We start from the raw sequence: 72,089 nt of genomic DNA on the forward strand, positions 1-72,089 counted from the left end.
GTTTTTCCTCTCTCTCTCTCTCTCTCTCTCTCTCTATATATATATATATATATATATATATATATATATGAAACTACGACCATTATACACACAGAGAGGACTGCCATGGACATACGCACTCTGAATAACTCCTTGTTAGTCTTAATTTTTGCTGCAATTCTAGCACTATGTGCAGTCAAGAAAATCTTAGGATCATCAAAGAAGGAGAAGAAGAAATATTATCCAATTGCTGGAACAGTGTTGCATCTGCTGCTTAATTTCCGCAGGTTGTACGATTACATGACTGAATTGACGCAAAAAAATATCACTTTCAGATTGCTTTACCTTGGCAATAGCGAAGTCTACACTGCAGATCCTGCAATTGTCGAATATGTTCTCAAAACAAATTTTGCAAACTATGGCAAGGTATTAGCATCACCTTTTCCACTCTATCTATTACGACTGTTAAAAGTGTAATATTGTACTTCTCTTAAATATGAGAATGACGATTTAATTCTCAGAATTCAAACTCTTTATGCTTATTTTCATCTTGATTATGCTCACTAAGATGATAGAAATAACTTACTTTAATAGATAAGTCTTTGATCTTATCTGTTCTTTCAATCTTCAAGCTTGAGAGGATCAATAAATGAGTTGGCTACCACAGCTTGTACTCCAGCTTAAGCTGGTGTGAATTAATTGTCGATAAGTCTGGCAGAATTGAATTTAAACCATCTAGGCTAAACAGTATATGGTGTTTTATTATGACATAAAGTTTAGGTATATTGAATCTTCGGATAAATACGTTGTTCGTGTGAGTCAGCAAGAAATACAAATCCAGACCCATGCTTAGGTTGCCCAAACAAAATAAGGATTGAATTTGATATACTTAACTTGGCTTTTGCTTGTTCATGCAAACGGTCAAAATGGAAATTTCGGGATTAGGGCTTAATAGATTATGAGGATCGGGTCATATAAGCAGAATCCTAAGGTTGAATGTTAAGCTTTCTTGACTTCTAAGTTACACGAAATCAACTTTTGCAGGGCTGGTACCACCATAACATCTTGAAAGATCTCCTGGGTGATGGGATCTTCACAGTTGATGGAGAAAGGTGGAGACACCAGAGGAAGATGTCGAGTTACGAATTCTCAACTCGAAACCTGAAGGATTTTAGCAGTGGTGTCTTCAAAACCAATGCAGCAAAACTTGCTGGGATAGTTTCTGAAGCTATAGCCTCAAATCAGATCATAGAAATTCAAGTAAAGCCTCGTATACCATGATAAAACCATATCAGAATTCTTTCGTCAGATAATGTATTAATGAGTTCTCTAATTCACAGGATTTATTCATGAAATCCAGTTTGGATTCAGTGTTCAAGGTTGTACTTGGTGTTGATCTAGACAGTATGCGTGGAACAAACGAGGAAGGGACTCAATTTTCCAAGGCTTTTGATGAAGCAAATGAAGTGACCTGTTATCGCTATGTTGATGTATCCTGGCCAATCAAACAGTATTTTAACATTGGATCAGAGGCTAAATTGAAAAAATGTATTAAGATAGTTGATGGATTCGTTTACAAAGTCATTCAAAACAAGATCGAACAAGTGCACAAGCCAAACGATGACCTTCCAGTGAGTTTAACTAAATAATCATCAAATTTTTCTTGAAGTACTATAAAAATAACAGATTTTCTTGGACTGTGTGAAGCCTAATCATTACGTACCTTGTGCCTTCAACTGCTAATCAAGCTGATATAACAATCATATATAAGAGATTTTACGGGGAGGCTACAAGGGAGACATGACATCTTTTTTACACATCTTGTTAACATAGATGTAGCTCACGCATTGAGGGTGGACCACAAAATATGCGTGTGCTTTTCATGTTTCTGATGGCTTTTTGCTTATGATTAGTCTCATAATTCAAATTGGGGCTTAATCCCTGATGGATTTTTGGACGTGTCTAAAAACAGGCGAGTAAAGGAGATATTTTGTCAAGATTTCTGGAAATGAATGAAACAGATTCGAAGTACTTGAAAGACATAATACTAAGTTTTATAATTGCTGGGAAGGATACGACAGCAAGCACTCTTTCCTGGTTCTTTTACATGATGTGCAAACATCCTCTTATACAAGAAAAGATTGCAAAAGAAGTGAGGGAAGCGACAATACTTCAAGAGAATCCAAGCATCGATGAAATGGCTAACAGTATTCCTGAAGAAGCACTGGACAAAATGCAGTTTCTCCATGCTTCCATAACAGAAACTGTCAGACTTTATCCAGCAGTCCCGGTGGTAAGAAACATTTTATATTCAGTTTGATACGTATAAACGCCAAGTTTGCTCCCATTTTCAAGTTTAGCGCTTGTGCACTACATTGGCTTTCATTCTTATGCTTGTTTTATTCAATTATATTTTGACGTACCAGGATGGGAAGGTGTGTTTTTCAGATGATACTTTCCCAGATGGATTCAGCGTGAAGAAAGGAAACTTGATTTTGTACCAACCATGGGCAATGGGAAGGATGAAATCTTTATGGGGCGAGGATGCAGAGGAGTTCCGGCCCCAGAGATGGTTAGACGAAAATGGTGTCTTTCAGCAAGAAAGCTCTTTTAAATTCACAGCCTTTCAAGTAAGTCTCTTGGATACTCCTTCTTTGGGGAACACATTCAGTTATTAAATTTTTCTTTAACACGCTTTCACATGTTGGCCGGAATCTTTTTTCTTATCAAATACTCACACGTGCATAATCTTAATAAATAGGTGATAACGAGACTTAAATTTAGGACTGCTGTCCACTCATCATATTGTAACCCATATAAAACTTAAAGTGCTGGAGATAAAACGTATTTATTTATTTAATCGATTCTTTAACATACACCTCCTACATCCTCTGCTGACTCACATCCGTCAGTATGAGTACACAATGAACTAGTCACAAATTATGCTAACATGAATCCGGGAAAAAAAAAAAAAAGTTGTATCTACGATAGTAGCATATCCAGTGTTAAATTTCATTTCTTTTTCCATTTTCACCAAATTTATCCTTTTCAAGAAAGCATAAGTACAATTGCATTCTAAACCATTAAACTTAAAGATTGTGAACATATAACTAATGTATGTATGCAGGCAGGCCCAAGAATTTGTCTTGGAAAAGAGTTTGCTTACAGGCAGATGAAAGTATTTGCTGCATTGCTGCTCGGTGTCTTCTCGTTTAAGTTGGATGACGAAAAAAAGGCTGTGAGTTACAGAACTATGTTGACACAGCAGATCGATGGAGGCCTCCATCTTCGTGCTGCATGCAGATTCGAACACTGAAATTCGGTTTAGACTTTTGCATCTCCTTTTTGTGTATTACTGATTAAAATGAAAAATAAAACATGGTGTTTTTATGTGTATCAAATATATTTATTGACAGGAATGGAGAGAATGTATCTCCCTTTTCTCATGGAGATATCAGTCACTATATAATAAATAATAAATATGCAAATGTTAAATGAAATCAAGATTATCCTAATGATCAAGGAAATAATTTGCACCCAGAATTACTGATCGATGAAATGACTCAAGAAGTCGACTCACACGCACGTGGTTCATTTTACATTCTGCATTTTTTTTTTGGTACTTTCATTTTGTCACTAGATACTTATGTCCTGTAATATTTGGTAAAGAAGAGGAAATTAGTTGAAATGTCCAATTTCACGTGTCCATTTGCAAAAATATTTACTTTCATAAATTAAATGAGTAATTATATTACCACTACAAAACTTACTTACTACACCACATTATAATCACACCACAATTTAAATATATTTTTAATAAATACACCACACTAAATTTACATATATACTCATGATCTAATAAAAACTAAAATTAAAAAATAAATAAAGTATTGCGGTGTGCTTATCATCGCAACACTACTACTCATTTTTTTCATCCTTTCAACACATTCTGAAAATTTCAGTATGATGAAAGATAAACTCTATTGAGAAACAGTGCTTGCAATGGGTGTCGTTATAGTGTTTGGAGTTGTCGGTGAAACTTTGCTGCTGGATGGTGGAGAAGTAGCAGTTCTTGACGGTGTCGTCATGGTTGCTCCGCCTCTAGTTGCGGCTGCAACGTTGACTTGAAATTTCATTTCACCACTACAATGGCCAGGCCCAAGTACACCACAAGTGAAGTAGTGCTTTCCCGGCTGTCTTAAGTTTGATTGAGGATGCGCCACTACTATATGTAGTGATAGAGTTTCCAGTAGTGTGTGAGGTGTAGTCTGACTCCTTTTGATCACTTCCTTCATCCACTATCTGCCCACTTGGATAGTTGAATACTGGATATTCAATAACCGGAAATCATTATAATATATTGAGTACAGTAATGGTTCATTAATCCAAAACTCTAATTATGTAATTTTGCTTGAGGCTATTTAAGTAAATAAAAAAAATGTGGTGCACTTAATAAAATTTATAGTGGTAATATAATTATCCTTCATAAATTCTTAAAAAAAATGTCCATTTTGAAATATTTTGCACTAAAATACTCCTGTAAACAATTTATGATTTCACACAAAGACAATAAATGGACATTTTTGCAAAAAATTTATTAGCCAATAAATTTTTGACACATAACCTACCATATTTATTTCAAAAGTGCACATGTCAAATCACAATTAATGCTATTTTTCTCATTAATATAGAAACATCGAGAATTATATTTCAAATGTACAGAAATGTCATGCTCGGAATGATATTTGAAATGTCGAGAACATTTAATATTGTGATTTGACATGTGTACTTTTAAAATATAAATGAGATTCAAATATCGAGAATGACATTTGAAATGTCGATAACATCATTTTAATGTAACTTCTCATGGAAGCTACTTCTCGAAATCCGCAACAAATTGAAAAAATAAATAGACTGCTTCTTTTTTTTCATTAAGAGAATAATAGATAGTTTAATGCTAAATTTAAAAAGTAAACATTTTTCAATTGACACCCATTAATTTAGACTTTTTAAAAATACCCCGGTAAAGAAATAAATTTCTCGAAGATCGTGCATAGTTCCACGGAATTTATGTAGATTTTATTTGCTACTCAATCTTTTAAAACAATACACATGGATTTGTAACTTTAAGAACCTGAAAAAATTGTATTGCCAAAGTCTTTTCCATCCACCACTCGTTAATAATTCATTTTCGTCAATTTTTTATGAGTCTGTCCGTTTGTGTGGACAAATCTGTGTTACAAGGGCTTCATCGACTAAAAACAACCCAGATAGAAGGTTTTGTGGATTCAACTTCAGGCCAGAGCTTCTTCCCATTTATTGACATCCCAATTACATTTTATTGGGCTGTGATGCCAAATACTTGTGTGTCTAGCTCATTTGGGCAATGATGATATAATTGGTCCAACAGATACTACCCAGCCCATTGCCTAATAATTTAATGTTGAAAGCAGCTGAAACCCGGCCCAAACCTAATAACCTATGTGTGTTGCTCTGGACCCTTTGATCTACTTAACCTAACATCTACGGTGATGACCCATTATGATATAAACGAGGTCTGAGTCTGTTTGGTCCTAATTCGAGTCACTCTTTCTCTGCCTTTTCGTGATTTTTTCTCTGGAACCTTCTGGGGTCTCTCTCTTCGTGACTTTGTGTTTTCTGCCTCTTTTCCTTCTTCGTGAATCTGGTGATTGAGCCATTAAACCTCTGTTTTTCTGGCCACCGTGTGTGCTTAGAGTCTTAGTGATTCTTCGGTTGGGTTTTGTGGAGAGTTTCCGGTTCGTGTTTGAGTAACTTGGGTCCATTGAAGCGACTGCCTCTGTGTTTGTGGTTTGGGACTGTGGTTTATGAGTTTTCACATTGTATAGACGGGTACAAACAAATCGATGATAAACTTGATGCTTTTGGTCTGAGAGTTTTCGATCATTTGTTGAGTCGATTCTTGGGTCTTTAAGATCCCAACTAGTGCATTAGCTAGTAGGACACCTGAGGAAGTGTGGACAGGTAGGTTGGCTGACTATACACACTTAAAAACCTTTGGTTGTGCAGCATATTCACACCAAAGTGTAGAAAAACTTGAGCCTAGATTTTCAACTAGAGATTTATTTTCAAGTTTAGGTAATAAGCTCCAGGTCTTATTTTTCACTAAGGACCTCATTTCTTCCTCCATAGCAAGCTGCCATTCCTTGGAAGTCTGACAACTAATAGCCTCTTATAGGATTTAGGCTCTTTAAAAGTTAAATCCTGATATGACAACATAGCAAGTGACAAATAGTCTTGCATCCTAATATGCTCTCTTATTTCTCTTCTAACCCTATTTCTAGCTAACTGATAATCACCTAAAGGGTTCACTAACTCACCAGTAGGCCCTTGAACTGTTTCATCACCTGATTCTTCCACAGTTTCATTTTCCTCTTGATTTTCAACTACAAGATCAGGTGAAGGTTCAAGTTCTATCTGCAGCCTAGTATTTTCCTCTTCCTGGACCTTAGGCTCCTCACTAGAGGCCTTCCTATCTAAACAAGGCATCTCATTTTCATTGAAGGTCACATTCCTACTGGTTATCATCTTAAAATCCCCAATTTCTCTCACCCAAAGCATGTACCCCTTCACTCCTTCAGGATATCCCATATTATGTTTATGAATTAGAGCAAATGGATGTTAAAACTGTGTTTTTACATGGAGACCTTGATGAAACCATATATATGAAACAGCCTCAAGGTTTCATTGATAATAGAAAATCTGATCATGTATGCCTGTTAAAAAAATCACTTTATGGCCTAAAACAATTCCCTAGACAATGGTATAAACATTTCGATAACTTGTGTCTTCAGTTAGCTTTGTGAGAAGTTCATTTGACCATTGCTTGCATTTTAAAAGGGATAACAGCAACTGTGTGACTGTTTATTTGCTGTTATATGTGGATGATATGTTGTTAATTGGCCAGAAAATAAGTGATATAAATGAGATTAAAAATGTGCTAAGTGCTGAATTTGAAATGAATGACCTTGGGCATGCTAAAAGGATTTTAGAGATGGATATTAAAAGGGATAGATCCCAACAGTTATTAATTTTGTCATAAACGTAAAAAGGGTCCTATCCAAGTTTGCTATGCATGATTCTAAATCTGTGACATTACCCCTTGCATGTCATTTTAAGTTGAGTAAAAATCAATCCCCGCATGATGAATCTGACATTAAATATATGGAAAAAGTGTCATATTCAAATGCTGTTGGATCTATAATGTATACCATGGTTTGCACACGACCCGATGTTGCACATGCTATAAGTACCTTAAGTAGATTTATGTCCAACCCTGGCCCTGAACATTGGAATGCAATAAAATGGTTATTAAAGTACTTGAAAGGCTCAGCAGACTTAGACTTATGTTTTAGATCTGGAAAATAGGGAGTTAGTTTAAAGGGATACGTAGATTCTGACTATGCTGGTGATAGAGATAATAGGAAATCAACTACTGTTTATGTGTTTACTTTGTGTGATACTTGTATAAGTTGGAAGTCTAAGTTGCAATCAATTGTAGCTATACATTTGTGTAAAAATCCAGTTTTTCATGAAAAAACTAAACACATAGATGTAAGAATACATTTTATTAGAGATATTGTTGAAAAAGAATCTATTTTGCTTGAGAAAATCCCTACTCAGTTTAACCCCGCTGATATGGGTACTAAGGTACTTCCTATAAATAAGTTAAGTCATGTTTGCAACTCTTAAGAATTGATACTGGGTAAACTTTGTGTTTGTGCAGGTGTATTTGGCTTGGTGCTGAATATCTGGAAAGAATTATCAATTGCTTGAAAAGTCTATTGTTATATTTTTTCTTTATCTTTGTGAGTTTTGATCATTAGCATCAAGGGGGAGATTTATGGGGCTGTGATGCCAAATGCTTGTGTGTCCAGCCCATTTGGGCAATGATGATATAATTGGTCCAACAAATACTACCCAGCCTATTGCCTAATAATTCAATGTTGAAAGCAGTTGAAATCCGGCCCAATCCTAATAACTTACGTGTGTTGCTCTGGACCCTATGATCTACTTAACTTAACATCTACGGTGATGACCCATTATGATATAAACGAGGTCTGAGTCTGTTTGGTCCTAATTCGAGTCACTCTTTCTCTGCCTCTTCGTGATTTTTTCTCTGCAACCTTCTGGGGTCTCTCTCTTCGTGACTTTGTGTTTTCTGCCTCTTCTCCTTCTTCGTGAATCTGGTGATTGAGCCATTAAACCTCTGGTTTTCTGGCCACCGTGTGTGCTTAGAGTCTTAGTGATTCTTCGATTGGGTTTTGTGGAGAGTTTCCTGTTTGTGTTTGAGTAACTTGGGTCCATTGAAGCGACTGCCTCTGTGTTTGTGGTTTGGGACTGTGGTTTATGAGTTTTCACATTGTACAGACAGGTACAATGCGTGATCTGAGCCCAAATCGATGATAAACTTGATGCCTTTGGTCTAAGAGTTTTCGGTCATTTGTTGAGTCGATTCTTGGGTCTTATCTTGTAACACATTTCAATTCAAATTTGGCTTCAACAAGAAGCACGAATGCACATACTTTCATGGTTCATCTCTACGGTCCAATATGACAGTAAATTCATGCACACGGGCTGTCAGCCAAGTCCCATCTTCTACAAGCACATGTGCGATCTGGAAGATCGACAACAAACTCTACATCCTTGCTTTTCACATAGGACTGTGGCCCGTCCTAGCCAATCAACTTCACAACCTTCAGTAATTTCAATACATTTTACCCATTTTTATGAATCTTAGGATACTAAGGTCATGTTGCCATCCTCATCTTGTCTCGTCTTACTTGTATCCCCTTCATAAAGCTCATATGGATGTCAATCAACATGATGAGGATGGATCTCTTTTTGTACTCTAAGATGACCTTATTAAAGTAGTAATAGAGGAATTGGTGCTGCACTACTGCCTTGCACGAGCTTCAGGTTAGCAAGGACAGGTAAGGATTAGAAACTCTAATTTCATGCCACTGAGAACAATAAAATCATAGAAAGAAAATAAACACATAAGAACTTGCAAAATTTTTTATAAAATGTTTGCCTCAAAATGAGATTGTCTTATTTTCGCGCTGCAATAATTCGTTATGATAAAAAGAATTTTACAGGACAAAATTGCACACCATGTTTTCTATAACCTCACTCTTTTCTTCTTCTTCTTCTTCCTTTTTTTTTTTTTTTTTTGTTTTTTTTTTTTGTGAAAAAAAAAAAAAAAAAAAAAAAAAAAAAAAAATTTTCCTATTTATAAGAAGGTCGATCCACGTATAGATTTCACCAAACGACAATAATTAGGCTCCATAACTTCATGGCTGGTTTTAGGTCGAGGCAAGTGAGGCCCTTGCCTCAGGCCCAAACATTTAGGGGCTTTTTTTTTGTTTTTAAATACAAGAATTGTCTTCCTGTGATTTGAACCGATTGCGAGATGCAAGAAACCAATAAACAAAGGAAAGAGTCCAAACAGTTCTTGAATGGAAATCAAAAATAAAAAATGTATGGGTACACGCATTAAATTTTCATCATCTACTTTGTTTCCTTTCTTTTTATTCTGTGCTTCTTGCTTCAATATATTTATCCGGGTTCAATTTTTTTTTCTTTTTTCTTTTGGTCTACTTTTCTATTTTCTTGCAGTTCTTCAGATTACAACTTCTTCTTAAATTTTCAGTTTTACATGCTTGTTTAATCTTTTTTTTTTAGATTTCATTTATTTTAATCTTCTGCTGCATTATTTTTTCACTAGTCCTTTTAATTTTCAGTTTATTTCATTTATAGCAATAAATTATGCCTGATTGGGTTCTTTTCATTTAATATTTAAGGATTACTGTTATATATCTTGTTCCTTTTGTTGGGACTCTTTCAATTTATGTGAATTTGATTTTCTTAAATTCTGATATATATATATATATATATATATAAACTTAATAGGTGTTCAATGGAATTAGTAGGTAGCACAAAATTAGTTTTTTACCCTTTCATTATCAGTCAATCCCATCGGATTTCTTGTTTTAGCTGTAAATTGGAAGTTTCTTTACCTATTTGTTTGATGATTCTTTCATTTTTCTTTTAGTTTTTGTCTCAATACAATGTGAATAGTGCAATATTCAGCTATCCTGCATTTATGTATTGGATTTTAATGGACAATTTTATGTCCATAAGAACTTAAAAAGTGTAAATTGTAATAACAATGAAAGATATCCATTTGCTCATTTTTGAAGTTTAGTGATTAACTTGCAAGACGAGAAATAAAATGGAGACTAATAGAATGATTTTTCATGGGGGCAGGATCCAAAATCTGAATAATTCATAGTATTTACTTGATCGTTTGGAACATTTTTTGCATTGTTATTTGATTATAAAAATAATTTTTAGAATGAGCTTGTTTGAGCCCTAATTTTGGTGTACAATGCATTTTGGAATAGTAGATTTCATGGAGAATGTATAATTAAAAAATAAGAAAAAAATTTTGTTTTACAATTAATTATTAAGTTAACAAATTCACAGTTAATACCATAATACACAAATTTTGAATGCATAATACAAATTATTTTTTTTGGGAGGCCTACTTTATGAAGTTCGCCCCATGCCCCGCAAATCATAAGATAGGCACTACATAACTTAACAAACTCTGATAATTCTTCTCTTTGAAAAGTGTTACCAAATGTCAAATAGTGGTGCTAAAGTGCAAGTATGAAAACAAGAGCCATATTACTTTTTCCCATACACTCCCGTTTCCCGTTTAGTGTTATTTGTGTCCACTGCCTTTATGGATTCACTCAAGTATTTTGAGCCGAAAGAAGGTGCGACTTCCTAAATATGTTAGGTTGACAATTTGAAGATCTGTTGCCCACCTAGTATACATTATGGGAGATTTTTGTTTTAGCACTTTGTGGACTTTGGCATGATGCATTTTAGAATAATGCCAAGTGCATATTTGTGATATTGACATCATTGTGTACGTCCCATTGGAGTTTAAAAAGTTGTGGACGGGAAAGTGTATTTTTTAAAAACTGTCTAATAATGTGTTGCTACGTAATACAATGTAAACTAAGATATCAAAGATAATGTACATGTAGTATGATCGTATATTTTATTGGTGTACTTAAAGGTTTGGAGTGAGAGAGATACCTTGAAATCGTAATCATTGTGCTTGTTCTAGAGAAATTATAATAAGGTTATAAACGAAGAGGAGCAATGAGTCTCCCAAAATATGTGGATAATGTATGAATAGTAATAGTGAATTTGTTATTGAAATTAATGCTTGACTTTGATTTTGACTTTGAATTATGATTTTTTCCCCAAACATGCGTAGTAAATATATCATTGTTTTTTACAGTTCGTGATTCTTCTCCTTTTTGAAGTTTTCGACGTAAATTATTTTGATCGTTTTAGCCATGTATGTGAATTTGCATTTTAAACATTTTTTTTTTTCGCCACACAACTGAAAATTTGATTCTAGATGCATATAAAGTAGCAAATAATACTAAAGTAAGAGCTGCATAGGAACCTCAATTCTCTGGATTATCTTGATACCTTTTGGTACCACTGCTTTATGACTTTTGAAGTGCAAGAAATTAATATCGTGTCTAGATAATGCTATCTAGTGGACCATTTTTGGGTGCCAAAAAGGATCAAAATGCAAGCCTACCGAAGAAATTAGAGGAGTTCCTCTTGATCCCACTATTTTTATTTTCACACTATATGCTTCCACGTCTCCTTTCTCCAGCCTATGAAGCTTCTTGTACCCTATTGTGGTTCCTTCCGCAATGCGATTGCCATCCACATAAATTTTGTGTTCTTTTATCCGTTGCCCCAATCCAATCGCTTCTTGAATTCGAATCACATTGAATTTGATTTTTCCAGTTTTTGCCTTAAATTCAATCCAATGGTCCTTTTCGTCTTCGTCGGTAGGAGCCCAGTACGTCCATAAATGGTCGTTGTCTAGTACGTTGTCTGGTCCAAAACCGCTGCTTTCACCTCCGCGCTGGCTACTTGCTCTGATAGAACATTTTTCTGCCAAGTTTGTGGAAAATATCGTATCAATTGCGCCTCTAAATTCTTTCAATCTTTGGACATCAATTTCGGATATTAACCCCGCGGTATTTGGTGGCACATTAAGTAGTAACACGCAGTTTCGTCCCACGGAATTGTAGTAAATCTCCAACAACTCACTTAACCTTTTTGGTGCTTGAGACTTATGCCAAAACCATCCTTTTCTAATTGAAACATCACACTCTGCTGGCAGCCAATCTGTTCCTTTCGGATCGCCAGTGTTGAGATAACTGCAGCATTATTGAAGTCGATATCGTAATTTCACAAGAAGTGTACCAAACAAGCCTACACTGACTTTACACCTAATGTACCAGACATGGTGCACGAAATTGCAGTTGCGTGTCCAACATAGTGTGCATAGGTTTTTGGTACATTCTCTCATGTAACTTAATTGACTATTAAATATGTTTGGTAACCTACATTGAAGAGAACTGAACATGACAACCATAAATTCGGTGACAGAAATAGTCGACAAATCATGTTCAACATACCAAATAAGTCTATTCATCGATGTTTTATGATAATTTCTTCATTTCTTCATATAAACAAAGAAATATAAAATTTTAAGCTTGAGGACACGAAGTAAGGTATGATATTACTTACTCAACAATGCTACCATTGCCGATGGATAGAGATGTTCGATTAATGGTGGACCAACATGTGCTCCCGGCAAATCCCTTCTCGTTTCCGACCCACCTAATGCCAGGACCGGCATCGGAAAATATGTTGATTGTGCTCTGCAATTCCGTCACCATTGAGAACCAGTCACTAAAGTAGTAAGTCATGTTTGGTGTGTTTTCACCCTTCGCTCCATCAAACCATATCTCTCTAACACTTCCATATCTACAACCAAAAAAATTTCATCCTTATGGTTTCAAATATTTAAAAACTTAAAATATTAAAGATAAGACAAACTGATTAACATAAATTGCATCTTTAACCTTCTCACACGTGAGCTGTTGCTTACTCTGACACCATGACGTACCTCATCTAAGGGCTGTATTTAACATAGCCACAAAGAAGAAAAAAATAGGGAAGTTAGTGCACTTACCTATTGAGAAGTTCTTGTAATTGAGCCATATAGTATTCGTTGTACTCCTTATTATGTCCATATCTTGGATCATGGCGATCCCATGGTGAAAGGTAAAGCCCGACATCTATACCCCGGGCTTTTGCAGCATTGACAAACTCTTGAACTACATCACCATGCCCATTTTTCCAAGGACTTCCTACAACTGAATGATCAGTGTATTTAGAAGGCCACAGGCAAAAACCATCATGATGTTTAGCTGTGAGTATCATAAGAGAGACCCCAGCTTGGGCCACCGTGTCCGCCCATTGGTTTGTATCAAGGCCCGTTGGGTTGAAAATAGACGGGCTCTCTTGTCCGGTGCCCCATTCGGAGTCGGTGAAGGTGTTGACACCAAAGTGATGGAACATGATGACTTCTCTTTGCTGCCATTGCAACTGAGAGAAAGTTGGTAAGGGAAGAATTGGCAATGGAGGAGTTGTCACTTGTTCTTGCCAAGAATTCCTCGATGAGGTAACAGAGGCGTGCAAAGGTTTCCTCAAATTAGATGGAGATTGCCCCTCGAATGAAAAAACAAATGGGAGAGAAATGAATGTGATAATGTAAAAGAAAGTGTGAGGTCTAGCCATAGTGCCTTATTTTTTTCTATTCCAATTATAATGATATGTATATATATATATTTCTATAGTGGGATGATGAAAAGAGAATGGGTGCAAAAAAAAAAAAAAAAGGCAATAATGGGGTGGAGATTCCTCAGTTGAAGACAAGCCAAAAAGAAGAAAATTTACAGATGTCTTGTGATTATAGTTTTTGTTTGATTCTTGGCATTGATTACAAAGGCAAAAGGCTGTGTTCTTGTGTTGAAATCATTCACGAGCTGCCCTTTTTATCGTGTCTAGTGGACAAAAGGGTTATGGAAAGAAAGTAACCTTTTCTGTATTTTCCCGAAGACAAGCATAGACTGCCAATTCACATGAAAATTAACTAAAAAAAGTTAGTAGAAAAATTAAAGTTAGACATGAAATATACAAATTTGAACTCAATTATTGTTCTCCACTATGGTCTATGGGGCAAGGCTGGTAGTACTTTCTGAAATTGTGTTTTAAACCAGATTAGGATTTGAGAAGAAGGATCCCCACTTGTTAATTTTTTTGTTGGTTTTTTCAAACACAATTTCAGAGAGGTGTCCTCAACTGACATTGTGATAAATTTTAAAAATCCTTCTAAATTTTAGTCCCCAATTGAAATTTTAATGAAATTCATTAAAATTAAGTGTTCTCAATTGAGCGAAGGGAGGTTGGAATGCAGCATGAGAGATAGATAGGTTACTCAATCGAAGTAACCTTTTTTAGGCTATTTTTAGAAGGAAATTGTTTGTTGTATACCATCATTAACATAATATTTTATAGACGGATGAGGTGTCAAAAAAAAATTAGTGAATTTTTTTTAATGTAATTTTAATCCAATCAAATCTTGTGGCATCATTTATTGGTAAACTAATTTGTAAATTATGATATATATATATTACAACCGTTTTTGGAAATTGGTCATATGTTGCGGGGATTCAATCAGTGAAGCAAAACATATTGTCTTTTGCCACCCTTATAATATCACAATTTTAAAATAAGTTTGTTGGTTAGAAAATCAAAACAAGAAGATTTCAAAACTGGTGGCAAATCAATTAAGTTATGAGATTCACAAGAATGAGGATCACACCTTTCAAAGAAAAAAGGACAAGGATTTCACAGCTCATCGAAATAATAATTAAGAGAGAGAGAGAGAGTGTGTTTGTGAGAGAGAATTATTGGCTATTAAAAGAATGAAGATTAGATAACTCGTGGCCCCGGGAGAGTGAGGGGGAGGGGGAGTTGAAAATATAAATGTGAAAACAAACAAATGTTGAGTACCTTTAAAATCCGTTTGATTGTAAAGATAAAATTTGGATGGAAAGAAAATGAATTTTAGGGGATTGAATTGTCTAAAAATTGTTGTCTTGGGAATTGTAAATTATTGTGTTTAATTAGTATAATTTTCCACATGAAAAATGTTGAAATAAAAGTATTTTTTAGTATTTGTTTGACTTTGTTTTATATGAAAATTATTGATTAAAGGGATAGAATTTATTGTTATTGGGGGATGAAATTTGTTTTCATTGTCAATAAAAAAAATTCAAGAAAATCATCTATGTTTTAGTGTTTGTTTTGCTTTATTTTACATAAAAATTGTCAATTAAAGCTAGAAAATGAATTGCATGGAAAAATAGAGCCATCAAACAAGCAAAAATAGGGAATTGGAATTGATTTTCCATTTTCCATGGAAATTTTGGGTGTATAATTAAGGGGGTTTTTAATACCCATTTTTAGGGAAAAATGAATTTTAGAATAGTAAATTGATGGAGAATGTGTAGATAAAAAATAAGGAAATTTTTTTATTTACGTGTAATATTATTCTAATGAAAAATATTTGGTTGAAAAAGAAGAGAGAGAAAAATGCATTTTGAGAAAAATGAGAATTGAGGCTTAAAATGTAGTATATTTTTAAAAATGTGTGCTGTGAGTATAATCACTTAAAAAATATTCAATTTTATTTGCATGTATATAAAGTATAAACACTCCTTGCTTAAGGGTTATGTTACATGTACATTATGGTGTCCATAATTTTATTTCGTTCGTAGCTTTAGTTTTTATTTATTTATTTATTTAATTCTTTATGGTAAAAAATGATTCTCAATATTGTTAGAAAATGTATGAGAAGAGATTACAAAACGTTATCGCCCATTTTTAGTGTAATTTACTTCGTATTTTCCTAACACTCGCCTACGAGTTGATTGACGTTCGATCTTGCACGTTAAATTTAGATGAATAATATTGAAGGTTCTTGATTTACGCATGGATAAGCACTGGAAATCCAATTCAATTTGTAGTGCGGCACTAACTTTAGCACTTGGAACTTTTGTGGTGGATTTGGTGCAATTTAAGTTTCAACCATTACGTATTAGCGATATACATTGGTTAGAAAGACAATTCTACCTAGTTTTTAACAAATTAAATAAATAAGAAAAACGTTTTCTTCTGGCCAACCCCAACCCCAACCACAAACTGCTACCATAGATGTGCGATGATGAAAGTTGGACAAATCAAAGGCGGGTGGAAGGTATACAATGAGGAAATGATCTTTATTTATTTATTTATTTTGCTTCATTTAATTATATGAATTTTACCTGTGTATTGGTTGATGACACAAATAATATTTTATAAAGTTTGAAGCTCTGTTACATTTTTCTTTCTTTTTTGACAATTCTTTAGTACATCTATATGGGTTATAGACGGGAAACTTCATCCAAGAAAGTGGTTGGCCATGCTTAAATTAAGTCATATTATTTTTAAGTTATTTATCTTATTGTACATCATGATTTTCATTGATTGTATCCACGAATAATTTACTTTGCTAAAAAGTAAATATTAATTCTCTTTTGTTATTGAGATTTCAATTATTTTGCTAAAGGCAGAAACTTTAAGCCCATGTTTGATAGGGCCAAATTCCATGAAAAGTGGAATTCCATTTTTCATCAATTTTGTGATTTTGATAGCAAAATTTTCACAAAAGCTGTTGGTCCAGGCTTGTGGACCAACTCAAAATAGGGGGTTGAGGTGGTCCCCAAGCTTGGACCAACAATAGAACTCCAAAATTTTACATAGAATTTGGTTTTCTTGCTTTTTTTGAAAAATTGGAATTTTCTTAGTTTTCATTGAAAACAAATTCTCACCACAACTATGCTGGTTGTACAAAAAGGACTTTACACCCTTCTTCACAGAGTAGACACAACAAGGGATGGGGGCCTCTTTTTTGCATTTTTTTATTCATATGGGTTCGGCTCAGGTTCCACACGAATGTGAGTATCTGTCATCCAACATTAAAACATTTTTCGGTAGAGGAGCTTTATTCTTCCTACCAATATGGTGGGAATTGGTTTTCCGTTTCCTGGGGTACTATTTACTTTTATTTTTTATTTTTTTTATAATGGAAACAAATTCTATCCCTAATTGTAAAAAAATATTTTCCTTTAATTGATAATTTCCATGTAAAATAAAAGATAAATGAGTTTCTTTGTTCTTTTTTTTTTTTTGCAATGTATACAAATTTTATCTCCAATACCAGTAATTCTATCCCTTCAATTGACAAATTTGATGAAAACAAAGCCAAGTTAACACCAAAAATTACTTTTATTTCAACATTTTTCAAATGAAAAATTATACCAATCAAACACAATAATTGACAATTTTTAGTAAAACAATTTCTAGGCAATTCAATTCCTTGAAATACATTTTCTTTTCGTACAAATTTCATCTTTGTAATTAAATGGACCCTAATATCCATAATTATTGGGAGTATATCGTGGCTCTATTTCCCAAGATTGGACTCTTTGAGCATCGTTGTTGAGCATTATAATATCGTCTGATTTTTTATTATGAAAACTTAAAAACACGTTTGGAAAAGAAAAGTACCCAAATCTACGAATGCCCACTATTGATTATTGCTTCAAAATGGATTGGGCAGAAAATTATACCTTAGTTTGCGGATTTTTACTATTAATCAATGATTTAAAATGAGTAATGTGTGACAATACGTTTTGATCGAGTATCAAGCAATAAAAATATATGCGTATTTATGTGAAGCATATATGTAATTATGCGTTTCTCAATTTTGAATATTATTTTAAATATTCTAAACTAAGAAATAAGGGCTTATTTGATAGTAATTTTGAGAATTGATTTTTTAACCGTTGAGAAAAAAGTTGGTCCTACCTGTGAGAGAAGAAGTAAAAAATGGCAATTGAAATAGTGAAATAACAGTCAAAAAATTGATTTTTTGGGTTGAAAAGTCATTACCAAACATGCACTAAATAAAATAATGTATTTATTCCTCTTCTTCCTCACATGTAGACAAAAACATAGCTACATCTTCCCTCAACTTTGCATTATTCAATACTTTCTATAATTTTTATACTTATGCCTTGTTTAATAGAAAATAAAATCCATATTTTAATCTAAATCATAGCCAACAACAAATTTCAATCACACATTTTATAAGATTCACAACTTTTTACCTACACGTCTAATCATTTTTTTTTTTATCAAAATCTATTAAAAATTTGATTTCATCCCCTCCAAATAGAGACATAATCGCTTCAAGTGCTACATGAGACTCGATATTTTGCTGTTGACTTGATTTAAAACAAAATTTCACACATGCCCACGCACTTTACGCCTATTAATCCCGGCATTTGTAACTTTATCACACATTGTACATATAACATCATTAGTTGCTAACATCTTTAGCAACTGCGGTTCCCATCCAACGTCCCTAGAACTTTTTATCAGCCCATCGCCTTCAAAATAGAATTTGTTGCCATGGAAGAATAATTTTGCTCCATTGGCTCCTAGTAAATTGAAGCAATTAATTAAAAAAAAAAAAACTCTTGTAGTTTTTCTCTTCAAAATTATTATAACCCAAAGATGGACGAGTTTGATAAAATATTTTTTTTCCTAAAATTAAAATCAGAGGAAAAAAATTATCTTCAAAGTTCTAATTGGGTGAGCAATACAAAAATGAAAAATGCAAATTCAAATTTATGCAACTCAATAAAGATCTCAGCAATGAAACTAGAGGAAAACAAAGAAGAAAGAGGCTCGGGCTCAACATAGATAATTTGTGTTGTCAATTTTATTTTCTTAAGTGTACGGATCGTAACAAGTAATAAAGTGGATCTAAGAGTTCGGATATCATTCCCACGAGGACTACTATTTAATAATTCGTTCAATTATTCTTAACTTTAATTTGATAGAAAACAAATAAGGAATTAGATGCTGAGATTTTTGATAGAATTATTTGAAAATATGTGTGGATGCACACAAAGAGTGGTTTAGAGACTAAATAATGAACGGACGTTAGAGCAAAATAATTTTTCCTGTTGGTCACCTTTACACATCTTAAATTAAGATTCACATCTCATGTAGTGTTCGGTCGAATTATTCTATTGTATTCAATTTATCCCTTTCGGGTTCTCATTGAGTTTATTTAACTAATTCAATTACATATCTCTATACGAATTTAACTTAGTTGAACGAGTTCTTTGTTCTAGGAATTTAATTATGACCTCAATAATTGGTATAGGTATCTTTACTTGTTATACCAATTTACTTGATTTTACTATATGGTCTAAATCTTAAACTCATATCTTTATTCGTAAAAGATTCACAAAATCATCAAATTAGTGATCAAATAATTTAATGTATTGAATTCATAATAAAATCAACACATGAAAGAATAAAGAACAAGAATCTTAAATAAATTATGTAAAAGGTCCCAAGTAGGTTACATTATTTGCCCTAACAATAGATTTAGCTATTCATAAAAGAGAAAGAAAAAAACAAATAAAAATACTGGAGTCCATCACCGAGATTTGAATTTAGATGTAGAAGAGTGGATGAATCTTGCACTAAGTTTTTCTTTTCGTTCCAAATCTTGATTTCAAACCTTTGAATTGTTGTTTTTCTCCTTTTGAATTTGCTCTTTAATCTCAAGATGTATTTCTTGCCTCTCAATGTGTGGAATCCCCTCCAAAAGTGTGAAAAATTTGTATTATAGGTGGCCCATTTTGTGCGTAGAAAGTAGAGTTTTTATGGATTTCAAAACAGGCCAAAAATGCACCCTAGACGCACCTAGGCGTCACCACGGCACCCCTCTCCTTCGGGTGGAAATTTCAGGATGCACTTCTTTCATTATTTTTATCATAACTTTTAGCGTTTAAGTTATCATATTCCATATACATGGCGTTTTGAAAACGCCCCAAGCATAAGCGAAGCATATTCGCACTTTTTAAAACTTTGCTAATAATTGGCTACTACATCAAAATGCATTGGCTGACCACACTTATCCAGACAGTTAATTTTGTACTTATATCGGTTGTTTAGCCCGGAGTTGTGTTAACTTTGGGAAATTTTTTGATAACGTGGGATAGATTACAGTTGCGGACGAGAATGCATATATATTTTGGTGAATGGAATGGAAGTAGATCTAACTTGGAAAGCTTGAAGAAACATGATGAGGTTGAGCTGCCAGGAATAATAACAACAAACTGCATGGCAGCTCATCTGCACCGCCAATGCAAATTATGCAATGGAGGCAATGCTTTTGTGCTGGCAGATTTCTCAGTCAAATTGGAACACAAATTTTGATTTTTAAGTGAACTGTTGGGACTCCTAATGCATGGATAAAAAAGGATTTTTGGGCTTCTGAATAAAGAAGACATAAAGAGAGAAAAACACATCTCAAACACATCAAACTAAGGTTCCAAAGGAATTCAAAGCTTAGGCCCTGTTCTCTTTACCGTTTTCGGGTCGTTTTCTGTTTTCGATTTTTCAAAACGGTGAAAACGTGTTCTCTTTCCCGTTTTCGAAAACGAATTTTCGAAAACGTTTTCGAAAACGAAAAAAATTTGTGAAGAAAACACAAAACGACTTTTTTGTCGTTTTGGGCGTTTTCAGTGTAAAACTTGAAAAAATTGAAAACGCGGGAAACCCTTTTTTTTTTTTTTTTTTTTTTGAGGAGGTGGTGTGGTGATTCTCAAAGTTTCAAAAAAAAATTAAAAATTAAAAAAAAAATTTTTTGAGGAGATAGTGTGGTGATTCTCAAAATTTCAAAAAAAAAAAAAAATTATTTTTTTTTTTTTTTTTTTTTTTTGGGGGGGGGTTGGGGGGTTTTCCAAAATTTTAAAAAAAAAATTTTTTTTTTTTTTTTTTTTTTGTTTTGAGGTGGTGTTGTGGTGATTCTCAAAATTTTAAAAAAAAAATTATTTTTTTTTTTTTTTTTTTTTTTTGGGGGGGGGTTGGGGGGTTTTCCAAAATTTTAAAAAAAAAATTTTTTTTTTTTTTTTTTTTTTGTTTTGAGGTGGTGTTGTGGTGATTCTCAAAATTTTAAAAAAAAAAATTATTTTTTTTTGTTTTGAGAAACTAACAAAAAGAACGCATTTTCAAGAATTTCAAAACAAAAACTCAAAATACAAAACTCAAAATGAATTCAAAACTCAAAACACAAAACTGAAACACAAAGAGAACACCCCCTTAGATTTTGCAATCAAAGATTGAAGAAGATTATTTCGATGCGAAGATTGGAGTTTAGGCTAAAATATTCAAAGATGGGTATTCAACACCTTTATTTTCTCTATAATATTCCTGATGTTGTACTTATTTTCATATAATTTCTTTTGTTTGTATAACTTGATGATGAGTGGCTAATTCTTTTTTAGTTAAGACGAATTATGTAATCTAGTTTTCTTGATTCTTTTATTGAATTTTTATCGTTTATTAATGCCTTCTCATGAATCTGGCTAATTTATGCACAATTTAGTACACACGTTAAAATCATGAATTTACTTGTAGACAAAGACGTGCTTCCATAATTTATGCAATTTGTATTAAGCCTCGTCAGTCATCCATTTATTCAAAACTTTGTGTTGACACATAAAAATTCAGCCCAAATCGAACGGCCCAAGGAATGAAGCCCAATTGGAGAATCCCCAAATCAGATAGCCCAAAGAACGAAGCCCAATCAAACAATTCAAAATGAAGGCCCAAATAGGGAGGCCCAAGAACGTGGTAACGCCATCGCCCAAGATTGCAAGTCGCTCAGAATCTGAGCGAATGGAGCGCCATGCAGTCGTCTAGAGCTATTACTCTATTCTCGCCAAAACCTTCAAGTCGCCCAAAATCTTAACAAACATAAAGCGTTGTGATTATCAAGAAGTGCAGTTATCAAAGCAGTTAGTAAAGCAGTCCCATCACGTTCCACGATTTAAGGAATTCAATCGAAAACGGTTGAACGATGAAGAATAATGGCAGCAGCTAAATAAGGCAGTTTTCATGACAAGCTGGTCATTATGAGGAAAGTGGGCAGTTGCAGAACGATCAAGCAGTTTTTAGACGGTTGATCACAAAGAGATCGTCCATGAAGTATAAAAGGGAGAAAAGACATAGAGTAAAAGACCGAATCAAAAACTCTCGAACAGAGAACATGTAATTTTAATTTCCTTAGCTTAGACTTAAACACTTTTTTTAGTAACTCGTGTGCTTGCGCCCCTTGGAGGCACTTTGTTTTTAATTTCCAATTGTAAAGTCATCGCCAATAAAAGAACACCCCTTTTTGGGACTTTGTCTCAAGAGGTTTGTCCCTTACACAATCGTCTGATCCCTTTTAATTGTTAGCGACTAACCCGCGCGAAACAATTTGGCACGCCCGGTGGGACAGTGGTGTTTGGTGTTGAAAGTACAAAAGGCGAAACAATATGCCTCAGAGATCCGATAAGAAAGCAGCAAGTCAGAGAGGAGTCCAGTCTGTGATCGAGCGATATGAGGAGCAGCATGCCTCTCCATGAACAGATGGACAGAATCAGAGTAGTAACAGTCGTTACGAACCAATGACGGAGTTGAGTCCTCGAACCATGCGTGCATTACTTGGAGAACTCACACAAGACGTTGTTGAACAGTTAAATCTTCGAAGTATTCATAATATGGAAAGATTTACCCAAAATGGGAATGCACACTATGACAATATGGCCAAACAACTAAATACTTTGAATGAAACAATGAATAAGTTAGTAGGCCAAATATGTCAACCGGTTATACCTCTTGCAAATCATTTTCAAACTAGGACAATTGTTGGACATAATCCCTCAGTCCTAAATCCGAATCAAGGGGTAGAACCACTTTCTGGTCCCTCTACTTCAAACCAAGGAGGTACTGCAGTGCCAAATCAGAACAATGGTAGTGGTACGCCTAATTTGGGGGGTAATCCAAACATAAGTGATAATGTCCTAAACAACGGACAGCACACCCCACGTGTTAATGAGGGAATAGATGTTCAGGCTAATGGTAATGACCCTAATTATGGTAATTTTGTTGCCAATCAAGGACCAAACATCAGGCCTCATGCAAATCAACCGGCTAATCAGCCTGTAGGAATTCCATATGATCCCAACGTCATGTTGAGGAATCAGATTATGAAAATCGTACAGGATCAGATGGCTTTTGGGGTGTGTCCTGTCATTAGGCCGACGTACACAAAGCCATATCCTGATTGGGTAGACCAAGCATATCCATGGCCTAGAGGGTACAAAGTGCCAGAATTCTCACTGTTTACCGATTTAGGAGAGGTGTCTACTCTAAAACACATAGGGCGATTCACATTGCAAAGTGGTGATGTAACCGATTACCATAAAATGAGGCTTTTCCCTAGTTCGTTAACAGGAGTAGCTTTCTCTTGGTTCATCAACTTACCAGCGAACTCTGTTCAAACATGGCAACAATTGGAATAGTTATTTCACGCTCAGTTTTATAAAACTGAGTCTGAAGTCACTTTGACTGATTTGGCGAATCTACGTCAAATGCCAAACGAATGGGCAGAAAGTTTTCTCCAAAGGTTCAAGATAGCAAGAAGCAAGTGTTTTGTACCTCTGCCCGAAAAAGAATTTGTCAAAGTCGCTCAGAGCTGCTTGAGCTTTGATTTAGAAAAGAAATTTCAGGACAAGGAATTTCCTGACCTTTTTCAGTTGAGTGCGAATGTGATTAGGTATGAACGACTGATAAGAGAGGAAGAACAGATGAAAAATTCTAGTAAAGGGACTTATTACAAAGACCCAAATTTTGATGTTCATACCATCAGTGACGAGTCACACGACCAGGCCGAAATGTGTTTGGCCGAATTGGTCAAAGGAGATACATATACTTGTCCCATAATGGCCAAGCCTAGACCATCGGGCAAAGATGAGCCCATAAAAGATGGAAACATAAAGGTTAGAACGTTTTCGTTCGACGTAACTAAACCTGACCTTATATTTGATAAATTATATAGGGATAAGCAGATAAAGTTGAGCGATAAGCACAAATTGCCAAACCCTGAACAAATTAAGGGTAAAAAATATTGTAAGTAGCATAATGCATGGTCACATTTGACTAACAATTATTTGGTTTTTCGCCATGTATTGCAGGATGCCATTGAATCAAGAAGAATTACGTTCGACGATAAGAAGAAGATGGCAGTGGATGAAAATCCTTTTCCACAGTCACTTGGAGTGAAGATGGTGACGTCTGAATTCAAAAACAAGTTGCCAAAATTCAAGTTGGTCGTAGATGATGGGGAAGAGGACCCTATACCACATCCCAGTGTCTTTGAACGAATCAAGGGAAAAGAACCAAAAAAGGACGAAGACATCCTGTGTGCGAGATGTAAAAGAAAAATGAATGGCAATACGAAGAAACCAGAGATATGGCAGCATCCCCATCGCCCTACCTTCTTCCCAAACACTCAGCCTGGTAGAGGGCGAGGTACATCATTCAATAGAGGACCGCCTTTTGAGAGGCAGTTCAGGCCAACAGATAATGGAAGAACATTCAGGCTGCAACCTCGCCGGCCAAATGTATGGCATTCATTCCAGTATAATGCAGGAAAGGCAATATCCTTCGATGAGATGATTAGAACCCAACAAAGGCGTTTCCAACGAAACTATGGACGAATGATGAGGCAGCAATAGGGAGTGCCACATCCTAAAGCGCCCAAACTACTCAAGGTAGCCAATCAAAATGTCCTCAAAGATAATGAAGAGACTGGTACAGATGAATCAATGAAAGAACTGCCAGAAACTTCTTCTGGGAGATCAAAGTTTGAGCGGGACAGAAGGGATGGAGAAGATCCAGATCAGCCCCTTACTATCCAATTCGGTACGTTGCCTCCTGTCGTGGCCAATAATTACTTACTGGTCAATGAATTCAAGAATAAAGAGAAAGAAGAAGAGATGGAGGACAACGAAGGAGAGGCTTGCGTGCTAGTATGTGAAGAAGGTCAGACTTCTAGAGAGGCCTACAACGATGAAGAGGACGACGGGATGACAAACATTGAAGAAGAAATCGACCTAGAAGCAGAAGGAAGAAAGAGAGGAATATCGCAAAATACTCTGTTGAAGCAACTACATCGAGAGGGGGTTCGCGAAGTAGACTTGTTGGGAGAACCATCTGGGCGTCCTTTCGATTTCTACGTACTGTACGGGACACCCAAAAGGAAGAAGAGAGTACCTCGCTCTGAAAAGTATGGGTCACCTCCAAGAATATGCCCCCTCCCACAGGTTGGGTAACTGATGAGGAAGCATTAGAAAAAAGTAGGAAGGAAGTTCAGGAGACAGAGGATCAGCGCGATATACTGCACGTCGACTTATCACAGGGGGATAATTCGACAGAAAACAAGCAGGAAGTAGAAATACAGGCTGCCGAAAAGGTTTTTTTTAAACGGCCAGCCATGAAATTGACTAAACACTTGAGGCCGTTGTACGTTAAAGCTCTAGTTAACGGCTTTCCAGTGGCAAAAGTGCTTGTCGACAATGGAGCAGCTATAAACACCATTCCATCTAGGATGATGACGAAGTTCGCAAAGACAGAGGGCGACATGATTTCTACAGAAGTCATCCTCACGAGCTTCAATGGAGAAGCAACTTCAGCTAAGGGAGTTATGCCATTGGACATAACTATAGGGACGACTACTAGGACCACTGTTTTCTTTGTAATAGATGGTCCTACTAGTTACAATGTGCTACTAGGAAGAGATTGGATACACGAAAGTCGCTGTATACCCTCATCGTTCCATCAATGCCTGATCTTTTGGAATAACAAAGGCGAAGCAGAGGTGGTACAGGCCGATCATAGGCCTTTTGTCGCAGAAGCAAACTCGGTGGAAAAGTTCATGTACGAAGGAAACTATGGACCTGTCAGGGTAGTACAAGATGGGAAAGAAACTCAAGTTGTCGCGCAAAGCGAAGAACCATTCTCAGTGGACGCACTCACTGAAATGTTCAAACAGATGAGGCCAAATATAGGGGCCCTAAAAGAGCCAGTAATTGGCAAAAGAATAATCAAGGAGTCTTGAATGGATTCTAAGTTACAAACGCAAATGGCCGACATTCAGGCCTTCAAAGCCAGACTAATGGCTTTCAATAAGGAATGCAATGACAATGCGAAGGAAGAGACAGCCCTAAAAGTGCTGAAGGACAAGTTGGCAGTATTCGAGTTAGAACAAACCATTGGCCGAGAAGTCAACAAGGTGGACTGTTTAGAAGAAGAAGTACTTACAAGGGAACTGGACGACGAAGTAATGCGGATCGTCAAACCTAGATACACTCAAGCACAAGACCCTCTGATCAAAGTAAACATTGGCAATGAAGGAGAAGATCGTCCAACATTCATCAGCCAGATGCTCGATCAAGAGGTTACTAAAAGAGTACAAAGATTGTTTTGCTTGGGAATATGAACAAATGTCTGGTTTAGATAGAGACTTGGTAGAACATAGGTTACCAACTAAGCCTAACTTTAAACCTCATAGACAGCCTCCTAGACGTTTTGCTCCCAATGTACTCCCTGAAATCAAGAAAGAGATAGAGCGATTATTGAAAGCAGGTTTTATAAGAACAGCCAGATATGTCGAATAATTGTCCAATATCGTGCCAGTACTAAAAAAGAATGGTAAACTAAGGGTGTGTATAGACTTTAGGAATTTAAACATAGCTACACCCAAAGATGAGTATCCAATGCCCACGGTGGATTCTTTAGTAGACTCGACTGCCGGACATGTCATGTATTCTTTCATGGATGGGTATTCAGGATACAATCAAATTTATATAGTCGAAAAAGACATACACAAAACTGCCTTTAGATGCCCTGGGTCTCTAGGATGTTTTGAATGGGTGGTTATGCCTTTCGGCCGAAAAAATGCAGGGGCAACGTATCAACGAGCAATGAATTTAATCTTTCATGATATGATAGGCAAGTTTGTTGAAGTGTATGTAGATGACATAGTAGTCAAGTCCATTAAAGAAGAGGACCATTTCGAACAGTTAAGATATTCGTTTGAGCGAATGAAGCAATATAAGCTAAAGTTGAATCCCTTGAAGTGTGCATTTGGTGTTAATGCAGGGAATTTTCTTGGTTTCTTAGTACACAAAAGAGGGATTGAACTTGATAAAAATAAAGCGAATGCTATTTTAGAGACCAAACCACCTAACAACAAAAAAGAATTGCAATGGTTTCTAGGCCAAGTAAACTTTTTAAGACGCTTTATTTCTAACTGTGCAGGGCGAACTAAAGTTTTTTCGCTGCTCTTAAAGCTGAAAAATCAGGACGAATTCGTCTGAAAAGAAGAACATCAAAAGGCTTTCGAAAGCCTAAAGACATATTTATCAAGTCCACCAGTGTTGGTGTCACCAATTCAAGGACGGCCAATGAAAGTGTACGTATCGGCTGAAAAAGAATCAATAGCTGGAATGGTCGCACATGAAGACCAATTTGGGAGATAAGCTTCATCGTCGAGAGGGAAATAGCCCAGATTACCAGCTAAGGCCCCTAAATGATCGCTCAGTGATAAAGGAGGTAGGGGTGCAGAGACAGCCAGGAGGTTTGCCTAGAAGCAGCCACCACGTAAGTATGATGATATTGTGCTATGCAGCCCTTTTATGTGGATCATTATTATCAGTAGCACTTCTAGTCATTGCAGTTAGAAAAAACAGAAAGTTTTTTTTTTACAAATAATCATTTATTAAATTTAAATGGGTCATTTTTCTTTGGTGAAATCGAATACATGTCCCTTGGCCCGTAGGTCCTGACACAAGGTTAGAATTCTAGCTCTTCCAGAGTGGTATCTCACTGATGGCTCGGGCCCCCCCGGAAGGAGGCCTTCTTCGCCTTCCACCTAAGCTGCGCAGGAAAGGCCCAAACCCAATCCTAGGGAACAGTGAAATGAAGAAAGGGCAATTTACTACTTAAGTAGACGGTTAACGAAATGTGAATGTAATTACTCTGCTATCGAAAAACTATGTCTTGCATTATATTTCACATGTACAAAATTAAGGGCTTATTTACGGCCCGTAACCGTTTATTTAATTTCTAAAGTAAATTTAGTTAAGTATATGTTCTCGCGCCCTATTTTACACCAAATGGTGGGCCTTTGGACACTAGCTTTATCAGAATTCGAGATACAATATATACCTCAAAAGGCAGTAAAAAATCAGGTTTTGGCTAATTTTCTAGCCGATCATCCATGCCTTGACATGCCTGAAGAAATTGAACTAGAAATCAATTCGTTCGAGTTAAAACCTTGGGTGTTGTATTTCGATGGGTCAAAAACCTCTAAAGGTGCAGGAGTAGGAGTAGCATTGATTAATCTTTTAGGGATTTGCTACAAGTTCGCATTCACTTTAGACAGAATGTGCACCAACAATCAGGCCGAATATGAAGCTTTAATTGTAGGCCTAGAACTAATGATAGATATGGGAGTAAGAAATGTGATTGTTAGGGGCGATTCTCAATTGGTAATCCACCAATTGATTGGTGATTTTAAATGCCAAAGTGATTCCATTATAAGTCAATATGAGATCGCCCAAGAGTTGTTGGAGGAATTCGACCAAGTAGAACTTCAATGCGTTAATAGGATATATAATGATGTGACAAATGAGTTAGTCCAAATGGCCTCAGGATACTCAAAGGTTTTGAATTGGAAGTCTACTTGTGAGTATGGAATCATATTACCCGTGACTCAAAGAAGGGCAAGAAAGATTGAACTTCACTGCATACAAGATGGAGATGCAATGGATTGGAGAACAGATATTAAAAGGTTCCTTAAGGAACCTAATGGAGGAATTAGTAGGAAAATGAAGCTGTGTTTGCTGAACTATACACTAATAGATGAAGAGTTGTTTAAGAAACGCTCTGATGATGTATTACTAAAGTGTGTAAGTTTGCAAGAAGCCAAAACGATCATGGCCGAAGTGCACGAAGGGATATGTGGAGCTCATCAAGCTGGCCAAAAGATGAGATGGTTAATTATTAGGAGTGGATATTTTTGGCCAAAGATGGGAGAATTATGCGTTCAGTATGCAAAGAGTTGTTTAGCATGCCAAAAGCATGGTCCAATACAAAGGGCGCCAGCACGAGAGATGGCACCTATTATTAAACCTTGGCCGTTCAAGGGTTGGGTGATAGACCTAATAGGGAAAATTTATCCCCCATCGTCCAAGCAACAGTCCAAGCAACATACTTTTGTTATAGTTGCAACCGACTATTTCACCAAATGGGTAGAAGCGGTACCTTTGAAAGAGATCTCCCAGAAAAATGTTATAGAGTTTATCCGTGATCACATCATTTATAGGTTTGAAATTCCACAAACGTTAATGGTAGATCACGGAACATCTTTGAATGGGGATCAAGTAAACCAGGTGCTCGCGCTGTCTATAGTAGAGGGGGGATGTACATAGTTTGGAGTCCAAAAAGGAGGAAAAGGAAAAAAGGAAGAGATTGAATCCAAAGAATAAAAGAATGAAAAAAATGTTCCTTCTGGACATATTTACAGGAGCCAAGGGCTCCATGACTAGCCCATAACAGCTAGCAGATGAGCGAGAAATTGATGGAGCACCAAGCAATGGAAAATAGGATCTCAACCACAGTTGAGTAAACCAAAGAGGTCCACTGCCAGTGGGAGATGCACCATTCTTCAATTGAGTTTGAAGAGAGGCCATGCCTCTATAAAGGGCAGCCAAAAAGAAAGAACATAAATTCAAAGGCCTGCCACGCGCCAATTCGTGCGCTATAGGTAAATACCTCAGGGAGGGCTTTATGCTTGGCACACACAAAACATATTTACAAAGCCAAACTAGAAGGAAGGCCACTCGCTCAGTATGGGAAGGCTCAGCGCTCGAATGATTGTGAAGGGTTTGCAGGCTTGAATAAGATTCGGTGTAGTTTTTACCAAACTTTGGGGCGCCACCAGAAACCAAGATACCAGGAAAAATGGTATTACCCAAAGGTGGTAGATTCACCAGGGCCCCAACATCCCTTAAAGTAATAGACATGGGGCCAAGAGGGAAAATAAAGGTATTATACTCGGAAAACCAAAAATTAAAAGCAATCGAAAAGAGTGATGAATCAAAAGTAGGGGGGCGAATAGAGATTTCTAACAAATCAGAAATCCTAGCGCTATCAAAAAGTGCCTTAGTAGGACCATGACCCACAAGGCGAGCATGCCACCTACGAAAAGCTACATCAGATTTAGGTCAAGTGCGAATACCTCTTTCGCGAAGTGGCCCCAGCGGCAGAGAGTTTAGAAATGGAGGGCCTTGGGTACAAGGAAACAGCTGACCCACCGCCGCCTGTTCAACTGCCTCTGCATTGTTGAAGAAAGGACCTAAGTAGAACTCATTGCGTTCAACATCGACGGGCGCGAGAAAACTCGGAGTTATGTATGGACGACTCAGAAGTTTCTGAAAGTCATCAAAACTAAAGGAGTCACCAGCTTGAGATTGTGAAGTAGCCATTTGAGATGGAACGAAGTTTTTCAGGGTTACGTAGCAGGAAAGCAAAAGATGAACAGTAAATCGTGGAAGAGACGCGAAAAATTTGAGACGTGATTTAGTGGTGCAGTGAAATGGCGTGTTTGGGGGTTATAAGGGTTTGCAAAACGACACACCTTTTCAAGTTATGGAAGAAAACAATGATTGAAATTCTTGAAAATCTCGAATGTTGCTAGAAACACAAAGTGAATATGGCAAAATTTAATAATTATTATTAATTCTGCCATATTGGGGGGTAATTGTTGACACATAAAAATTCAGCCCAAATCGAACGGCCCAAGAAATGAAACCCAATTGGAGAATCCACAAATCAGATAGCCCAAAGAACGAAGCCCAATCAAACAATTCAAGATGAAGGCCCAAATAGGGAGCCCAAGAACGTGGTAACGCCATCGCCCAAGATTGCAAGTCGCCCAGAATCTGAGCGAATGGAGTGCCATGCAGTCGCCCAGAGCTATTACTCTATTCTCGCCAAAGCCTTCAAGTCGCCCAAAGTCTTAACAAACATAAAGCGTCGTGGTTATCAAAAAGTGCAGTTATCAAAGCAGTTAGTAAAGCAGTCCCATCACGTTGTACGATTCAAGGAATTCAATCGAAAACGGTTGAACGACGAAGAATAATGGCAGCAATTAAATAAGGCTGTTTTCATGACAAGCTGGCCATTATGAGGAAAGTGAGCAGTTGCAGAACGATCAAGCAGTTTTTAGGCGGTTGATCACAAAGAGATCGTCCATGAAATATAAAAGGGAGAAAAGACATAGAGCAAAAGACCGAATCAAAAACTCTCGAACAGAGAACATGTAATTTTAATTTCCTTAGCTTAGACTTAAACACTTTTTTCAGTAACTCGTGTGTTTGCACCCTTTGGAGGCACTTTGTTTTTAATTTCCAATTGTAAAGTCATCGCCAATAAAAGAACACCCCTTTTTGGGACTTTGTCTCAAGATGTTTATCCTTTACACAATCGTCTGATCCCTTTTAATTGTTCGCGACTAACCCGCGCGAAACACTTTGATTCTGATTAAAATGTCCAAGCCTACCAACAATAGCCAATGGATGTCCTAGAAGAACTGTAATATTTGCATAAAACATTTAGATGTGAATTCTTATAAGATCTCTCATTAAAGCCATCTAAGCATGATGCTGATCATTAATTATGACAAATAGAATTACACTATGTTAAGTTATGAAGTCTGAGATAACTATGTTAAGTTATGAAATTTAATTATTGTTGATACGCGGAGTTCATTTATGGATTGACTTTGCCTCGAATGTTGGAAATTTCGCACTTGTAATTTCAATTAATTAAATAGGGAGCCGTCACTGCTCACTAGATTATATTTCATTACACCTATAAACTGAAAAAGATTAGAGAAAATAAGATGTGTAATTTTTTTCTTGCAATTTTCTTTTCATTATAGTTAAAATTACTGCATTGATAGACAAGTATGCAATCACACATTTAGGCAAACCTCTATAATATTGTGTGTTCTTACGCGTCTTTTTTACTAACTACAATTTTATTGCTTTTGATGGTATAAAATTAGGGTTTCTTATTCTCCACCGTATGTCTTTGTACAGAATGGAAGTCCATCTCACCAGCAGGATCATTTAATTATTCTGAACTAAATATTAAATATCCTCTTATACGGTCTTGTTTCTTTGCCTCAATCGCCTTGTATGGTCTATCCTTATACATGGTCTTATAACTTTAGAGAAAGTGATTTTAATAAACAATTCCTTGAACCGTCATTGCATCCAGTGATTTAGCAGTGTCCCTCCTGCTGAAATTATTTTTTGAGTTTCCCCAAGAGGGTTGTCCCACATCTCTATTCTATAATAAAATCTGAATTATTTTGACCATTAAGCTCAAGCTTGAATTTCAGTGTGCTGGCTTCACTTGAGGATGAGATCAACATTAAAATTGTACCGGTTGAGAGCTTTGAGCCACCATTTTTTCTAATTATTATCGAGGAGGCACAAACATTTAAGAGCCCAGCACAGCTTTGTTTGGCATCTTTTGCTGTAATTATAGTACCTTAATGGGTCACCAATTGAACAAATACTCGCTATTAGTTTTCATGAGTAGATAGCAATTTGGGATTAAGTAATGACAAAGTTTTGGTGTACATAATTTATGTAACAAGGCATGTAGGGTTTAAACGACCCACCCAACCTTTAATTTTTGTCACCCATATTACCTATCTTTTAACGTTATGCACCCTGTCTCCCAACTTAATGAAAAAAATCTAAATAAATAATAAAAGGTCATGCAACTCATAAATAACTTGTGTGTATAATTGTCAAAAAATATTATATATAAGACATTCATCATTTGTCTATGGTATGACCGTTTACCATTTATTTAGGTTTTTTCATCGAGTTGGGACACCTTGCGTACAATGTTAAAAGATTGGAGATACATGATGGCACAAACTAAAGGTTGAGGACATGGATGTCGCACTTAGGAAAGGTTGGGGACCACTAGAGAATTTACCCAAAATAAAAGGAAAGAATTAAATGATTGTACCCACTGACCTTCCCTATTCAACTCTTACCAAATACAATACAAAATGACATTCATGAAACAACTACCACCTTTATTGCCTATATTTTCGTGCTTAAAACAATTGAAAACGCTCTGCATTTCCTGTTCTCACTTCAAATCTCTATTTCTTCAACCCAATTCCTTCGACTTCTTTGCCAAGAGAAATGGTAAAGATTTCAGGAAAATTGTGTTTTTTTGTGTCAACCTTATTTTTCATCACCCTAGTTTCATGTACCAGCAACAGCCAAACAACAAAGAAAACATGCATGGTACAAGTAGATAAGTGGGCAAAACCACAAGAATTCAGTGACCATAAACAATGGTATTTATCAATGATAAAATCAGTAGTGCCAAAACCCGAAAAAGAAGAAGATACAGATAATTCCAGGATGCTCTATACTTACCAGACTGCATTTCATGGAGTTGCTGCTCAACTTAGCGAAGAAGAAGTTGAGACTTGAGATGCTGCAAGAACAACTCGGTGTGGTGGCTGTCTTCCCCGAGACTGTATACCAATTACACACCACTAGAAGTCCCAAGTTCCTAGGACTTGAACGGGAAGATGGAATGCATGTCTGGTCTGATAAAATATCCGACCATGATGTTATTGTAGGCGTGCTGGATACCGGGATATGGCCCGAGAGCCCGAGCTTCAACGATAGCTCGATGAGACCAGTTCCTTCTCACTGGAAAGGCACTTGCGATACAGGTCCCGGTTTCACTAAGCAGCACTGTAACAGAAAAATAGTGGGTGCTAGAATGTTTTACCGTGGATATGAGGCAGCTTCCGGCAAAATCAATGATCAAGAACAGCATAAATCTTCACGAGATCAAGACGGCCATGGCACTCACACTGCAGCAACTGTTGCTGGTGCTCCAGTTCATGGTGCAAACCTTTTGGGTTATGCTTATGGTACAGCCAGAGGGATGGCCACTGGAGCGAGGATTGCAGCTTACAAAGTTTGCTGGGTTAGAGGGTGCTTTAGCTCAGACATTCTCTATGCCGTTGATCGAGCTGTTGCTGACGGAGTCGATGTTTTGTCCATCTCTTTAGGTGGCAGAATTTCATCTTATCATCGGGACAGTTTGTCCATTGCAGCTTTCGGGGCCATGGAGAAGGGAGTTTTCGTTTCCTGCTCGGCGGGAAATGGTGGACCAGATCCCACTAGCCTCACAAATGTTTCTCCATGGGTCACTACGGTTGGAGTCAGCACAATGGATAGAGATTTCCCAGCTACTGTTAAGCTCGGGACAGGTAAATATCTGAAAGGAGCTTCAGTATACAAAGGCCAAAGAAACCTTTCCCAAAAAAAAAAAGCAGTACCCTTTAATCTATCGCGGATTTAACTCAACCGTTCCCACACCAAGCTCAATGTGTTTAGAAGGGACCCTGGGACACTTTGCAGCTGGAAAAATTGTAATTTGCGATCGTGGAATTAGTCCTCGAGTTCAAAAGGGTCGGGTGGTGAAAAATGCTGGAGGAATAGGCATGATCTTGTTAAACACTGCAGCGAATGGAGAGGAATTGGTAGCAGATAGTCATCTTCTCCCGGCAATTGCAGTTGGTGAAACCGAAGCAAATTTGATCAAACATTATGCTACAACAAATAGAAATGCTACTGCAACTCTAGCATTCCTTGGGACCAAATTAGGATTCAGGCCATCTCCAGTGGTGGCTGCTTTTTCATCCAGAGGACCTAATATCCTGTCACTGGAGATTCTGAAGCCTGATTTGGTGGCACAGGGAGTGAACATTCTTGCCGGTTGGACCGGAGATTTGGGACCATCTAGTTTACCTACGGACCACCGGAGAAGCAAGTTCAATATATTGTCTGGAACTTCCATGTCATGCCCACATGTTAGTGGCATTGCAGCATTTCTCAAGTCCAAGCATCCAGATTGGAGTCCAGCAGCAATTAAATCTGCACTGACGACAACAGCTTATATTCATGACAACACCCAAAATCCTCTGATAGATGCCTCAACAGGCGGACCTTCCTTACCATTTGACCACGGCACAGGACACGTAAATCCCGTGAAAGCTCTTGATCCCGGCTTGATTTATGACATTGGAGTACAGGATTATTTTGAGTTTCTGTGTACACAAGGTCTGGAACCCTCCCAACTAGTAATTTTTGAGAAATTCTCCAACAGAACTTGCCGAAACTCTCTTCACAATCCTGGAGATTTAAACTACCCTGCCATCTCGGTTGTGTTCCCTGAGACGAAAAACGTTACAGTTATGACCCTACACAGAACAGTCACTAACGTTGGTCCTCCTGTTTCAAGCTACTATGTTCCAGTTTCACCATTTGAAGGTGCAGTTGTGAAGGTTGAACCTGCAAGACTAAATTTCAACAGCAAAACTAAGAAACTATCTTACAAGATTACTTTCATTAAAAGATCTCCGCGAACAGCTATAGAATTTGGATCTTTGATATGGAAAGATGGGTTCCATAGGGTAAGAAGTCCGATCATGATCACATGGCTAAGTCTGGTATAAATTATGTTGCCTAATGATTAACATGAATTCAAGGCGTACCTCAATAAGGAGATGTTTGTAAGATTCCCATGTTATCACATGAAATGGTTTTCGCTGTTCTTGCATCAACATCGTCACAACTACAACCAAAAAATGAATATGTGCCAAACCTAACTATGCATATCTTACATATCAAGAAAGCTAAAATTGCAGCGCTAAACGACTTGAAAATCCGAACAGAGGGAAGATCAAATAAGAAAAAAATATAGATATTGAGCAATTTGTTGTGAGAATAAGATGGAGTATTCCAGACTTCCAGTCATGTAACCATTCCAGATGCCTTTTGAAGACAGAGGATGTGCTCATGGTAACTCTGGCATCAACTATTTAAAGTCTAATGGAAAACTAGCTTTTAATATTTCTAAATTCTGTTTTTAGTATTTCAATTGTTCTTTAAAGGTGGAAATCACAAACTTGGGGAAATAGATTTGGCCAACCTTCAGAGTTCATGTCTAGTCCACTTGTAAAATTTACTTCACCCGTTCAAGTTGGTAACAGAGATCTTTTTTTTTATTACTCAATTTTCTAAGCTTAGCCAAATATTCAATATGGGAAAATCTAGGCTGCAACAGAGCCTGTACATGTATACACACATGACATGGAACAGGCCTGTACAGGAGGCTTTGTGCGAAAATCTATTTGTACACAGCATGGTGTACAGCCCCCCCCCCCCCCCCCTGTTGAGGGAGCCTACATGAATATTAAATTTGTGGGCCCCTCATTGTGAGGGGGCTGTAAAAGTATGCAGCACCAAACTAAGCATCGTTTTATTCCATATATATCCAAGTGCTGTACACTAAGCATCATTCCATTCAATATATATCCAAACTTTAAAGCAGTTAGAAGCTGTAGAGCTAATGAACAGGAGAGGCAAGGATTGCAAAATGCTCCGTCCTGATACATGATTCTCGTCCTAATTCTCAATTTTTATTTTATTTTATTTTTTAACTTAAAATTGTATTTAAAAAATTAAAATATAGCATTAAATAAATGACTCGGGCACCTCTCCAGAATTCCCAAAGGTAGATTCCCTTTTACTTTTGGTCCTTGTTCTGTGGGGACCCCCCCCCCACATGTTGAGGGAGCCTACATGAATATTAAATTTGTGGGCCCCTCATTGTGAGGGGGCTGTAAAAGTATGCAGCACCAAACTAAGCATCGTTTTATTCCATATATATCCAAGTGCTGTACACTAAGCATCATTCCATTCAATATATATCCAAACTTTAAAGCAGTTAGAAGCTGTAGAGCTAATGAACAGGAGAGGCAAGGATTGCAAAATGCTCCGTCCTGATACATGATTCTCGTCCTAATTCTCAATTTTTATTTTATTTTATTTTTTAACTTAAAATTGTATTTAAAAAATTAAAATATAGCATTAAATAAATGACTCGGGCACCTCTCCAGAATTCCCAAAGGTAGATTCCCTTTTACTTTTGGTCCTTGTTCTGTGGGGAATATAATTAATTTTTTTTTTTAGAAGTCGATAAAATATGTGGATAAAAAATTATGGGTCTTATAAAATGTGCGATTAAAATTAATTGTTGACTTTGATTTGAATTAAATTCTTAATTTTTAGTAGCACCAAACGGGCTTAGTTGACAATTTAAGACCTTTCAAATCAAGTTGATTTAAAGTACTTTTTTTTTTTTTAAATTGACTTTACCCATTTAAAAATAAATATTAAATATCAAGTTGAAAAAAGAAAAATGAAAAAAGAGAGGCAAATGAGTAGAACGGAAAAATGATGACTCGAATGATTAATACGTGTTTTATGTAGACTTAAAAACATGACTAATTTTAATTAAACGCGTCCTAACATAGAGATAAATCAAACTTATAACATTTTTTGTGCATTTTAAGAATCTAGGATCTTTTACTATCTCAAATAAGCTAAATTCAAATTTATTTAGAACAAAACCTAATTTTCGTTATGGCCCATACTTTTGTAATCAAAATTATTCTTAGGCTTGGGTGTGGTTTGGTTTGGATTAGTTTCGACTCCAACCCGAAATCAAAATCAAATTAGTCGGTTTAAGTGAATTTAAATCTAAATCAACTCACTCTAACTCTTAAAATGAACTGAACCAAATGAAATCGGGTTGGTTTGATTTGATTCGGTTAGTCAGTTTGGGCTTTTAGTTCAAATTGATTTTTTTTTTAAAGTCCAAGCGTTGGCCCAATTAGATTACAGGATTTAAAATAACTAAATAACTTTATGTTACAATAATTATTGACTAAGAAATAAAATTAAATTACTAGAGACACACCAACAAAAAACTTAAGAATTTTTTTGCCTTTTTATGTATTATGTATCCTGATTGTCTAAGTATGGAAAAAATACTAAGTATAACATAATGAGCTTATGAAATAAAATTTTCAGTACTATTATTTACTGGCAACATCATAAATTAAAGGGAATTGTTATATGATTATGAGACTAGAACTAATCTTTTGATTTTTTATTTTTATTAAAAAAAAGGTAAACATGTAAGCGAGTTGGGTTGGTTCGGTTAACCAGCGATTTAAGACTCCAAATCATGACCGAACCAAACCACCATGATTTTATTTAAACAAAAACTAAACCAAACTAATTATTTGTGTCAAACCGACCCAAATTGATCCGAGTTGGTTCGATTTGATCGATTTTTTTGCCCAAGCCTAATTATTCTCTGTCAACAATTCCATTTTTGTAATCTTTTAGTTGATTGAATGAAAAAGTTAACATATTGTTCAAAGTAAAGGAAAAAATCATGCTAATCTTGATGCAGAACTTACTCCAAGTAATTATATAACAAATATAATTGTTACTAAAACCCAACCATTGAAATTATGAATTTTTAATGTGAAAATGCTATTGTGAATAAAAAGAAAAAAAATGGATGAGGAAATATGAATAAATAATTAGGATTTGTTCTTCTACCATGATACTTTGGCCATAATTTACTAAGTTCTTGTTTATTTCTCATTATTTCTTTATTAAAATGAAAAATATAATCGTTATCTATCATAGTAAGCCATAAAAATTGAATTTCTATATCTTGTGCGAGGTCCATAACGATTATATTTTGTATTCTCATTTTTACAAAAATGAGAAACAAAAAGTAAAATATAGAATTACAATAAATAATTTTATTTTGCTACTTGCCATTTATAACCTTTAGAATGGATTTTTTTTTTCCATTTCCCAACGGATAAAGATAGAAGATAGAAAAAAGTATACATTCAGGACAGGGCATCTCATTCCAATCAAATCACCTTTTTCCCCTTTTCGTCTTTTATAAGCTTGTTTCTTAAGTAATATGATTGTTTGGTTATTCTCAATTCCAATCAATTCATTTGTTTGGTAACAAATAGCACAAGCTTTGACCATACTTGATTCATCGGTAACATAATTTTCACTTGGCGTAATTGAAATTTAACCAAAAATCTTCATTTTTTCCTTCTAAAAGTCAAAGCCGTAATTATATATAATCCAACACTTTTTTTTGTTGTCTAACATATATTGTGAGATGATTCAACCTAGAGATTTTTTCACAAACACAACAAATGTGACATACTTAGACAAGACTTTCGAAAAATTTTCCCCCAACCAATTAGACTTCCGATGGACAATTATATATAATTTTTTGAGCTCTAATAAGGTTTATAGTCTTATCCTGTTTGATTTTCATTAAATTTAATTACATTATATTTTATTTTTCTCTCTCCTATTTTCGACCACACAATCTTTCATAAAATAATATTACACGTAAATTGAAATTTTTCTTCTTCTTTTTCAACCACTCATTTTTCTAAAAAATACTATTCCCTCCATTTTCATTTTCAGGTAATGAGGGTCAAACAAGGGCTTATTTTAGTTCAATATGTGACCTTTTTATTTAGTTCTCAGCCTATTGCAATATGATCATACATGAACTAACTCACACCGTTGCTTCTAAACTATGTTGTTATATCGTGCAGGCAATCCCGAAGGCCTTTTTAGATGATCAATGACATCAATGTGGCAATTTGGCTCAATTGATTGATTGTCATGGCATTATTTGGGATTTTAGTTGGAAATTATAAATAACAGAGTATACTTTTTCTTTGAGGTGGGAATATCTTTTTGATCATCATAGTTTTGAGAATTATTATTTTTCCTTGTGTTTGAGTACAATAAGAATTCAAGATTCAAGGTTATGATATTCAATAAATTGGTAGTAGAAGAGACGTAGGAAAATCTTAGTGACGAGGACATAGAAATTTCCACTTTCGAATATCCTTCGTTTTAGTTTAAACTCGAGCTTGGCTTCATGGTCACAAAAGGATTGTAAGCGCTTGTTTTGTTTTTCTCCCCATATGTTGCTTTGACTTTGCTTGTTATAAATAATGCACTTGAGTCTGCAAAGTGATTTGTGCAGATGGAACAATCAACCCCACATGAATTATTTTTTGACTGTGTTTACTTAAATTACTGAACTTTTAGAAACTCGTTTAAGAAATTTGGGAAAATGTTTTGGTGATCTATGTAATGGAAGTGCGAATTCGGCAACAATTCTAAAATTTCTAAACACTTTCTTATAGATTCACTAGATGCACGATTGATATATGTTGTTTTGGCACACTTTTCACTCTGTTCTATCGTCGACAAAAATGAAAAATAAGAAATAAAAAGGCAAACCAATTTCATGAAAGATGGAAAAGAAAAAGCCACCCAAACTATAGGAATACATTTTCCATAAAATTGACCAAAAACATGCTTTAAGTATTTGTATTTTGGAATTTGAACTCCATTTTCACTTTCGTATCAAACAAAGTAGAAAACGAATTTTTCGAATGTGACATTTTTCATTGAATTTGCTCCAATCAAACAGACTCTAATACTAACCAAGCTACTAAAGATTTAATTAATATACAGCATGTGCATTACACTAGTTATTGTAATAAGAGCAGGGGAATTGAGTTTGGAGCCCATCTTGACCAATTGTTTCATACTTTTTTTAAAACCTTGGAATGGATTATTCCCATTTCCCAACAAAAAATGATGAAAGATAGAAAAAGTATCCATTCATTGAGAAAAGTTTAAAAGGCTTAACTTCAGGACAGGGCATCTCATTCCAATCAAATGACCTTTTTATCTTTTTCATCTTTTACAAGCTTGTTTCTTAAGTTATATGAGTGTTAGGTTATCCAATTTTCATTGAATTATTTTATTTGGTAATAAATAGAACTAGCTTTGACCATACTTGTGTAATTTAGACCCGTTTGATAGCCATTTTTTTTAAAATATATTTTTCTCTCTTCTTTTTAACCACACATTCTTTATTAAAATAATATTATACGTAAATAAAAAGAATCCTTATTTTTTAATCATATATTTTACATCAATTTACTATTCTAAAATGCATTTTTATATAAAAAAAAAAGCCTATCAAACACCCTTAATTTAACAAATTGATTTGTTATTATTATCGTAAGAAAATTCAACTTATAAATTTTTCACATATACAACAAATCTGACGTATTTAGACACGACATAAGAAAAAGTAAAATATTAAGCAATAAAAAATTAAAATTTTATTGATTGTGTGGTTTATTCCTATTTATATTTTGGACCAACCATGCTAATCAAGTATTATTTTGAACATTTTTGATCATTGAAAAATCACCTAGTTGGTATAGTATATAATTAATAATAAGATAGTCAAAACTCAAAACCAAACTAAGGTGTAGCTTTTGGGTCTTTATCTTGACAATTTATTATTGATACAACACACATAAGAAATAATAAGATTAAAGGAATCAGTGATCCAGTTGAGGCATAATTCGCGATTTATTCCCTCCAAGGTTCTAGGGACAAAGGTTTTGAGGGTCCAAGATTTAGTCTAGTGTAAGTTGGGATACTTGGATATAAAAAAAAAGAAAAAGAAAAGAGATTAAAGGAACCAAACAAAAGCAAAATAACCTACTCCTCATCTGTCCCATTTTTCTATTGATGGACTTTTAATTAATAGAATTATTTTACAACTTATGTGTCAAATGCTTATTTTGGTCACATTTTAGTTGGTATTTTAAGTTTAACATTATCCTCACCTCTCGTCTTCAGTTAATTAATACAGTAAAAAGGACGTGTAATAACATATTTAGTAGTACCAAAAAATGTCGCAAATTTTTTGAATATTATGCCATTGAAGTTAGACTTGTGTTGCGTAACTATGATTTTTTTTACAGTGTATTTTATTATTATGATGGGAAAATCTATAGTTGCTATCCTTCGAGTCCGCATTGGGTAAATCTTTGAGTTGACGCAGTAGCCTGCAAACCACGCCAACCAAGTAAATCGCACTAGACAAGCTCGGTGCGACAAGTTCGACCGAAAAAGTGTTGGTAGGAAAAATCGAACTTCTGACCAAATGTCTCCCGCTCACATACTCGACCAACTCGACCACCCCATAAAGGGCAATTTATTTTGATTATATAAAGTCTATGTTTAGGTTACTTTTCCACTTGTCAAATATTTAATTTTTAAAGTTAAAAAAAATAATTTTAACTGCACAATTTATCGTTAATAATCTAGCTGAAAATAAGTTCAATAAGTTATTTTCATCACACAAACCTTTTACCTTTTTGTGATTTATCAACCAACTTATTAATGTATAAATAACATCTCACAAAAACAATAAAAAAAAAAGGAAAAAAAATGAAAAAAAGCCTCTATTTGAGTCCTATTCTTTGAAAATAATACATTCTTAAACAGCATTTTGATATCATTTCAACTACATATTTTTAATAAAATAATATTACATATAAATTCAAAATTTTTTTATTTTTTAATTATATATTTTTTATCAATATATTATTTTAAATTTTATTTTTATGAAAAGAATGGGATTCAAATAAGGGATAAATTATGAATAAATAAAATTCATTGCCTCTGACTCAGAAAAAGACTGATCGATACGAAATGAAAACAAAATCAAGATTCACTAAAAAAGTTGAACAAAACTCTCTCTGCCTCTCTCTCTCTCTCTCTCTCTCAACCTGCGATGTCGGTTCTGACCTGTTCGCATTAACACCTCAATAGTCTGAAATTACTAAAATGCCATCCCGTCATCTTCTGACTCCGCCGCCGGCACGGGTTCACCACAAGACCACAAGCCATCTTGTACCGTTGCTGGCAGGTGGATTGACGGCAGTGGTTTCTTTTCTCATTCTACTTACCCTCTGCTTCCGGAGGATCAGGAAGAAGCGGACAGCCCCTTCTGCTTCTGATACTGATTCCAAGAAGCCTCCTCACCGGCTTTCGTACTCTCTACTCCGTCGCGCCACCAACAATTTCTCCTCTTCCCTCCGCCTTGGTCAGGGGGGTTTCGGGTCTGTCTACCGGGCTACACTTAAACCAAACCCCATCACCAAGAACTCTGCTTTTCATGTTGCTGTGAAGCTTATGGATTCTGGGTCTTTACAGGGAGAGCGCGAGTTCCAGAATGAATTGCTCTTTTCCTCGAAGATTGACTGTATATACATAGTTTCCGTGATGGGGTTTTCCTCTAATCCTGGTAAACGTCGCATGCTTTTAGTGTATGAGCTTATGGAAAACGGCAGCTTACAGGACTGTCTTTTTCATCGAAAAAGCCAAGAGCTAAAGAATTGGGGTAAGAGGTTTTTGATTGCTTTGCATATAGCTAAGGGGCTTGAGTATTTACATCATTACTGTGACCCCCCTATTATTCACGGGGATATTAAACCGAGCAATATTTTGTTGGATGGGCATTTTAACGCTAAAATCGGCGATTTGGGGTTGGCAAGGCCGAAGGCAGAGGAAAACGTCGAAGGTGAGGTGAAGAAGGAGGGGAATCTGGGGAATGGGGTGGAGGATAACGGATCTGTTGTGGAGGAGACCGAGAGTGTGACTACAACAAGTTGGTTCGAGGATTTTAATAATGTTCATAATCTTGGGGGTGTGGAAAGGTCACCTGAGAGCGTAGTTGTGAGGGTTGAGGCGTCACCAGAGGCAGTGGTAGGGGTGGAGTTGTCCCCGGAGGCGGATGCAGCTCCTGTGGTGTCGCCAAGGACAGTTGTAGAGATGGCATCTCCATCTGAGGGGTTGGAGAAGACAAGCATCTCAGAGGGGAATTTTGATAGGTTTAGTGTAGAAAGTGGGGGCGAAAAGAGCAGGTGGAAGAAGAATAAGAAGAGTGTTTCGGGTAAAGATTGGTGGTGGAAACAAGATAATGGAGGTGAAGGGGAGTCAGGAAAAGTGAAGGATTATGTGATGGAATGGATTGGGAATGAGATCAAGAAGGAGAGGCCAAAGAGCGACTGGATTGGAGCCTCATCAAGCTCTGGGGTTGTTTCAAAGATGGAAAAAAAGAAGAAGAAGAAACGTCGATTGGATTGGTGGGTGTCAATGGATGATGAGAAGAATCTCAAGGAGAAGAGAAGGCCTGCAAGGGCGTGGTGGAAGGAGGAATACTGTGAAGAGCTTGAGAGGAAGAAAAAGAAGAAGAAAAAACAAACACAGGGGGCAATGAGTGATCAATATAGTGAAAATTATTGGCCAAGGGATGATGAGTTTTATGCTGATGGAAAGAAGAAAAGGAGCAGGAGCCGGAGTAGTAGGGGTAGTATGGACTGGTGGTTGGATGGTCTAAGTGGTGAGCTATGGAAAGCACGGAGAAATAGTTATGATTCAGTCAGTGGGGAGATACCTAAGAGTGGGGGTATGAGTAGCACACCAAGTATGAGGGGAACCGTATGTTACATTGCACCGGAGTATGGTGGTGGTGTGGATATCTCTGAGAAATGTGATGTTTATAGTTATGGAGTTCTGTTATTAGTTCTCATTGCTGGACGTAGGCCGCTTCAGGTGACGGGGTCTCCCATGTCGGAGTTCCGACGAGCCAATCTCCTATCCTGGGCGCGTCACCTTGCCCGTGCTGGGAAGCTTCTTGATTTAGTTGATCAGAATATTCAATCTTTAAATAAAGAGCAAGCCCTGCTATGCATCACAGTGGCACTGCTCTGTCTGCAAAAATCACCGGCTCGCCGACCTTCCATGAAAGAGGTGGTGGGGATGTTGTCTGGAGATTTAGAATCTCCTCATTTACCAGTTGAATTTTCCCCTTCACCTGCTTCCCGCTTCCCATATAAGTCTCACAGGAAGGTCCGGTGAGTTTTGGATTGAATGAAGAAATCTAAAATCGTTGCAGATCATTGTTTGTTGTTGTCAATTATTCATGTAAAGAAATATATATATTATATTAACAATGCTATGGATTTTAGCATCTCTCTTCCGTTTCTTTACTCATTTTTTCTCTCTTTCTGTAATAGCTCTCCCTGACCTTGCATGCTGACTTGGTAATTGAAGAGTTTACCACTCTTGATATTTGGTAAAGGCAGTAAAAATATGAGCTATCCATTTATTTATTTATTTGAGGCTAGATTGAGAATTCGTAAATACTGAAAATGCCTATGAGAATATTAAGCAGAACTTTTGATCTTGGAGCTACGGGGGTGGAAAGACCAGACCAGACCAGACCAGACCAATATTTATGCACACGTAATCTTACGGCCTCTTAAGGAAAAAAAAAAAAAAAAACAGGTAGCATATGTTCATACTAATAACAACAGATGTCTAAATAATTCAGTACTAATTTTCTATTTAGTTGATTATTCAAAGAAATGAACTACTTGTATGCCATTTGTTAATAAACATGAAAAAAAAATGCTACCTAAAACTTCCCTTTCGTCAGGTTCCCCAAGGACTCTCTGTTATGTTTGTGTGTGTGTGTGTGTGGAGATAAAGATGCTTCATGCTTTTTGGTGCCTCAGTTTGAGCACAACTTTTAGATAAGAGTGTGTGGTGGGAGCCGATGTACTCAAATCTTTGTTTATGACTTTCTTTGTTGAAGTTCTCATTCTGGTCGATTCATATTCATCCTCAGATGTGCATTTCTCTAATTTAAAAAATCTTAAAAGTTGACAGGATTTGACTAGCACAAAGGATTATTTGGACCACAATGGTTTTCTAGAAACATCAACTTTTATTTTTGAACATTGAATCCTGAAAAGCCTCTGTGTATGATTCATCTCGTAACAGTTCACTGCCTTGCGTAGTTCTTCCTGGCTGCAGGCGAAGGTTGGACTTGGACTGGATCCTCCTAGACATCCACTGACTCTGTGTTTTACCTTTATAATTTGTTAATGCATAAAACTTATTGTAATCAGCAAAATGCCTGCAAATCCTATTACAATGGTTCATTAAGTTTTCTTGAAGATTTTTAATGTTTTTCTGTTTAACCTGCGATGACAATTTCAAGTACAAAGTATAATATTTCAATATATTTGGGGCCTCTTTCTGTGAATCCAGTGCTATTTGGATATACTAACATTTCGAGGCCTGTGAAATTTCTGGAAGTTTTGTGCAGATGAACCGGGAAGAAATGCTGCATTGAAGTGGTGAGCATCTTGAATAGCTGAGCTCTTCTAATATTTTTACTCTTGCAACTAGAGTCTAGGTTACAGTAGGTTGAAAGCCTTTTATGTTTTCACTTCTTTTTATATTTCATGTCCACATATCAAAATATGGGTGGTTCATCATAAGCATATTGTACTGTCAAATGTTGAAATTAAAAAGGTTTCCAGGATTTAATGATTGATCAAGTGATACTAATTATATTGAATATTCGCTAATTAATGTACTATTTAACACTAAAAATTTTCTGTTTATTTTTGTTGATTGATGCATCTCCTTTAGTGTAGAGTCAGACTGGCAGTTCCTTTCAATGGTGTAGGCACGTATTCTTGTTTCAGGTGCTTCCGAATTTCATTAATCTTACCCCTTAAGATTTCTGAATTTGGCTGCTCTCTTTTCTCATCCACATTTTCCTGCAATTTCTCTTACTTCTTCTTGTTTGCTCCCTAAAAAGCGATGTCTTCTATTATGATTTTTGGAATTGCCTGAAATTGACTATTATGAAATTGATATCATATATCAAAAGCTTGATCGTGGGGAAGGAAAAATATTATGTCTTCTGCATGCAATCAGCGTCATCGGAAAACACGCTCAGTATCTGAGGAGGAATCCCTTTCGAAGACCAGAAAATGGATTTAGTGATTTGCAATCTCTACATACAATTTTTGGTCTACCCATGGGAAAAAAGGGGTTTTCTGATTAAAGCCTAATATGCTTGCTTTTCTTAAGCTGCAGTATTTTTGCTTGATTACTTGTTTACCATCTTATGCTGTGATGTGAATTGTCTAGAACAAAAAGCTACAAAAAAGAATGTTATTTTCTGCACTTAATTGATTGCTTGTCAACAACTGCATATGCATTCACGTTTCTCTGCACTAGCTGAGAAATGCTTACTCTGAAGTATGTTGAGAAAATAAAAAATTGGGGAAGTTGATCCCGCGTCGAAGCCTCCACGGTGGTCATAATCATGACATTTGATTCTGAACTTGTATATAGGTGCCTGCACGTTATGTGTTGAGGGAGATATATTGTGTCTCCTCCATAGATGGAAAACTCTGCCACGAAATCAAGAACCTTGTTTCTTTCCATTTACCATTTCTCTAATGGTTCTAATTCGATTAGTTTTATTTGAACAGCTCGTGAAGTTCAAATTGAAGATGATAGTTGTTTGTATATCAACCAAGGACTGGCATTCAGATTAACCAGTGTTTTTATGCATATTCACATCAAAAATTGTGTGAACTTGATAATATAGATTTATGAGCCCTGACAAAATTTTGGATGTTTCATGCTGGCCACCGGGGAAGGAATGCTGTAGAAAAGGTATGGGATTTTCTTAGTATATTCAGCTAACGTATCATACGATTGCAGAGTTCAGGCTTCCGTTTTCTAATAGCTATTTATGATCACCATCCTTCCCTCTAACCAAAGATGGATAAGAGGGCAGACGGAAGAATTAGAAAAAACAACTTATAAACTTTGGCATATGGGTAACGAGAACAGAAATGTAGTAGGAATATTATTGTTGGTTTGAAGGACGAGTTGGTAGAAGTTAAATGGGTTGTAGATACGATTATATTAATGCTTGGAGAAGAGTTGTTTACATTAGTTAGTATAAACACTCCAGAAAAAAAATATATAGATAGATTAATTTAGGCAATTGGTGATCAAAATGAGATCCCTGTTGGAAGAAATTAAATGGTTATGTAGGAAACTGGAACCTAGGATATTGAAGAGTACATGAAAAATTTGTCTTTGGATATGAAGAAGGTAAACTATGTTGGAATTGGGATGACTTACGGCTTGGTCTTAGCAATTACGTGTCTCATTAGTGGTACCATTCCATTGCCCTTGTCTACTTGAAATGAAAGTTGGAGCATGTTCATGCTGCAGGAGTGGAAGAAAGTTGGGTGCATTGTTCTCAGATTGTAACGTTGTTTTTGTTTAGAGCCCAACCAAGTATAAAGAGGAACCTATAGAAACTTCCAAAATATAAAAAAGCTGGAGGTTTTTGAGAAGTATCAAGTTACTTGAACAAGCAAGAAGCTGATTTGAGAGTTTTAGACAGAAGCATATGCTATACTGTATGGTTATCTAGGAATTAGAGCGCAGTGTCCATAAGATCAGCGATGCTTTATCAAATTGAATGTTGAGTTAGGATTAAAATTTAAAAATTAGATGGAGTAAGATATTTATTACATGGAGTGTAATTTTAGTTAGGGTAAAAAGGTATATGCAATGATAGGGGTAGGGAAAATGGTGTGTTACTCATTGTATGAAGGCTAGTAAAGGAGGAATGCATCTAGAGTTTTGTATTAGCGAAAATTTGCTATCGAAATAACAGGAAATTTTATACATTTTGAAGTACTTTGCTTTGGGTTGTTTCTGGATTAGCTATAAGCCTTATTTGATAATTAATATTTCTATCAATCTATTTATTGCTCAAGAGAAATTATATGGTGAGAAAGTTATCTTGACTACTAGTTTTGATACTTTTTATTTTTTTCTTGTGAAAAGTATGAAATATAGGTTCAGAATATTTGAGATATTACTTAGGTAGCATTCTGATCGTTTGATTTCCCGTAAGTGGACGGATCTTGAACAAGTAATAAAGCAGTGAATAGAGTGTCGAACCCACGAGGGTTATATATTTGATCGAGTTAAAATTAATTGCAACTTTAATCGAATAGCAAACAAGTTTTATTTATTCTAACTAATCCCTAAATTATTAATTAAACCAGTGAAAGCAAGTAAATGAGTTTTTCAAATATGTGAGATGCATTGCTAAAACGTCGAATCCCTCTTGTTATTCCATTTTTAGTGTAATAATTAAAGTGACAATTAGAAATCATTCATGTTGATCAATGTTCTTAATTTAATTGAAAGTCTTTCTCAATAGTGATTAAATCAATAACCCTAATGTGATCATTGTATCTCTCGATGAAAGTTACAAACATGATAAATGCATTAATAAGTGCTAGAACACTTACTGAAACCATATAAAGCATGAAGATATACCTCTATCCTCTATTGAGCTTTACAATGTTTATTATATTGTGTTTAAATGCTATTGTCTTTGTTGATAATAATAAAATCCACTAACAATTCAATTGGTAATCAAGAAATTGAAAATAACGATAAATATGATAATAAACATTCACAAATAAAATCAAACTATAGTCAAAACAATTAATTAAAAACTAAAAATATCATAAAAATGGTTCATTTAATCCTAGCAATGTATAAAACTAGCCTAGCATAGTGAAATTACAAGAAATTGTATTTAAGTGAAAGATAACTAGGATTTTTGATAAATTGAGAAGATGGAGGTAAATCTTGAAATCTTGAATCTCTTCAATGATTTCTTGATGAATGTCCACTTGTCTTTTCTTCTTTGCTCAAAAATAAAGTTTGAATCTTCACTTAATTGAATTCTTGCAAGTCCCTTTCAATTCTTTCACAAAAATTATGAATTTTCATCATTTAATGATAATAATTAATGAATATTGAAGTCTGAGATGTATACGAGAGGTGTAGGAGATGTCTTTTATTGTATTTTGATGTTAGGAATTTGTAAGAGTTGAAAATTAGTTGAAAATCACGTTCAAATTGTTTTCCAAAAGAGCTCCAATTGAACGAGGAAAGTTACCTTCGCGCGCGGAATTTTTTGTCTCTGCACACCGGTCAGTATTTTGGTAATAAATTTGTCTCCTGATATTTAATTGAGTTAATTCAAAGTGAATTCAAAAACTAACTCAAATGGCTATAATTTTGTTAGAAATAGAAAGTTTCCAATTCGGACCTTTACTATACCAAAAAAGAGTCTTAATCTTCGACTAAAAATTTGGAAGATATCATGTGTGATTAGAAATCGATTTATGGTAATATTCTAATTATATTCTTTTCCTTTTGACTTCAAGTTGTATCCAATTGACTCCTAGCAATTTTTAAAGTATTTCTTGTGATCCAAATCAACAATTGAATATTTACAATTTGGTCCTCAAACTTTGTACTTCATCATTTTTTTGCTTCTTTCTTCTTAATTCCACTTCCAATCATCGTAGTTTACCTAATAAATGATATATACAATAGGTTAAGATATAATTGCTTAAAAGAACTATCATATATCTATATTTTTAGGTCTAAATCAGTGTACAAAATACACTTATCACATCCCAAGCACATAAATTGTGGGAGGAAAATACTAATATGGTTTGGACACATTTTAAGAATCCTGATGGTTAAGGAATGCTCTAGGATTTGTATTATGGTGAACGTAGCGAAAGAAGTTGAACTAAATCATGTGGACCGACATGGGTAAAAGGAATTTGATCCTTTGTGGTTCAACTCTGGAGACAGCCTTCATTCAGTAGAGAGGGTGAAAAGTGTTGATGTAGCTGGTAACAGATTAGTACGTTATAAACTTTGTTAAGTGAAGTTTCTTTCACAACTCCATTTCTAGACCATAACACACGAAGAGTGTCATGTCTTTCCGGTATGTTGAAATGGTGAAACTGATATTGACTGAATTGAATATTTTTCCCAACATGAAATGCTTAAAACATAAGTGATCATTTGGTGATGTTCCAATGTGTTTTCAGGATTTTGGGCAATTAAGGATTGCAACTGGACGTTATATGTTACCAATGTCACTGAATAAAAGCATATAACTGGGAAGGAAGCATCTTGGGGGTCTCTGCTTTTTAGGAAGAATTCTTTGCGAACACTGGAGAATAATCAAGGTAATTAACAATCTTTGTTTGATGCTCCTATAATCACTTGTTGGCAGCTTGAGTTTCAAATTTTGCTGAAGATGATAAACCATGTTCTATATTGCTTTTTAAGATTACAAAGAAAAATGTAGAACGTTTGAAACCTTTTGCAGATCATACCAAAACGTGTCGGACCGTGTTCATATATATGATGTTTGCCTTTTTATTTTCAATCAACAAATGGAATCATTTTTTGTTAAAAAGTGATTGCAAGATAACGACAATAATGAAACAAACAAGAATAAAATAAAAATATCAAGATTTATGTGGAGATTTAAGATGGAAAAAATCACAGGCGGAGGAAGAGAAATTCACAATAATCAATAGTAATTGTATTTATAATAATATCTGAATATTCTCAATTAAGGTATAAAACTCTAAAGATGTTGTTGATAAATAGGAGTTCAAAAAGCTCGTCAGAACACGAAACGTGCTTGGAAACGACAGGTTAGCGATAGGCGAGTGACAACTCCACCGCTCAAGTGCCAAGCGAGCGACAAGTTTCATGAGAAAATATGCAAGCGTCACTTGAACGGTCAACCGCTAGCGAAAGTGTGGCTACTTTTCTTTTTGATCTATAATTTTGATCTCTTCAAAACAATTTCAGTTAAAACTCCAATACCCATTAGAACGTGTTTTACATGTTAGTAATTACAAAATTTGTTCATATACAGCGTCAAAAGCACTAATTGGTATTGATTTCTTTTTACAACATTCTGCCACCCGATCCACTTGACAACTATCATTATTCATATTTTCACATTAGCTGCCATTCCACACCAAAATAATAGCTACGACTTTTGTTACTTTTAAGGGAGAGTAACAAATTATCAATCAACCGACAGCAATTATCTCAAGTCAGCAATTACTGCTGCAATGCAATCACATGTTGGCTTACTCCCATTCCCAGGTAAAAGGTATTTGTACTAGGGCACTACGGCCTATCATCAGCTTATTAGAGGGAGGGGCAGAAAATTCTAGAGTTAATGTTTCATCAGTTGATTTGAATTTATTGTTTCTTATTCATGCCATGACCTATGTAGGCAGCGGTCAGGATCAAATTTTTGTTAGTTTTGTGACTCAAATTCGGATTTTTTTTGAAAAAATATTATTTCATTTATTTCACGCTTTTTTTTATTAGAAAAATATTCTTTTCTTTATTTCACTAATTTTTTATACTATTTTTATCTTTACAAATATTGTTATGATTTTGATTTGTTCCCTATATATATAGTTGATATATAGTTGGTTCTTTACAAGTTGATATATTAGAGAAGTTCAAATAATTTTGAGAAACACAATTGTCTCAATTTTTTTCTCTATTATAGTTAAATAAAATCTCTATTTCCTTTGTCAAATTCAATTCTTGTCTTTGTGTTTATTTTTTTGTTATAATCAATATTTCATATCATGTTGTATAATTTCATTCCGCCCTCAACAAGTGGTATCTGAGCTTTAGTTTTTTTTATTTGTTTGAGGTTCTTGTTTTTGATGGCTACTATGAATTATGATATTCCACTTTAGGATTATCAGCACTAGATTTTAGTTGGTAAAGATGTGAGTTGTACTCATGCATATGAATTTGAATGATGAGTTGTTGGGATTTGATAAGATGCCTTCAACTTGGTTGATGAATGATAAACAACGAAAGGATTGAAAGGCACTTTCACAAATTCATCTTCATATTTCGAATAATATTCTTTATGACATTTTGAAGGAAAAAGGCAGCTACGTTGTGGTTCAAGTTAGAGTAATTGTGGATGATTAAGAGTCTAATAAGCAAAATACACATGAAACAGTATTTGTATTCTCGTCACATAATAGAAGGAGGAACGTTGGAAGATCAACTGGCTGTCTTTAAGGAGATCGTCGTTGATTTTTAAATTTTAGAGATAAAGTATGATGAAGAAGTTTTGACTTTAATTATTTTGTATTCGTTTCCCGCTTCGTTTAGAGACACGATTTTACTTAGTCGTGATACTCTCACCATTGAAGATGTATATGATGATTTGTTTTCGAAGGAGAAGATAAAACATTTGGTTGGATTTGAGGTTAGAGATGGAAAATGCCTTATTGTTCATGATGGTCACAGAAGGGGCATGTCGAAATCTAATTTCAGTAATCAAGTTTATTTTTATTACAAGAAGAAATGGCATATTAAGAAGGATTCCAACAATGTGCAAAATAAAGGAAATTTGGTTTCAAATTAAAAAGGAAAGCAATCAGAAACCATAGTGAAGCCGATATCGCAAAAAACTACTTGAGTGATGGAGATTTGTGGGTTATTTTTTATGACAAGTCCAAACCTAACACTGATTGAATGTTAGATACAGTTTATAATTTTCATGTGTATTAATCGGGATTTGTTTTCAACATATGAAATAGTTTCAACACGTGTCGTGGCCATGGAAAGAAACGCACCTTGTCGAGTAGCTGGATTGGTAGAGTCAAACTTAAGTTGGTGGATAGAACGGTTAGAACACTTTGATTAGGTTCAACATGTTCCAAATTTGAAGAAGAATCTCATCTCATTGAGTATTCTTAATTCAAAAGGATACAAGTTCTTTGTGAAATCCCAAGAACGACTAATCAAGAGATGGTGAATTGGTTGTCTAATTTTTTTCGAAACTAAATGCGAAAATTTAAATAATTAGCAAATAAAATAATATGCAAGCAAAATAACACAAGAAAAATAATAAGTAGATGGGAATAGAAGGCACAAAATATGTAATATGGAGGTTCAATCAAACAATGATCTACATCCCCCGTTATCAAGCTCTTCGTCACGAGCAATGCCTCTTTCATTATAGTTGATTGACTTATGGCGCAATCCAACATTTACAATGCTTCCAGTTACTCACAACCAAGAAGTATCGATTCTTTTACAACATTAAGCTTTTCGAAACCTTAACGTGACCCACAATCAAAACAAGATAACAAAATATTACAAGTGGAAACTTCTCTCTTAATAAATGATATGAACACAATTAAGTATCAAGATAGAAGTAGGCTCAATACTTCAATAAAGTGTAAAGAGGATAGCTCAAGGGTTGGTTGAAAAACTTTGATTGAAATAAAAGATTTTTGCAAGTTTTGATTACTTAACAAGTTTCTCAAGAATTAAATAATTTGATCTTCTATAGATTGAGAAATAAGATAGAAAAGGTCAATAAATGCCTTACTTAAATGCTCAAAAACGGTATATATCAAATGTGTAAGACCGATGTGATATTTATAGCTCTCAAACGATCAAAAATTTGTTGATCCAAATGTCGGATCCGGACGTTTGATTAGGATCCAAATGGGTAAACTAGCCGTTTGAAAAATGGTTAAAAAAGTGACCGTTGAAGTTCATCCGAACATTCGGATCGGCAGAACTTCTGCCCTCCGGACCTTTTTTTCGTGATGAATTTTCTCTCTGTATATTTTTGTATAGATAAGTATTATTGCAAATATTTAATCATGAAATTGAAATACTTATCTTTTGAAAATAATTTTTATGTAAGCATTGTTTTGCGTCGTGAGAAAGTTCTTGTGCATAAAAATTCTTTTGAGTTATAGTCGATGTGAAATATTAAAGTGTTTTACCTTTATATTTGAGTTCAAAATGCATCTATATCTAATGTCTTGAATTTGATGGTCAATCTCTTCTCCAATGTGATTTTTGATGCTAAGGCTCGACTTCCATCTTTACATTCGTCAATTGACAATTTGCTTCCATGTTGATCATAAAGCACGCAAAATTGTTTGTCACCATGCATGATTCTTGATCTCGATTCTCGTGTCTTCATTCGTAGTTGATCACTATCAATACTTAAATTCAATTTGTTAGAAATAAACACAATTTGTTTGTGATAATCAAAATGAGAAGTAGGTCAACAATTTCCTCCTTTTGATTATAACAAACAATATGATTTGCAATACAAATATGAAACAAATTGAATTGGACAAGAAACATAAAATTTGAAATTTGCAAGTATAATTCCCCCATCATTTTCACTTAAGTTCCCCCTAAGAATGTGCCTATAAAATTTTCTAAGTTCCCCCTTACAATGTTTCCCCTGTTTTGTATAATCATTTATTTATCTTCCCCTTTTGGTATACACAAAAAGAGATAATAGCACAAATGAAAGTCATAATGAAGTTAACCATAGGAAATTCAATACATAATATGCTATGCAGTGAAATAACATAAAAGTGCCATAATAAAATTTTATAGTTTGACAATAAAGTAACATCTAGCAAATGAAAATGTTGCAATAAACTAAGGCACTGGAGGCAAGAAATGAGCGTAAAAATCCGTGAAGAATGCATTCTACCGTGCCTGCATCTTGATCTATCGATCTAGGATAGCGGTATGCTGTGGCTAAATTTGAAGAAATAGGTTACCCAAGCCATCGACGGATGAGGTGAGCAAATCGATGTGCCTGTGAAGGAGATTATACTACTCCTCGGTGAATATGAAACGGCCACTAGATGAACGTGTTGGAGCCATGAATGTTAGAGGTGGGAGTTGGAGCTTCAAGCGCGTCTTCAGTTTCTTTTTCGAAAGCAAGAGTGGAGAGACCGGAGATAGGTTCAAAACCTTTTGTATGTGCTACCCATTGACAATGGTCTTTTGTGATTTTCATGCATTTAAGTGTTTAGATGTTTATGGTATCGATGGGTCGAAGTGTGACAAAAGTTCCTTTAACCTGCACGAATGGATTTCTAGGGGATTGAAAGAACACTCCCTTGTTAATGGCTCGGATTGAACGAGTAACTAAGGTCTGAAGTCATTAATGACCTTGGAAGAATATCTGTGATCATATTTCTCGCTAAAAATGTTGGGGATGGAAAGAATATTTATGATAAAAAAGGCCACATAGTAATACAAGCTCCATATATATATATATATATGATGCCTTGAGAATATTTATGGAGCTAAAAATATGAATTTCTGATCCCCCTAACATAAATATGCCCCCGATATCACCGGGGGCCACTTACTTTGACCTCGATCAATATGGTACTTTGAAAAAGTGGGACAACACGTAAAATGATCAAAACTGTACGTTTTAATAATTTTAGTACTAGCAACAAAGAAAAATCAATATCTTTCATTTCACATAAATATGAAACTCAGCCTTTGAGTCCCATTTTTTTAAAAATTCATTTTTAACTATACATTTTTTAATAAAATAATATTACACGTAAATTCAAAATTTTTCTTAATTTTTAACCACACATTCCCTATCAATCACTATTTAAAAATGTATTTTTTTTCCCATAAAATGTAGCTCAAACAAGTGCTCAATTTGGGGGGAAGGGGGGGGGGGACAAATTTTACTCGCTAAAATAATTATTGCCCACACATTCATGAATATTCATGCCTCGACCATCCAGGAACTGTTGAAGCCAAAGATGCCTCAACCGTCGAAAAACTATTAAGCAATGAAATTCACAGAACGCGATTGACGACTTCGACCACCAAGAGAATAGGAGGCCTAAAAGTAGCATGAAGTGTGGACGATGTGGGGGGGGGGGAATTTTACTTGATAAAATAACTATTGCCCACACGTTCATGAATTTCATGCCTTGACCATCCAGGAACCGTTGAAGCCAAAGATGCCTCGACCGTCGAAACACTATTAAGCAATGAAATTCACAGAACGCGATTGACGACTTCGACCACCAAGAGAACAGGAGGCCTCAAAGTAGCATGACGTGTGGACGAAAATCTTAGTATGAATTCTAATGGAATAAATCTAGACTTCGGTGCAACAAACTCATTTGCACACAACAAATTGCTTGAAAAATGTCACTGGGAAAAAATTTCAACAAAACCTTTGAAATTGGACCTAATTATAAGTTTCAATACAATGAAGACTGTATGTCAACTCATAAAATGACCAACCCCCCCCCCCCCCCCCCCCCCCCCCCCCCAAATAAAAAAATAAAAAAATTTGTCTTTAAATACGGTCATACGCACAACTAAAAAGGTAGAAAAATCTAAAATAAACTTCCACTCTAAAAAAAAGAGCCTCAAAATAAAGAAAAACATAGGTTGGCACTAGGGAAATTCAAATGTTCTCATATCGAAAAGTACCTTCCAACCAAAGAAAGATCGGAATCTCCATTCAACTCTTTTCCACAAACAATTTGGCTTCTAAACACAACTAAAATTCCTCTAAAAGAGGAAAATTATGCCAAAATTTTGACAGAAAACTTGACCGCAAGCTTTAAAAAAACTCCAATTCTTTGAGTTCAAAAACCCCAAAACTCAAGGAGATCAAAGGTTTACAAGATGAAATTAAAGAAATTCATATTAGAAAAAACAATTAGCAATGAAGTAAGTTTGAAAACTGTGAAAATTGAAGCCTAGAGTTGTAACCACTATTCAAACACAGAATAAAATTTGAAAATTTTCATTTAACAATGACTTGTCGGGTTATTTGGTTTGGATCACTGGTGTTTAAAGAAAACTGATGGGTTTATCAATATTTATCTGGCCGATCACAAAAAGTGACTCGTACAGAATTGATGGTCGGATCTTGAATTTTCCAACTGAACCATGTAATCCATTTTATATACCACAAGTGCACTGATCATAACAAATAATAAAGTAAATCTAAGAGTTCGAATTATTGTTTACACAATGATTACGATCTATCAGATCGTTAAATTATTCCTAACTTCAATTTGATTGAAAACAAATAGAAGTAATTATTTTCTTTTCGTGATTTTTAGTTTTAAATATAATAAAACAATAAAAGTGGATTTTTTATACGATAGTTAAGTTTTAAGATTCACGAGTTCACCAAATCTATTCCTTTAATCTCAGCTACCAATTTTCTTTTATTATAAAAATTAATTATGTGTACCGATCGAATTCTTCTAAAGTTTTTAGTTTGTTTGTCTCGAGTTCAAATTATTTAATTTAATTAAGTTAATTCCATATCTTTATGTGAAGTTGGATAAACCTTAATTATATGACCCAAAACTCTAAGAATCCATGTAATGAACGCATTAACTAGAAAATGTGTATCAATACTTTTATGCTAATTATCGACTTTTACAATGCTGTAAACAAATCAATGAAATAGTGGCCAATTATCCAAATCATTAAAAATAGAAATATAAATATTTCACATCTATTAGAGATTTGAAACATTTTAATTAAAATTAAGATTCAAAATTAGATTACAATCGTTCATCCTAATTAGTTACTTAATCACATATCATGAGAAAAGAAAAGTACAAGAAGGGGAAGTACATTACCAGATTTTAAGAAAAATGGAAAAAGGATGAAGATCTTAGACCAAGATTGTAAATTCTCCTTGTAAAAACCTTGAAATTTTATTGTCTTGATTGATTTCTTGATTCTTCCTCTTCCAAGAGGTTTCTAACAATAAATCTTTAAGCCTCTGCTTAAAAATGTGTGTCTAATGAAAGCCCACAAATCTTATTTGTTCAAATTGGTTTCCACAAAGAATATAAAAAGAAAAAAGAAATAATTCACTTTTTTCAGTTGTACTCATTTTCTTATGTAACTTTTGCACTTTATCTTCTAATATTTGCAATTAAGGCATCTTCATCCCAAAATCATTAATAATTGACCCAATCCAAGTTTTAAAAGCTTTGCAATTTTATTCCAAACTTTCCAAATGTTGAATTTAAAGTCCCAAAACTTATGAATTTTTTTGCCGAATGCCCCGTTAATACTTTTAGTTAATTACTTGCAATCCAATTAATCTTTAATTGCTACGAATCAACTCCAATTAAGCTTTACACAGCATTTTTTTTCACACAAATTGTATTCAAGTTGGATTTTTTCTAAAATTAACATAATTTACACAAATTAAGTAGATAATTGCTCAATTTATATACAAAAAAATTAGTAGAAAATGTACTTATTAAACTACTGAACTGGTTTGAATTTTAAAACTCAGTTTCCACCAATTCCAAATCTCTTTGATGATTGCATGCACAAGGGCCCTTAAACACAGTAGAGATGGCAATGCTTAAACACATGAGCTCGGCTCGCTACATGAGGGGTGAGCTAGTCGATTTTCATTTTTTTTTAAATTTAAATAAATAAAAAGAACATACAATTATACAAACTCTCCTATTTTATCTGAGTTTGAGACCGGCAACTTAAATTTTGAATAGGTGAAGTTAAAAATTGTACACAAACGACTTGTAGGTTGTAACATGTACAATTTTTTAAGGAAAATTAAAAACAGTATTATAAAATAACAAATTCTGATTAATATGATTAAAATTGCATTAAATATCACTTATGACTTATCTAACGACATGTAATTTTGGCAAATTAAAAAAATTATTTTGTAGTAAAAAATAAGCATTTTGTCAATGCTTCATGCACAATAATAATGCTTCCAAAATAATTGTTACCAATTGATGTGAGCTGTCACATACGTAAAATTGGAAACTAAAAAATGTATTAGATAGATCCAATTTCTCGTATGCCACAAAGATTCAGATCTATGTGGAATACGATAAATTGGAATGGTAAGGAAATTGTAATTATGTGAAGCGGAAGAAATAAATAACCAATAATTTGAAGATAAAAATGGGTGAGCCTCGTGAGGGTATTTATAGGCAAATGTTTTTAGGGAAAAAAATTGTGGCTGATATTTATAGACAAATGTTTTGAGGAAAAAGCACGAGCCGTGTCCCGTGGGCTCGCAGACGAGCGGCTCACCCGTTTGGCGAGTCTGTGCTCGGATCGGGTTTAGGCTCGTGATTTGCCGCCCACGAGCCCACTTTTGACCAGTCAACTAGACGCTTAACCCGTTTGATATCCCTATTCATCAGGCGGCGTTTTATTCCCTTCTTCGCTTTTTAATTCCTTTAGTTGCTTGTTTTATTTTATTGTGAGAATTCAATCATTGCGACTTAAAATTCTTTAAATAAAATCATAGTGCATTGAATGCATTTTTTAGGCTCGTTTAGTTTGTATTCTTATTTACCGTCAATATTATAGATGCAAGAGAGATTTTAACACATTTTATATGCTCGCCTTGATTTCTTGTACCATTTAACATAAAAACATGTTTTATTAACTATGGTAATTATATTACTTTTTAATTAACCAGATTTTAACACATTTTAAATAAATAAAATTAAAAATAGAAATCTGTGTATAAACTTGATTGGATCTAGAATCAATAATTTTGATACGAGTCTTTTTCTTCTTTGTTGAAAGCAACGAAAAATGACATTAAATGAAATAAATACATCATTAATATCAATAAAAAATAAAATACAACAAGTGGAAAAAAAGTGGGCTTTTCTATAGACATCATAGTCACTATACGAAAAGAACCTTTTCCTAATATCCTAATATAAAGGGCACGATTTCATTATCTTTTGCATGATCACTCTAATAAAATTTAGAACACTCATTATCATGTCCCATTTCTTGAGAATGCTAATGGTAGATCTTCTTTTTATACTTTATATGAGTATTATCTTATTTCGGTAAAAACTGTAAATAAGTAAGGTAATCATTCAATTCAAAAAATAGCAAATGTTTGGTATAAGTTGGATTGAATAAGTCTTATATTTCGTAATTCTACTGACTCGTGAACATTTAGCGTACCAAATTTGCTACAAGTATATAAAGTCCATTAGCGATACACATTAAACTTTTCAAATTCAATCTTATAAAAACTGGATGAGACCAAGAAAACAAGCAACATGTCCAGAATTCAAGTCCGATCACATTAGAAATATTGAAAACATAAAATTTGATAAAAATTTGGAACTGATCGGCTCACCCTGAAAACCAGTTGAAGCAAATCACTCATTTTTTGACAACTTGTTTGAGTAGCTAGCTTTCGTATGGGCGCCTATATAATTTCAAAACACCAATCAGCTTCTATTAAAAAAAAAAAAAAAACATTAATTTTTAGTCATGTTTTAGTTAAAAGCATGTGTGTAAAGGTTGAATAATTGTAATTTGTTTGTCTTTATAAATCTTTTATGTCTCAATCACCTTATAGGCTAGTTTAATGAGGAAAATTTCCACCATCAATAGGATTTTGAAGATCCCATTTAGCAAACGTGTGTATATTTTCTTGTTTTCTTTTGATATTTAACAAATATAATAACGAGTCACAAACAGAAACACTATTCCATTTCCCGCAAACATTCATTAGTGGATCAATCATAGTGAGAAAGTTAAAATACATGTGCCAATAATAATAATTAGATTAAAGTTTAAATGAAGAATTTCTTGCACCCCAATGAGTCTGTCACATGATAGATTACTGTCGCTTTGGTAGACAGGTCCAACTAGGGATGGCAATGAGGTGGGTTCGGAGTGGGGTGGGGCCCCACCCCGTCCCGTCTCGTGCAAATCCTATCCCGTCCCCTGCCCCCTTGCCTTAGACGGGCCGTGGCAGGGCTAGGATAACTTTTTGTCTCGTTTGTTACCCCGTTTAACTTTTTATTTTTATTTTTTTTACATTTTCGAAGTTTCGAGTTATGTTATTATTAGAAAATAAAATATAAATTCAAAATGGGTTTTTAGCGGGTGAATTGTTTATAAATAAAATTACTTTTAATCTTTTTTTTTTTTTAATTTTTTCCTTCACGGGGGCGGGACGGGATTTTTTTGCCATCACTAGATCCAACTCTCTATATAAGTCTAAATACAGAAAGTTTGATTATTTGTATCTCATTGTTTATTTAAGATTTTGGTGTTGAATATTTTAGCTAGAGGGCACACTCAAATCGATATTGCCTTTAAACAACCGTATCCGGCTTCGTCCTGAAGTCGAAGATTTTCTTATTAGATTTTTGGGAGTGATAGCTGCCTTCTTGTTACCTGTGTTTTCTTGTAGAGAAGGGGACTCTCTTTCTCCTCTCTTTCTTTGTGCGCGCACGTTTTTACATTAATAAACTTTCTCTTTCGAAACTCCAAGAAAGAAGGTTGGAGGATCTCGAAGAAATTTTTCTGAGATGTTTCCTACACAACAAAGCAATGAGCTGGTCTTTTCCGACCCTTCGATTTTCGAAGATGATAAAGTTCTCGAAGAGCTACTTGCAGATCATGTTTTGTTGGGTGGCCGTGCTACTAAAGATACAAAAAAGAGGCGAAGAGAATCATCTGCAAGTGTTAAAGAAAACAAGGATGTGAATGACAATGAGATCAAGAATAAGAAAGTTGTGCATAGAGAGATTGAAAAGCAACGAAGGCAAGAAATGAAAAAACTTTGTGCTTCTCTTCGATCCCTTCTTCCTCTCGAATTCATCAAGGTACATGTATATATATCGTAACAAAATTTCATTTTGGCACGTTTTATAAGTGGATTGGCCAATACTCTCTTGACTAGCAGGCAAAGATTGACCTCTGCGAAAAGAATGATTCATTCGGATCAACATAAGAGTCCAACAGTATTGTAATTTTTCTCTTTAACATGTATCTGATATGATATTTGTGGTGTTCTAGGGAAAACGCTCAGTCTCCGATCACATGCACGAGGCTGCGAATTACATAAAGCATATGCAAACTAGCATTGAAGAACTAAGTTCACGAAGAGACAAGCTAAAGAGCTCATCTAATTTCAGCGCCGCTGAAGCTATGAATGCAAGCTCGAGGATTGGTTCGACTCATGGCATAGTGGTGAACCCTTTTAGGGATGGTGTGGAGATTCTAATCAGCAGTAGCCTCAAACCAGAAGGGTTCCCTCTCTCTGGAGTGCTTCAAGAATTGCTCGAGATGGGACTCAATGCTGTTAGCTGTGAAACTACAAAAGGAAATGAGAAGTCAATTTATAGGATCCAGATTGAGGTAACAAATTAACATAGGAATATTGATGCTCGTTAGTGTTAATTTTGTGGTTATAATCTTAACCCTTGTATTTGATCATTTTTTGCAGGCTAGTGATCTAACGGCTGGCATTGATCTATCCGTGCTGCAAGAGAGGCTGGCCAATGTGATTAACCTGGCTTGAGTGTTTTAGCAGTTACGTAGCAATAAGCTTTTTCTAGGAAGTCGAATAGTTGAGTCCAGATATATATGCCATCTCTTGATTTTATGTGTCTTGTAAAGTGTATGCTTGTTTTTTCAATTATATTTAAAAAAAACTTGCATCTGTTTTCATTCGGGCACCTTCTTGGTAGCACAAAAGAGGCATCATTCGAAACTAATTTGCTCCGCTAAACTACCTTTCCCCTATTTTGTGGTCTAACTGTAAACATTGCAAACGCGATCTTTGGACAGAAAAACAAATAAAGAAGCTTACAAAAGATATGAATGCATTGTAGGATAATTTATTACATTAAATCATCGGATCTTTCATATTAAATCATCAAGAAATTGAAGAACTGTAGCGGAAGCATACCTGAATCAGACATGGTTATTTGCAATAATTGAATCCTGCGGTATGGTCTTCCAAATCTACACGCAGTCTTCTTTTTCTCTCTGTGATGTAATGCAATGGAGAATGAATAATATGTACGTGTGATCTGGGGACTATAACCGTATTTATATAGCGACGTCCTTTGACATAATTCGGCCCATCATAGAATTAGGACTTGAGCTCGGTCTTTACACATATGTAAACCCACACTTTAATTGGATATATTAAAACCCAAAACCGAAGCCTTATTAGACTCTTTAATTGGGTTTAACCGAATTTAATAGCCTTTAATTTAACACACAATTATTCACACATATAAGCTCATTGATGAATTAAAAAATCCTTACATGCATTGCAAATAGTTTGTTCATTGATTAACGAAATTATTAAATTACAATGGTAGATGTTTTTTGTGGTTACGATTTTTTTGTAGTTTTCGGTTTGTTGAGTCACCTATGCAAATGCATGATGTTTTCTCACCAGACGTTTGAAAGTATTCTGGAGAGACAATGTTTTGCCATTTAGATTAAATATCCAAATGCATCTTTCAGTAGATTCATTGTTACTAATTGTATGCAATCTTCGCTGCTAATTTCTGATTTTTTGTGGTTGTTATTGTTGTTGTCTTTTATCGTTACAATTTTGCAATGTTAGCTGCCAACTGTCACGGTTTCAATAACGACGATTTTATCATGTACATCTCCAAATGTGTACATCATATCCATATGATGTTTCCCCTACTACTTAGACTTATAGTAGCGCAGCAGCCCACTGCACGAACTAGTTCACGTGTGAATCGAATCAATCGTGCAACACGTTTGTATAGTGAATGAGTACGAGATGAAGTAATTCAACATGTTGCGGGACCAAGCGGACTATATTTGATTTGCATGAGTCCCGCAACAATTGTAATGTTTTGTAGTAATTAGTAAGAGATTGGGGACTTTGTGCAACTCAAGGAGTCAAAATTTGAGAACAATTTGCTAAATTCCTTTGGATTTTAGGACAACACACAAAGCATAATGCATTAAAATAAGTTGACTACTTGCATAAAGAAGCACAATGAGATACAGCTTATGTTTTGAACATCAATAAAATTTTGAGTAATAATTGTATGATGTTTGACATCATGTGTTAAATGTTATAGTGTTGATTGATTTACTAGTTGGGATTGCGATTTGTCTTTATCATAGAAGTAATTTAACACTACACTTATTGAATAGAGTAGCTATTGATATAATTCTATAGTGTGACCGTGTGGAAAATTAAATTCTCGTTTGGCTCCCATTAAATTAAGCCCTGTTCGATTCTCATTTTGGGGGGAAATAATGTATTTTGAATAGTAGATTGCTGGCAAATGTGTGATTAAAAACTAAGGACAAATTTTGAATTTACGTGTAATATTATTTTATTAAAAAATGAGGGACAAACAGGAGCTAATTAACTTCCACTTGATCACTGGGTGTTTTATCTGTTATATGGACATAGTTCATGACTAGGTATATCAAAGCCTTTTCTGCTATATACTTCTTAAGAAATAATATTCATCAATTTTGAACAAAACACAAATCACGAGATAATTGTTTATAGATATGAATTCAATTGATATTCCGATGAGTAGAATACTAGCAACTTTGTAGGATTTTCAAGAAGGAAACTCTTAGCGTTAACATCTTGAACCACAATCTCAACCAAATGATCCAATAAATCATTGTCCGTCGAAGACTAGCTATGGGAGATTTTACCACGTCCATTGCACCACAGCCTCTTTGAATGAGTTGTCATCCTTACCAACCTTACCTCCAGGAGTGGACCCATTGAAGGCCCAATGCAGGCAGATGTCTACACTGGATTTTGGGCCGCCCCCAATTGTAAATAGGCTGTAGTAGCCCAAGCCCCAAGTTAAAAGGAAAAAAACTTGAAAGGGATAATTGGGCCCAATACGGCCCATTAATTAAAAAATTGATAATTACCGTTTCACTTTGTAAACTTTCATTACTCATACAATATACATTCTCAGAAGAAAGATGAATGCAATTCAACTAGGGGCGAACCTACATGGGGTCATGTGGGGTCAAATGACCTCACAATTTTTTTTAATTTTTTATTTTATAGAAAATAGTAGTTTTAACAATTTTACGACCTATTTTAATACATGTTAAATAAATTCGAAACATTGCATTCTTAATATCATTTCGAAGCGCTCATAACTTAGTTTTTCGCTTCTTAATGGTGTGTGAAATAATCAATCATAGTAAAAGTTACGATGTATCAGTAGACCGTTCTAAATTAGTATTTCGAAAATTTTGATAATATGCTAACTTTAAAAATTTGCCAATGATTGTATACTATCCAAATCCACAAATCGCCTACATCATCTAAAAGTTCGTTTCGAGAAATACATCTTAGTCATATCGAATGGTCCAAATAAATATTGAAAATAGTCAAACATGCGTCAAACGTACGTACTAAAAAAGACGTTTAACTCATTTTTTCTTTTAAAAAAATTTAATTATTTCATTAACGTTTATTATTTTTGCACGATTAATTTTTCAATATAATTTACATCATTTTATTAGGAAATTATACATGAAAAAAATTCTGAAATCGTTATGGATTAATGTAATTTGAATTACTTTCAAATTATTTTTTCATTAAACTTAAATTTCATTTATTTACTAAATTAAATGTGAATTTTATTTCAATTCATTTACTTCCTACATCCAATTTGATTTATTCGTCGTTAGCTGAACATTTATAAATGACATGGTAAATAAATCTATACATGTAACAAAATTCATTTAACAATATTGATAATAATATAATTATAAGACGTTTTCAAGGTATCAAAATACGTATTAAATTATTTTCATTAATATTGTATTGTTTTAAAAAATTACACATTGATTTTTGACCTCACAACCCAGAAAGGTTGGGTCCGCCCCTGAATTCAATCCAACCAATCCCTAAATAAGTGATTTCTCTTTGCCAAATCTGGGTGATTTATCACACATAGGTTCTTTGGCTTTTCTTGAGATAAATTGGTTGCACCTCTTTTTGCTCCTCTTCATGGCTGCCATGACTTTTGTTCCTTTGTGTGGCTAACTTTCTTCTCTCTTCAGTCAGCACTTGAGCACCAGACTTTGGCCTCTGTCCCGTGCTATTTTTCCTTCTTACTGCCTCGTTCACTGTCCTTGTTTGGCTGCCTTAGTGTGTAGCGTTTCGGCCGATTCTTAGATTATTCTTCTGTGATCTTTGAGTGACTAATTTTGGTCCAACTTGGGTAATATTGCTGTGTGATTTTGGGCCCTTGATCTGAGCCCTGATTCATCCACTTTTGGAGCCAATCAATTGGAGTTTTGATAGTAATTTATTGTTATTTCATTTACTTAGTTAATTCTCATTGCCAATTGACTATATAACTAACTTTGTGTTGATTATTTGGTGATGATTTCGCCACAAACTAGTATCAAAACCAATTTTTTTTTGGCTCCGTGACTTCGAAATTGGTCATTGTGTGTTGAGAATTAATCTGCTGTTAAACTGAACGCGTGTTCGTGGTGCAAATGTTGTAGAGTTCATAGAACAATGATTACGAATATCCATTAGCCTTTATTTGACTTATGCATTAAGCTACAAATATTGTGTTATGATTTTGTCCACCATAATCCCTTGTCCCCTGATTTGAAGCTCTGCTAGTAAAGCAGGAAATGACACAATCTGGAGTAGCGCTTTCCTTGGTCTCCTTGGTAACCTATTCTTTCTAGATAAGGGTATGGATATAAATCCACACCCTTGATCACGACCATCATAGTTTAGAGAGTGCAAATACTCTCTATGTGGTCCTTTTTTGAGGGAAGGGTAATAAAAGGATAAAAGAAAAAGAAAAAAACCGTAAATCTAGAGGCAAGTATACAAATCACTATCGTGGGAGTGCGTGGTGGTGGTCTATTTTGACTTAAAAGTGGGAGTTTTTATTGTTGAGGCTTTATCAAAAGAGATTGTCGCTTAAAAAACAAAAATCTCACTTTTTTGAAAATTTGTTGTTTTACTGAATTTTTTTTATCAAAAGTCTAAACAGATAAAATATATACTAATTATTCAATGAGAAAACCACCATCATACTATTTTTATCACCTTTTTTTTAGTGATTGTCCCTTTTTTTGAATTTTGGTAACTTTCTTTTTTTGAATTTTCGTTACTTTTTTGGAGAGTTTATCACCTTTTTTATGTTCTGTTACTTTTTTTTTAAATATAAATTTGCGTCACTTTTTGTGTTTGTAATTTTTTTTTTTTGGAATTTGTGTCACTTTTTTTTTTTGTTACTTTTTGAGTGTGTCAATTTTTTATTATCTTTCACTTTTTTTTTAAAAAAAAATGTGCGTCACTTTATTTTGGATTTTTGTCACTTTTTTTTTTTTAGTGTTTATCACTAATTTTAGTTACCTTTTTTTATTTCTATCACTTTTCTTAATGACAAACATCAATTTTTAATAAAAATGACATTGTATATCATTTTTTAATAAAAAAAAGTGATACTTAATTTTTAAAAGTGACATTGTGTCACTTTTTTTTTAATTCAAAACTGATAATTTTTATTAAAAAAATAAAAAAGTGACATTGTATCACTTTTTAATATCACGCAGTATTTTTTACTTCAAAAAAAAAAAAAAAGATTTCTTATGATTTTTCCAAGCAACTTTAATTTTAATGGTATTTTTGTAAGTTACCCAACTTGAAATGGGCCAAATAATTGGCCCAATTTTATAAACTAATGGTGGGTAACGTGGGTTTCCTGTTCGACTATTCCATATAATTTCAAGGCAGCTGACCTTCAATTAGAATCCGTCCCGCTGGCTTCAAAGTGCGACCCTCGATAATCAAGATGAAGGTTTTAAATCCTTCGTTTCAAAATTAAGTACACAGCTCTCTGGTAATTCTTAATTCCTTTCAATTTCAATTTTCAATCTTATTTATTTCTATATTATATGACCTTTCTTGAAATGGGATTCAATGGATTATTGATTAAATTAATTATGTATGAATTTTATGAAGAATGGCTTGAAGGTGGGAAACTGCAGAGAGTTGTACTGGTGATCATGAGCAAGGCCACTGGTGAAGTTTTAGAGGTGGAATTTCAGTATTGAGACTGATAGAGAGGTCGTTGATAAAAGGATAATTTAATTTAATCAATGAGTCTGGTTCAGAATAATTTCTTTGGACAGGGAAATTTTTGTGGTTTGTGGTTTGGATTTTGATTTATAGTGTTTCGAGGGAGAAGAATGATAAAGAAATAATGAGGGAAATTCAAGCAATTATGAGACAGATAGCTTCCAAAATAACATATTTGCCGCGCCATGATGAACCGTGTAAGTTTTTAATTTGAAATTGAGGTCGCCTGCGAAGCACAGATACTGCCATTAGGGTGGCGTTTTCATGTCTAACACATATCCAACACTCGATATGGTTTGTTTTAGTTTTGTACATAATAGTATATTGTCGGAGAGTGCGGTGAATCATCGGGTTTATGGTTGATATCGTCCGCACTGAAAATACTTCCTGGGTCCGCCCCCGGTTACATCAACTCTTGCAGTTTTTTTTATGCTTTGCCAACTCAAGATTGACAACCTAGAGAAGTTAAATCATTCTTGTTTGCGTCAACATTAACAACATCCAAAATAACTTCACTTTTTGGGCTAAGGTGCTATTTGATAGCCCTTTATTTTCTAGGAAAAATGGAAAACGAATTCTAACTTCCACTTTTGACATGTTTGATTGACAAATTTTTTTAAGGAATTCGTTTTCCACCTTTAGCCGCCACGTTAGCATTTTTCATCTTTTTCTTGAATTAGAATCCTCACCATGTGATAATTCCTTTTTCGGGTTATTGTAGCGATTTTTTTTTTTTCAATTTTTTTCTGTAATGGAAACAAATTCTAAAAATTATTGTAAAATTTTTATCCCTTTAATTGACAATTTTCATGTAAAATAAAGTCAAACGAACACCAAAAGATAGATAATTTTTTTATTTTTTTATTTTTTATTTTTGACAATAGAAACAAATTTCATCCCCAATACTAGTGAATTTTATCCCTTTAATTGACATTTTTATGCAAAATAAAGTCAAACAAACACCAAAAAACACTTTCATTTCAATATTTTCCACGTAAAAAATTATATCAATCAAACACAATAATTTACAATTTCCAGGAAAATAATTTTTAGGTAATTCAATTTTCTAAAATTTGTTTTTTTCCACCCAAATTTCATCTTTGCAATCAAACGGATCATAAATGAGTTATTTTCTTCTTAATCTCCCTAAGGTATCAAATTCGTCCCTATTGGTCCTATCTTTTGGAAAAAAGCTCACATAACTTGTAATTATATATGAGCTTGTTCTTCCATTGTGCAACATTTGGGTTCGACTACACCCACACCCCACCCCCCCAAAAAAAAAAAAAAAAAAAAAAAAGCTGGGAAAAAAAAAAAAAAAAAAAAAGGAAGACAAGAGGAGCGCTTCTTATTGAAGTGAAATTAAGCACACTAAGAAGACACATTTTGATCCAAACAAATAATAAATAAAAATTATATCAATACGAGAAGAGGAGTATGGTTTATGCAAACCTCACTATTTGTTCCACACTTCGCATTCAACAAGTCATATTGAAATAGTTTGATCATACACAAAACCACTTAATCCATCTTTAAACACGTCATGGCAAGGAGCAAGCACACCTAGATTCTTGATGTTTTCAAGTGATTTTGGAATTTGTCCTTGTCCCATACTTGTCCCATCCAATGTGTGGAGACTATTGTTTCACTGTTTGCAATAGATTTCCTAGTGCATGAGTTGTGAAGGTCCCTCCAACCCTATTTCCTTCCACATACTTATGCAAATAGGCCTCAATGTGAATATCATTCACTGAATGGTTCCTACGGTGGTTTGACTCTTTCTTCACCTTTGGAGGCATCATTCTCCTGGAAAGAATGGTTACACAACCAGAAAAAACAGAAAAAATGTAATTAACATCAAACCATGCATCCTACTTATAATAATAATATATATACACACACACACACACACAAAAAAAAATAAAACTTATGAAGTATTAATAATGAGTTGTACAGCACTTAATGTTTCCACATTGAACTAAGACAACACATGGATAAGTGGCATTCAATGCCAGTTCACATCATATGCTTCCTACGTTGAATTTCACTAATCATCTCTGCATCAAGCTTGACTATGAGACTTTCAAGAATCAATGTAGTTATAGACTTCCAAAAACTAATTTTATCAAGAAATTTATGGATTATGCAGCATGCTGATATAATTAGTTTTTCTGTTCAAAAGTTGTACATCGGCTCGGTCGCACTTCCTTTAATGGAAAAGCGTTTCTTGAGTACACCAAATGTTCTCTATTACATTATGTAACAAAAAGTGTTGATGATTGAAATCTCATGCTGTAAGGTGTTTGGAATCTACTTATACATGCACAGCGAAAATTAAAATTATTTCGATTCCCACCGAGGATCCTTTTGTGTTTAGATAGAAATCGTGATAAAAATTGTACCTTTGAAAAATTCTGCAAACCTTTTGATTCTCTTTTCGCTTCAGGAATCTTGATTCGCCACCCACAGTAGTCCAATTTTCCAACCTCCAATGGTGATCCACACAGAGAATAGATTGCAACTGTTAGGGTTTTTCCTCTTGTGCCAACAAGAATAATGAAAACCATATAGATCTCAAACCCTAGCCATGTATTTATATAAACCCAAACGGGCTCGGCCCGGTCCGATCCCATATTTAATTAATCCATTTAATTAAACAAGGTCCCTGAATTAATTAATCCAATTAATTAATTCGGGATATAAATAACCAATCCAATTAATTAATTTATTCAACGATTGTTAAATTAATTAATTGACAAATTGCAATCTTTCAATTCTCTTTTGTGTGTGACCCATGAGGTTCCCGATCACGATACTTAACGACATGAAATATTATTTTGATTTAATCAAAATTGATAAATTAAAACACCCTTTTAATTTATCGTCAATTCACACTCGCCGTCCCAGATTGACATCTAACAATGTGTCAAGGCAATACATGTGACGAAAAATGTCACGTGGTATGACAATACCAAACTCGCTCGTTTACCGTGAAACTATAATCCCTTCGTCAATATGATCCGATCAATTACGAGATATGGAATTGTGTCAATCCCAAATATCGATCATATCTTTCACTCCACTATTAAGTCAATATAAGTCGAAAACTCCTTTTCGACTTATGAGTCCACCTTAGCCAAGGATTTCGTTATCAACTTAATTGAATGAAACTCAGATCATAATCTCCTACTATCTAAGAGTGACGAATCCTTTATTGGTCAATCACAATCTTCATACGATTCTTGACGTACCCGAACGATATCGTATTAGCGGCCCTTTGCAGAGCAACATCCAATACCGCCAAAGTATAACTGTCCTCATATAAGGTACCATGATGACCTCAAGTCAAAGGACCAATTCCACTACCGAACGTTAGAGATTAACCACTGACACTCAAATAGTTATCCATGTGGAATCTCTCGGCGGGTCTCCAATGTTTTGTTCTATAACAAAACATCCACGTGTTCATTTAAGTGTCACCACACTTTAACTTGTGAAATCAGCTACTTACTTCACAAGTAAGAAATGTCACATGTGATGATCTATCCGTAATAGCGATATCCGTATCTCGTTATTACTTACGACCACGGACGATTTAAGATTCAATCAGATGTAATTTGTATCTCACAATCAAAACTCTTTGTGATTAACAAATTACGAAAATTTGAATATACGGACTCTATTATTTATTTAATTGTCTA

General features: G+C 34.8%; 4 protein-coding genes and 1 pseudogene across 4 annotated transcripts; 4 read left to right on the top strand and 1 right to left on the bottom strand.

Moving 5' to 3' along the window:
* The first annotated feature begins 72 nt into the window (after positions 1-72).
* LOC111386285 (cytochrome P450 704C1-like) lies at positions 73-3,459 on the top strand. Its single transcript, XM_023010747.1, has 6 exons — positions 73-405; positions 1,024-1,239; positions 1,320-1,610; positions 1,952-2,272; positions 2,406-2,609; positions 3,107-3,459. Exons 1-6 carry the CDS (start codon positions 106-108, stop codon positions 3,293-3,295), a joined length of 1,521 nt encoding a protein of 506 aa, XP_022866515.1. The 5' UTR covers positions 73-105; the 3' UTR covers positions 3,296-3,459.
* Positions 3,460-11,483: 8,024 nt separating this feature from the next.
* On the bottom strand, positions 11,484-13,774 carry LOC111386277 (alpha-L-fucosidase 1-like). Its single transcript, XM_023010741.1, has 3 exons — positions 13,106-13,774; positions 12,658-12,897; positions 11,484-12,284 (listed from the first exon to the last, which is right to left on the bottom strand). The coding sequence occupies exons 1-3, from the start codon at positions 13,711-13,713 to the stop codon at positions 11,603-11,605; spliced, it is 1,530 nt and encodes a 509-aa protein (XP_022866509.1). The 5' UTR covers positions 13,714-13,774; the 3' UTR covers positions 11,484-11,602.
* Positions 13,775-33,058: 19,284 nt separating this feature from the next.
* LOC111386287 lies at positions 33,059-36,103 on the top strand (annotated as a pseudogene).
* Positions 36,104-42,573: 6,470 nt separating this feature from the next.
* On the top strand, positions 42,574-44,895 carry LOC111386265 (receptor-like serine/threonine-protein kinase At4g25390). The gene has a single exon (XM_023010727.1). It carries the CDS (start codon positions 42,693-42,695, stop codon positions 44,766-44,768), a length of 2,076 nt encoding a protein of 691 aa, XP_022866495.1. The 5' UTR covers positions 42,574-42,692; the 3' UTR covers positions 44,769-44,895.
* Positions 44,896-61,551: 16,656 nt separating this feature from the next.
* Positions 61,552-62,949, top strand: LOC111386286 (transcription factor bHLH36-like). Its single transcript, XM_023010749.1, has 3 exons — positions 61,552-62,110; positions 62,304-62,645; positions 62,734-62,949. Exons 1-3 carry the CDS (start codon positions 61,814-61,816, stop codon positions 62,806-62,808), a joined length of 714 nt encoding a protein of 237 aa, XP_022866517.1. The 5' UTR covers positions 61,552-61,813; the 3' UTR covers positions 62,809-62,949.
* The last annotated feature ends 9,140 nt before the right edge of the window (positions 62,950-72,089 follow it).

Source organism: Olea europaea, unplaced genomic scaffold (assembly GCF_002742605.1).
Source record: "Olea europaea var. sylvestris unplaced genomic scaffold, O_europaea_v1 scaffold349, whole genome shotgun sequence".
Lineage (NCBI taxonomy): Eukaryota > Viridiplantae > Streptophyta > Magnoliopsida > Lamiales > Oleaceae > Olea > Olea europaea.

Coding starts and splice junctions, on each gene's coding strand:
- LOC111386277 (XM_023010741.1), bottom strand. CDS start 13,713: ATGGCTAGACCTCACACTTTCTTTTACATTATCACATTCATTTCTCTC. Junction 12,898..13,105: donor TTACAAGAACTTCTCAATAG/GTAAGTGCACTA, acceptor TTTTGGTTGTAG/ATATGGAAGTGTTAGAGAGA. Junction 12,285..12,657: donor GGCAATGGTAGCATTGTTGA/GTAAGTAATATC, acceptor ATAATGCTGCAG/TTATCTCAACACTGGCGATC.
- LOC111386285 (XM_023010747.1), top strand. CDS start 106: ATGGACATACGCACTCTGAATAACTCCTTGTTAGTCTTAATTTTTGCT. Junction 1,240..1,319: donor ATCAGATCATAGAAATTCAA/GTAAAGCCTCGT, acceptor TCTAATTCACAG/GATTTATTCATGAAATCCAG. Junction 2,610..3,106: donor TTAAATTCACAGCCTTTCAA/GTAAGTCTCTTG, acceptor GTATGTATGCAG/GCAGGCCCAAGAATTTGTCT.
- LOC111386265 (XM_023010727.1), top strand. CDS start 42,693: ATGCCATCCCGTCATCTTCTGACTCCGCCGCCGGCACGGGTTCACCAC.
- LOC111386286 (XM_023010749.1), top strand. CDS start 61,814: ATGTTTCCTACACAACAAAGCAATGAGCTGGTCTTTTCCGACCCTTCG. Junction 62,111..62,303: donor TTCCTCTCGAATTCATCAAG/GTACATGTATAT, acceptor GTGGTGTTCTAG/GGAAAACGCTCAGTCTCCGA. Junction 62,646..62,733: donor TTTATAGGATCCAGATTGAG/GTAACAAATTAA, acceptor CATTTTTTGCAG/GCTAGTGATCTAACGGCTGG.